At 36.0% G+C, this 72,089-nt stretch overlaps 4 protein-coding genes across 5 annotated transcripts in view; 1 reads left to right on the top strand and 3 right to left on the bottom strand.

Moving 5' to 3' along the window:
- LOC104594089 (U-box domain-containing protein 44-like) overlaps positions 1-2,635 on the bottom strand; it is a 10,033-nt gene extending 7,398 nt beyond the window's left edge. The window contains exons 1-3 of one of the 2 annotated variants that reach the window (XM_010254239.3): positions 2,437-2,635; positions 681-1,867; positions 98-401 (exon numbers count right to left, since the gene is read on the bottom strand). In XM_010254239.3, coding sequence (XP_010252541.1) covers positions 98-401; positions 681-1,867; positions 2,437-2,458 — 1,513 coding nt within the window. In that variant the 5' untranslated portion in view covers positions 2,459-2,635. Of the gene's footprint in view, positions 1-97; positions 402-680; positions 2,085-2,436 lie in introns of those variants that run through there. The other variant, XM_010254232.3, reaches the window with a different exon arrangement.
- Positions 2,636-24,721: 22,086 nt separating this feature from the next.
- Positions 24,722-40,210, top strand: MTA (mRNAadenosine methylase). Its single transcript, XM_010254220.3, has 7 exons — positions 24,722-26,047; positions 30,383-30,481; positions 31,062-31,145; positions 31,226-31,581; positions 37,808-38,024; positions 38,255-38,334; positions 39,367-40,210. The coding sequence occupies exons 1-7, from the start codon at positions 24,845-24,847 to the stop codon at positions 39,638-39,640; spliced, it is 2,313 nt and encodes a 770-aa protein (XP_010252522.1). The 5' UTR covers positions 24,722-24,844; the 3' UTR covers positions 39,641-40,210.
- Positions 40,211-42,841: 2,631 nt separating this feature from the next.
- ENODL8 (early nodulin-like protein 8) lies at positions 42,842-44,189 on the bottom strand. Its single transcript, XM_010254207.3, has 2 exons — positions 43,615-44,189; positions 42,842-43,504 (listed from the first exon to the last, which is right to left on the bottom strand). The coding sequence occupies exons 1-2, from the start codon at positions 43,805-43,807 to the stop codon at positions 43,116-43,118; spliced, it is 582 nt and encodes a 193-aa protein (XP_010252509.1). The 5' UTR covers positions 43,808-44,189; the 3' UTR covers positions 42,842-43,115.
- Positions 44,190-49,714: 5,525 nt separating this feature from the next.
- LOC104594068 (uncharacterized) lies at positions 49,715-53,787 on the bottom strand. Its single transcript, XM_010254194.3, has 8 exons — positions 53,609-53,787; positions 52,765-52,909; positions 52,507-52,675; positions 51,959-52,229; positions 51,394-51,659; positions 51,068-51,283; positions 50,866-50,974; positions 49,715-50,220 (listed from the first exon to the last, which is right to left on the bottom strand). Exons 1-8 carry the CDS (start codon positions 53,757-53,759, stop codon positions 50,153-50,155), a joined length of 1,395 nt encoding a protein of 464 aa, XP_010252496.1. The 5' UTR covers positions 53,760-53,787; the 3' UTR covers positions 49,715-50,152.
- Positions 53,788-72,089: the final 18,302 nt, after the last annotated feature.

The following is a 72,089-nucleotide window of genomic DNA, read 5'->3' as shown; positions in this document are numbered from 1 at the left end:
TCTCTCACACTTGTCAACCTAAGAAGTGGCCTCTTTAATAGAGTACTATAATCTTCTATTTAAATTCTGAAAGGAACAGCATGATAAATAAGAGTACCTGAAGAAAGGCGCTCCAACAAAGGCCTGAAATAATTTGCCTTGGCCATTTGTACAACATTTTCATCAAGGAATGAAAGATTCTCCAAGAGTTCCTTTGCATCTTTGGCAGCTTGAGTGTCATCACTCGTTGACATAGTCACCAGGAGGAGTATACATCCCTGTACTTTCCCAATGTAGTTACGTACCATATTACTTTTTGAAAGTTCCAACAGCAATGCCACAGCAAGCTTACTTTCACTAATACGACGAGCAAGGGATCGCACAATAGCTTCAATTGCATTTTCCACTTCAGCAATTCTTTCCTGCAAAACACATATTTAGTTGACAAAAACACGTAAAGATAAGGAAAATCAATTGTTCCTTCAATTCATGATAACTTAACGAGGTTGCAACTTCCAGTTAGAATGACCATAGTTAACAAATCTGTATATAATATGTGTACTGATTGGTTTTTTTCAGAGAAAATGTGTCCAAATTGTGTACTATACGAGGATGCAAAAAGAAGGGCCATTTCTTCTCTTCTTCCTTGATAATGAAAAAGGAGACATAATCCAGTCTAGTCAGGGATGAAGTGTAAGTACCTTAGTGTCATCACTATCCTTTGCCAGTATGCAAAGGATGTCTAAAACATGGTTCCTTATCTCACGATTTTTTGTGGATAACAATCCAATAAGAATTGGTATGTAGTTCTCCAGTGTCACCCATTCTCGGTGCAAGTCTCTCTCCATGCAAAGATCCTGCAGTTGTTCCAAGGAATGAAGAATTTCTTGTTCATCATCTGAATGGAGTTTGGGTTTCATGGAAGCAATTGTAATCATGATGTTTCTATCCCTCCATTCTTCAATTGATTGCCGTAGAGTTTTGTTGGGCCGTAAAATTGCTGTGTCTAAGGGGATCATGGTTAGGGGGCAAATGGTGTTCCCATCTGCAAACCACTTCTGAATTGCATCTCTCTCGAATGTCTGTCCAGAGGAGGTCTCAACAGGGTCCACCATAACATCTCGAGTGATTGGGCAATAAAATGACTGGAGAGGTTCCAATGGCTGATTACCTAAAGACTTCCTCTTGGTGAAGTATTTCATCTCTTTTTCCCTAGGGGATGAAGTGGCATCAGCTCTTTCAAGCAATGCAACGATCTGATCCATTTGTATAGCCTCGGCCTGGTCTTTCCTCACCTGCGTGTCTTCTATTTCTCTTTTGAAATCTTCAAATTCCTTCTTCAGTGCTGAGCGTTCAGTTGATATCCCAACAGCTTCAGCAATGAGAACCATCAAATTGTTTGCGTAAGTACGATCAACATTTCTCTCTAATATACCCAATTCAATTTTCTCCAATATCTCTTCCTCTGCTACAGCTGCCTTAAACTCTGCCCTCTGCATGTTGTCACATAGGTTGCTGATATCCTCATTTATACTAGATGAGAGATCTAGTGATGCCAAAGGGATAAAGCTCAGAGCCCGGCTGATCTCTCTCGTAGTTTGCTCTAAACGCTTCACTACTCTCCGGCAATTGAGAAAGAGATAGACTTTGTTTCTCTTTCTGCACTCCAGAACTAGCTGCTTCGCAGCTTTGACCTCCCGATCGAAATTTTCAATGGCATTATTTAGGCTCTCAGAGTTACTGATGTTCTTCTTGGTCAATTCTTTTAGGATAGGAACAACCTTTTCCAAGAAACTCGACAGCTTTGCAAAACCTTCCTTCTCAACAAGCACATCCTTAGCAGCCTCTGCAGTCTCGGCTATCGTCTCTATTATCCGATCAAGTAATTCTGAAGCCGGAACAAGTGAAACATTAATCATGGTATTTGTTGCCATCTCTTTTAGCAGGAAAAATAAGCTAGTAACCAGCATTCATTTCTTTTTAGTAATGGCATCCAAAATTGAGACTAAACAAAAGCCTTCAGACCCTAATATCATAATGTCCACGTGAAACTCGACAATCCATCACGGAGAAGATTCTACCAGAGAGATAGGCTCTCAACTATCTACCAGACTACCATCACAAGACTGATGTGAAGTTTACAATACCACAGAGACGGATGACACCTAGCGAGAATCCTATCTTACAGTTGACAATTCAAGGAGAATCACTACAATAGCTCGGCGGAAGAACCAACAAAAAATTAAAACCTAACAAGCAAAAGAGAAAGACTCTGAATTGACGGAAATTAAGCAATTGACCCTTTTGTGGCAAGAAAATTAAGCAATTCAGGTGAGAGAAGTAATCGAGATTAACTTCGAAACTCGACCAAGATTGCAATTAATCGGGATATAGGAGTGATTTTTGCTACTTCGAGCTCAGAAAAAATAAATAAATAAAGAAGCACAAGAAACTAACCTGCTAATGCAAAAATATCCATGAAAAATTGCAAAGTAAGAAAAAATCTCGATGAACCTTCAGTCAGAATTTTGTTAGAAAATAACAAAAACAACAGTAAATTTGGACCAGAAGAGCTGCTACTCGAAGCGATGACTTTGCTGGAACGAATAACACGCCATCCAGACCAATCCGGAGAGAGAGAGTGAGAACAAAAGGAAGCATTGAGTATTTTATTTTTGTAGGCTGTTTTTTTCCACCAGACTTTGGATGCGAAGGGTAAACAGGCAAAGAGAAGTTGCACACGTTATTCGCGCAAAGCCTTTTACCGTGAATTATGGGTGAAAAAGGAGATTCATAGTATAACCGCGCATCATCATCATCGAACTCTGACTGATGACACTCGAACCCGTCCCCATTTATTATTGTCAGCGACACCGGTCACCGGGTCCCAATTTCAGCAACACCAGACGGTTCAGACACAAATGATTTTGCTTGTGCTAATATGGTAACATTGCTCTCCCCATAGCGGACGTTCGTTAGCGTTGAAAGATTTTTGTTGGGCTTGTCCCTTTGACCTCTTTGTACAAGGTCAATGAAGAGTGCAAACACAAATACAAATATGTACACCGTACACTGCAAGTATAAATATATATATATATATATACATAAGTATAAATACATATAAAATAATTCAAAATACAAGATTTCATATTTATATTTGTATTTCTAAGTCTCAATTTGAGAAGAGTACAAATATAAAATATCTACAATGCAAAACTTTGTATACTATATTTTTGCATTGGATTTATATTTTGTCCCAAACTAAGTGTAAACATTTTCTTCTTTATTTTAACTTTTCAAAGGTGTATTTGTGCCCTACCGCCCTAAGGGCCCATTTGGGAGGGCTGAGCTAAAAATTCAGCTATGTTGGTTTAATTACTTTCAACTTTGAAGCAAGGTTTAAAGTATTGATATGTTACTTTCATACATGGCATATCATATTTGTATATGTGAAATACACTGTAATTATGTCGTGTGTATCGATACAATACGGCTTCATATCAGGTCATATCGCACTGTATCAATGGATATAATTCAATACACATTGATATGGAAGTGTATCAATGCCTAGTTTGACAAAATTGTGTATTGACCATTATTAGATTTTTTTGAACTTTAATAAAAAATAAAAATCATAATTATAAAAACTTAAATAGATAATTTAAGATTTCATTTTCCCAAAAAATAAGAACTTTAAGTTATAAAAATAACATATTAAAGTCGTGTATTGTTGATTGTATTTTTTCTCTTCATATAACCTATTAAAGTCTACATTCTCATGTATTTATACCTAAATTACAGATAATTCAACTTTAGATTTACTATTACTAATGTACTTATGTGGTGTGTATAAATTTCCTAAGGTATTCAAGCATTTTGACATCTTTCATCCATGCATTTCCATAATATATTCGTATCTAAATTGTCCGATATCAATACTTTGATCATTGATTTGAAGCACTCTAGATAAACCATTCAAAGAGACTAGAACAAACTTGTGAGCAGCCCTTTAAGTGCTGAGTTGGGGTCTCTGGATTTTTCATCAAACGTATCTTATAGGCTGTCCATAGAGGCCCAGCTCGGAAAAACACAAGCTACTGCACTTGAGCCCTCCAAACAAATACAAACTCACTAAAAGGTAAAAATTGCTTCCATCTACCATAATACATTATAATTTTTTTAAGCCTATTAATTATTCCTCATATTAATTAATGACATCAAATTCAAATGGCAAGAATGGCTGGGCTTGAGAGACCAAACTTTGCTCACAGCGTTTTGCAGCCATGCATCGAAAACATCTCTCCATAAATGAAAAATGAAAAAGGTACAAATAAAGAGATATTCCCATTGTAGGAGTGTAATGTGAAAACAAATTTTGCAAGGACTAAATCCGGTCTCTTTTTCGAGCCCCTGGACACCACATCAATCTGCTTATATTAATGCTCTCTAGCCCACACGGATGATACGGACAAACTAATTTGAGTCTGGTGGTATAGTATCCATGCTTTTCGACTCGCCTCCTGTACCTGATTTCAGTATATTCCTGTTATTCATCAACCATGATTTAATCTCGGGTATTATTTGTATAATAGATTTATTTTCTGCGATTATATAATATCAATACAATAAAACAACACTATAATTTAGGCCCTGTTCAATGGGATTGTGATTCCATTAATTAATTTACCCATTTTATTTCATAAACATGTAGAATCCATTGTAAAATTGATTTTTTACATATTTTCAGACTTGGGTAAGTTTTTTAGGTAGTGGGTATTTGAAAAAAATATATATATCGAAATGGTAAAAAAGTCCCAAAAGATACATTTATCCGAATAAATTAAACAAAAATAATATAGATAAGTAACTAACTCAGTTTTTAGAATAAATAATTTGACCACTCTCGGGCAGAACTGTCAAAGTAGACTCTTTTTATTTTATTTTATTTTTTGACTGCAAACTGTCAAAGTAAACTCTACGGCAAAAGATTGTTTAAAATATGCTTGGGTGCTTCCAAAAAGAATTAAGATGTCTGGTTCAGAGCATTCTCCTACCCAAATCCTATTGTAGGGAAAAATAGAACCTCTAAGGCTCTAAGTGAGTAAAAGGAATTACTCAAAAAAATAAGGTATATAAAACAACTTCGAAAAATTACATTGCATCACACCGTAAAATTTTGAATTCTATCATAATTTTATACAATTCAAAATGATAAATATATTCACCCTAAAATACTAATACCTGCCCGTGTATTAATATCAATTTTGAGCTGACACCTACCCCAACTATATGATAAAACTAAAGAATTCTTAAGATGTATTGAATAGTCATTCTCCCAAAAAACTTTTTATCTTAATAGAAACAAAAATATATTAAAATGACATGGGTTCCTTTCACACAGCTTGTAAAGTTTGTCATGCACATGAAGACAATTGAAAAAAGACAGCTTCTGTCTTTCCCTGCTGATTGAACAGCTGTTTAAAGTAATTATAGTTGAATTAGAAGTTTGAAGGATAAATTGACAAAAAAAAATGTCTAGTTTGAGGGTGTTATTGATACTTGATAGAATAATATTTGTGGGAAGTGATAAAAGGTGGCAAGTTGAATTATATATGAAAGAGAAATGACACTGTTGGTATAAAATAAAACGTTTTCACAACCTAAAAATGCAAAAGTTCAGACCAAATCAGCCCCCCACAATGGCCCACAGTACATTTTTGTCTTGTATTGAGAACATCTTCCGATGATAATCCTAGAAATGATGATGTTATCATTGGGAGATGTTCTCAATACAGGGCGAAGATGTGCTGTGGGACATTTTGGGGGGCTGATTTGAACTTGCAAAAGCTAAGCTACTTTTTTGATAATTAACAATTGGCAAAAGTTAGGTTACCTAGGTTTCCAAAAAAAAAGAACCCTTTCATGTTGATGTATTTTAGTAATAAAGAATACATAATTAGCTGGAACAGGAATAACATGAGTGCCCCATAGTTGGTAGAATGATTTTAGTAAAGGCAGTATATTCCACTTTTTTATTTCACTTCTTCTTCATAAAACTATACAATTGGAGGTAGTCTATCCACCACAGCCACCCACCCCCCAAACCTAGTAGCAACTAGCAACAGCATTTCAGATTTGATCTCAAATATTTTATGGTGTTACCTTATTCCTATATATTACTATAAGAATATCTACGATTTATTGCAGAACTAGCACAACAGAGTTATACATTATAATCAACACAAACCCAAATCCAATAACAAAAGCCTAAGACACTCTGAAGAAACAGAAAAAAAAAAAACTCCATTACATTATTTTCATTCAAGAAAAAAAAAAACAGTTTAGAAGAAGAAAGGAAAAGACTTAAATACTTGCTTATTTTTCCTTTAAAATAGTCTCTAAGTCATGGTTTTGAAAACTGGACCAGATTGGATGGTCAGATCAATTGATTTGACAATCAACCAAATAATTGGTTTTGTTTTACTTCAAAACCACTCCTAAGCCAACAATCATTAATTTGATCAATGATCTGCTAACCCAAACGATCTAACTGTCAATCCATCGATTCAGATAAGATTTTTTATCATTTTTATTTTAATTATTTTTATATGATAAATCAAAATAGATCATCCATTCAAATAGAACGATCAGACAATTCGACCCAAAAACTAGTCCCCAATACGATTCCGTATCTAATCCGATTTTTAAAACCTTGCTCGGTTGCTCCAAGTCCTCCATTTTGAAGGACCTTTATGAGCATTTGCGTCTTGAGATGTGGGTTCCACCACTATCACTATCATATCATGTGTCTCGCCACTTTCCTTCTCATGTAATGGGTCGGGTGGAACAAATTAATCAATTGTTGATATTAGCAGATCCGGACTCGGTCGAAACTCCTAGAGACTGATAGTCTGCACACACCGCGTTATCACGAAATTAATGGAGTAGAAGAAAATTCAAACTTATGCTTACCCTTAACACAGTCTTCTTTACACAGTTCAGTCAATACGCCAAATTTCTCAACCTGGACCACGACCGATTCATACTCTACCAAACGCGACTTATCACTGCCACGAGCCCACGACTCGGTCATTGACTTCTTTTGCAAAGACGTCGATGGAGTCAATGTGCACCAATATATCGATATCTTAGCCTTAGATCAGCCGAAAGCAACAAAAACGTGTAAATATCCTGAAAATAGGGTATTTAGTAGTATGGGTATATTTCGTACATGTTAAATTTCCTAGTAATTAAATACATGTGTTATATATGAGAAATGTTTTTTTATTTTAATTATTTAAATTTTAGATATATTATAATTAAGATAGAAGTTGAAAATAACAAAAGTAATAATATGATTAAAAATAAATTTAAATGCTTTAGCAAATAACAATTATTATTATTATTATTATTAATTTTGTATTGCATTTTTATCATAAATAGAAATAACTTTTATTTTAACAATTATTTTTATTTAATATGATGAATATATAACATCAGAAATGTTTTCAAATGTTTTTGATAAAATTCTATATATTTTTATTTTTAGTGTTCTATCTTTTTTTTAATATTTATTATTCAATTATGATATCATGGGTTTCTTTGAAAAGTTTGACCATTGACCCACCATCTAAATAAGAAAATAGCTTTGTTTTTAGATTAGTTTTAAATTAGGAAAAATTATAGTTGGAGTTGGCTATACATTTAAAATTTGTCTACAAGTTGGTCTATAAACCAACAAAACTTTGACAACAGGTTCTACATTTCAAATTATAAAAACCCATGCCATGTCATCAGAGGCTTATGTGGATGTTGCCAACATGGAACTCTTAATCCATGTTGAACACAGCAAAAGCTTATCCCTCACACTCTCTCACTCTCATAGTCATCTTTATCTACTCAACGATTGTGTAATTTGAAAATAAATAAAAATAGTTTTTGGTTTTGTATTTACGTTCTCTATATCAATTTCTCTCATTCTCTCTCTCTCTATCTATCGTTCTCCCTCAACCTCTCTCATTCTCATTCTCGATCAATCTCTCCTTCTCCCTTAATTTTATTGTTCTCCTTCAGTTCCTCTCATGCTCCCTCTTTCATTTTTTTTTTTATTTTCTTACACACTTATATGGTATTAATCAAATCGTATAAAAGAACATGAAACCAAATTGGTATTGTTAAAAAATCATTACACCAATTTGATAAAAAATCACAATAAACTCTTGGCTATGAAATTTACACCAACCAGGACAAAAGAGATTGGATGAGAGATATTGATCAAGAGGGAGAGTGAGGGAGAAGAATGAGAAAGATTGAGAAAGAACGATAGAAAGAGAAAGAGAGGGAGAGGTTTTGATTTGGCTACAGACTGAAGCTGAGAGAGCGGGAGGTCAAGAGGTGATTGTGAAAGTGAGAGAGAAGGAAGGGAGATCAAGAGATAGATGGAGTGTGAGAGAAAATGAAAACATATTTTCAGCATAGACTTTTTATTGTGTCCAACATGGACTAAGAGTCCCCATATTTGCAATAGCCCCATAAGCCTCTGATGACATGGTAGGGGTTTTTATAATTTGAAATGTAGAGTTGGTTGTTAGAGTTTTGTTAGTTTTTGAACCAACTTGCAACCTAATTTTAAATGTACAACTGACTTTGGCTATAATTTTTTTTCTTTAAATTATATATTTCATTTACATTATATAAAATATTTTTTACTTATCACACTTAATTTTTGTTGGTCTATGGTGTCATTTGACTCAAACCACTAACTCACCATCTAAAAAAATAGTTTGATTTCTAGGTTGACACTAAATTTTGTATTACATTTTTATCATTGATAAAATTATTACTTATGTATAAAACTTATTTTTGTTCAATATAATGAATGCATAATATTAGAGATGTACCCAATATTCGATTTTTTTATAAACATATAACATTAGATATGTGCCCAAAATTTTCTCTATTTTTTTATTTTTGTGATTCTTTGTATTTTCTATTATTAAAAAATTTATTATTTGATTATGACATTTTTTCATTTCTAAGTAGGTTTTAAATTTGGCATTCCATTTTTATCATTAATAAAAATATTTCTTACATTTCATAATTATTTATTTTAATATTTTATTATTTAATTATGACATTATTTACTAGCCCATTTGATCCTAAATGGTTGAATTGCTTGCCCACCATCGGGAGGGAAGAAAATGGTTTTGTTTTTAAATTAATTTTCAAAATATTTATTTTTATACTATTAAAATTAATATTGTGGATTTAATTATAAGAATTTAATGATGCGAAAAATATATCTTAAATATAGGATTAAATAAGAGAGAATAGGAAAATAATTTTGTTTCCAATTGGTTTTAAATTTTACATTAAATTCCATCATTAATAAAAACACTTCTTATTTATCATACTTATTATTGTTTAATATGTATGTTAAAAATGTTTCCAATTTTTTTAATTTCTATTATTTTCATTTTATTATTTAATTGTGACAACATGGATTAACCCATTTGACCTAAAATGATTTAATTTCTTACCGCCACCTAGGTGAAAACACTTTTGGTAGGTAAATTTTAAAAGTATAAGCTTTTATGTTATTAGAATTATTAATTTATTAAGTATAGATTTAATTAATAGAACTTAATGATGAAAATAAACAAAAATGACTTGGATTTTGCAATTTGCATCCAATTAATATATATAGATATATAATTTTTTGATACATTATTACTATCATTATCATCATCTACAATTGCCACATGCACGCTTACTAGTTTATAGAAAGATATTTAAGATATACAATATGAAATCAGGTATCTAAAAGAAGCACTAAAGATCTGAATTCATTGGTTTATTTTATTATTATTATTATTATTATTAGGGCAACATGTAGGGCTAATAATAATAATAGCCCTATGTAGTTTCATAGGGCTACATAATGAGAGTAGTGTGTCCCCAACCCCAAAACTCTTGTTATAATAGGATTTGATCCCAAATCTTTTCTAGGTTTCATTTTCACTTCTAACTTCCATTAACCAAACATATTCACCCCCTTAGCCCACCACTACCATTACTAGTTCACCACCATGGACCTGTTTGGGAGGGCTGAAATGTTCAACTAAGTTAGTATAGTTGCTTTGAAGCACTCAACATAAGCTATTTAAAGAAGTTGGTGCAGATCTATAATAAGTATATATTTAAAGCATTAGGAAGGTGTATGGCGGAATTTGGTGGTTGACACATGATATGTTGTTGGTTTGACAAGTATATTCTTAATTAACGGCGTGTGTTTCTCTATCCAGTTTCTCTTTTACTCTCTCTCTCTCTCCCACCTTTCTTTACTCTATGGTACTCAAAAATTACAAAAATAACACATATAGAACAAACATCCCTATATAATTGACTCTATAATAATTGAAAATTACAAAAGTGCTACATATAAAACAAATGCACCCTCTTTACCTCGCCAAGTAATTGATATTCAAAAATTACAGGAGTGTTACATATAAGACAAACATCTTTAAGTAATTGATTATATGTCATTCGAAAATTACGGGAGTTCCACTTATAATTATTTACAATTATGCCATCCTATAAATAAAATGCCACTCATCTTCTTGTTTGCTTGATTCTCTCTTTCTCCTCCTATTCTCTATCTCAACTTTTATTTATTCATTTTTTATTATTATCTAAACATTTATTTATCTAATAAAATAAATCAGTAAAATAAAGGAGATTAGACATTGAGAGGAAGATTTTAATAAATATTTATTTATTTTACTAAATTATTTGTTTATTTAGAAATAATTTACTAACAAATTATTCTCTCCCCTTGAGCCCAATATTTATGGCTATCAACAGGTTGGGTCTAGTTTGAGATAGCCTATACAAGTCTCATCCCAATAAATTTGTATTTATTTATTTTATTTAATAAATTATTATATTAATTTATTTAAGAAAAACTAGGGCTGGACAAATGGGTTGGGTCTATCCTAATGGAGCTAAATTGAATGAACATAATTATAACGGTTTTGGTTCCATGAATTTGTCTCGATTAATTATTGGATCAATTATAGTTCTTACCTGACCAGAACTAATTCAAGCCTGGAACCGAATATTTTATGAAATATGTAATTATTTATCTTTCTTGTAATTTTTATCATGTTTCATGTTTAAAATAGTAAATTTGATAAATAATAAATAAGACAATATTAGTTACAAATGTTTAACTTATTAAAATAAGAATAATTTAGTATTATTTTAACTATTGTTTTCAATATAATCAGGTATATGATTTTATCCCAATTAGATAATTGGTTCAAGTCTTCAAGATTGATTCTACCTAGTCCTAACTTGTTGATAACCCTAAACCAAATTGGGGCCACTATAGTTATTTATTATTCATAATAATATAGTTGTAGTTATTTTATTTAATAAAAATGTAACCTAATTTATTATTATATGTGTCCAAATGGAATTTTTCTATTTTACCCCTATGAAATAGGGAATTCCCCGCTAGTAACCCTTTAAAGGAGTAATGAACAACCGATTTGGTTTCTCCAGATTTTTCATTAAATATAACTTACAGGCTGTTCGTGTAATCGTGTGGACTCACCTCGGTAGGGGTGGAGCCAAGGGGTGGCAGAGTGGAGCCATGGCCACCCATGGCTCCGCCCTTCCACCTCAAAAAGCCATAAGCCTCTCCCAGAGGTGATCATGGGCTTGCCCTATGACTTATTGACTTTTATGTACAAAATATTTTATATATATATATATTATTGTATTTTATTATATGTATTGTATAATATAAAATAATATATAATACATATGCCTAAATAATAAATATATAAATATGTGCATTCATTCATAAAAAAATATGTACAAAACTGAACTGAACCTGAACACAAAACCAAGGCCCAAGTCCCAAATTTTTAGGTTGAACCGAAAATGATTACCCCTAACTATTTGAGCCCACCCAAGGGGGCACTATGCCCAAACGTCCTTTTAAAGTGTTCTCCGCTGCTATTACTTTTTGCAAATAATAATATATTTATATTAATAAAAAATTAATAATATATTTATTAATAATACCCAATTATTATTTTTTTATAATATTATTAGCGATGCAACTTGGGCTAACTTGGATTGGAAATTTGTCAAAATTTGAATGAATCCATTCCAAAGGCCCGAGCGTAAAGTGATAACTCGGGCCAACCGAAGTTCACCCCTAAATATTATGGTTTTGTACTTGCATTACTGATGGTTGAGCTGTAATTTGGGCGGGCCTGAAATCCAAACCTTTGTACTGGTTTGGGCTTTTGACTTTTGGGCTTTGGATTAGATTTAAAAACTTACGCTTGACCTCAATTTGCATTGGGCTTGGATTTTGGATTGAGGTAGGGTAGTCGGAACTTGAACAAAGTCCATCCTAAACCAATTATGACATCAGCCAATCAGCCCAATTTAAACAACTTAAACTTATCTGACTTTCCGTAATATGTTTTTTATAAAAATATTACATTTATATCATATAAATGTATCATATAATTACATTTATATATAATGACATTTGTGTATTCTTATTTTTCTTTTGTTTTTTGAATTTGACTATGAAACCAAAATGAGAAAGGTAAAATGTAAAACATGAGACCGAAACTGCGAAAGCATCAAGCCCTCCCAGAGTAGAGCTTGGGTCGAATTATGTTGGTTTTTAACTGGAGTCGGGCTAGGGCTGGCCAATTTATACATATACTAACAACATAATGGGGTACGGACAATTAACGCGGGATTTCTTGCCCATGATAGCTCAGCCCACATCTACTTATAACACACTATTTCTATGAATTGAAAACATTTTCCCTGCATGATATTATGTAAGAGGGTGAGATATTTTTCATGTGTGGCTGCAATGTTATGTGGGCAAATGTGGACAGAATTCTCATAAGCAGGAGATCCGGACTCCGGACAACCCCTTTACATTTAGCAAATGAAATCCTACAGAAACCCTATGTCTATGTTTGGTTTGAAGGAAAGTGTAGGGAAACCTTTACAAGAGATTGATAAAGGTTTCCCTACCTTTTCCTTCCTTTCCCTACTTTTTCCTTCAAACCAAACATAGCCTATGTGTCTTGTTAAATGAATGTATTTACTATCTATGCCATTGTGCCATGTAGATACTTATCCACCAAAACCTTTACTATTTACAATTCTACCATGTCATTTTACTCCTTTTCCAATTCTATCGTGCCTTTTTATTCTTTTATCCAATGTTTAATAGCCTTGTAGAACCCTTTTACTCTTTTATCTAATGTCTAATAGCCTTGTAGATATTTACCAACTAAATATATTAGATTATTTTGAGTTCTCAACATTCTATCTACTTTTAACTCCTTTATTATTTGTACTTTTATTTTATTAGAAACGTTTATTTTTTATGTTTTTATCTTATTTTTTAGTGTTTAAACTTCTTGGTTAGAAATATTATCTGTAATTTATTATTTTGAGTTCTCACAAATTTTCATTGTTTTCTAAATTTTTAATATTCTTTCAAATATTAGTTAATTGGTTAGAAATAATCTTTCTAATATTAGTAATAACCTAATTCTTATTCTTTTTAACTTTTTTATATTATAGTAAGGAACTTCCTAAAAATATTATTGATTTATTTTTTAAATATAATTTTTATATGATTTTTTTTTGAAAAGCTATTGAAGTTGTTAATGTTATTCTTCTATTTAAAAAAAAAAACTAAAGTTTTTCTATTAATATCTATTGTCTATTATTTAGACTTTAATGCCCTTTGCTTAGCGTAGACACAAATGCTCTGTTAATCCGCATCCAATCTGATTATGGAGAACTTACATCCGAATCCAACCCCAAACCTAATCAGATTTGAAGACTCAAATTTGAATTCGAATCCTAACAAACTTGGATCAGAGCTTTAAATTTTTTAAAATACCAAAAAAATTAAAAATGTATTTAGTTTTATATTTATTCTATATATAATATATAGAATACACTTGTATAATTTTAAGCATCATTATATAAAACTTATACATTAAAATTAATAAATATTATAATATAAGCGTATTCGGATTCTTAGCGGATCGGATGGGATTAAATCCAAATCCAATCTGATTATTAATACATGTAGATTGTAACTAGACCCATTCACAAGCTGGGTTGACTCGAGTTCGGGCTAGGCTTTGACTCTACATTAATAGAATATGCTCAAGCCTAAGCCCAAGCTTGATCCTCATATAAAGCCTAAAGCCTAGGCCCGAGCCTGAACCCGAGCCCGGCCATCAATTTCAAAGATTTTTTCTTACTTATTCAATTAAAAACTATTTCATTTATATTAAAAGACCTTAAAACCTAAAAAAATAATGAAAGATTTCACTGTTACTTGAAAAAAGAGTAAATAATAAATAAAAATATTATATATATTATATAAAAGTATATCTTTGTTATATAATATATTATCAAGTTGGGCTCAGGCTCGGGCCAAGCTTTTTTGAGAAAGTTCGAGTCCGATTTAGATCAAACAGGACTAGATCGGCCCGTCAAACTACCCAATCCATGAACAAGTTTAATTATAACATTTGAGTCCGATCTAATTACATAATTACATCATCTGAATCCGAGATAATCGGTAGGCCTAGTGTTAAGAGAGAAATAGGGAGTTATGTGGGACCCGATGACATAATTGGGGTGGGAGAGATAGTGTGGGAGAAATAGGAAATATACCTTGTTATATTTAATAAACTACTTAAATATAAGAGGTAAAGGACAAAAATAGCCTTAACTATTTATTAAATTTTCAAAATAGGTGAACTCGTCAATGATGTCCAAGAGAGAGAGGGAGGGAGGAGATTGAGGGAGAGGAACCGCCACTACTAGCTTGGCGGTGACAGAGGTGGATGCAACCAAAGGAGAAGGGAGGGAGGGAGGGAGGGAGGGAGAGAGAGAGAGAGTAAGCAGGGTGAATAAGATGGGAGCACGAACGAGGAAGAAGATCCAAAGGAAGTTTGAGATTAGAGGCTATACCCTGAAAACTAACGCCCTATAAGAGATTCTCTTTTTCTTGAGTCGTTTTGAAGATGTTGAAGACGAAGCCATCGACGGAATCGAGAAGGAATCTCGTAAGTCACACTTACCCTCTTCATCAAAATCTTCAATCTCTTCATTTCCTTTAAATGTTTTTTTTTTTTTTTTTTTTCATTTCTCGAGTCTTGACTTTCACTATTCTATTGTTGAGAAAAATTGACGGTTCAATTGTCCATTTTGGACAAGGAGCCCATGCAACGGGTTGTAAACCTTTTTATTGGAAGCCGAAGCCACAGTAGAGGCAAATCCCAGCTCTAGTAGTTGAGTAAATCCTTTAATTCAATGTTTTTTAGCAGTAGAGTTGGCCAAAAATATAAATATAGTGCTTAGGTAAATAGAAATAAGATAAAAATAAAACATGTTTGCGAATTGTAGCCAAAAGCCCATATGAGTAAGGGCAATATTGGCATTATAAAAGCATTTAGATCAGGTATTAATGGCTTTAAACGGTTCAGTAACAATGGTCCAATATATGTTATGTGGGGCTGATCAACAAGGTACATACAATTAGATTTTGGAAGTTTAGGGTACATTAAGGAGTTTGGCTTCAATCAGTGCAAGCCCACCTCACACCTTTCAAAACAATCTCTTCCAACCTTACATTGAAAATATATCTCCCCGTAAAATAAAACACACAAGTATGAAGGTATTGCCAATGCAAGGCTGTAAATGCTGTTTGAATGAGTTTTTCACTGACCAAACCAATGTTCAGGGTATATACAAATAATGAGCACATAAAAATATTTATTTAAAAACTACTTTATCTTCTCATAGCCCCTGCAACGTAGGGGTCCTCGGCTAGTTTGGGCTTAAACCTCGTATTGGACTGAGCATGTGCCCAAGATTTAGGTCTTAGGATTAAGCCTGGATTGGCCCTAAACCTGGTCCAACCCATCCAAGTTTCACTTGTTTCTTTTCTTTTCTTTTATTCCTCCTTATTTCCTTAAGCCTTCAAGTTGCACTCTAGTTAGCAAGGCTTGGAAGGGGTGTAGTGCCACATAAAATCCGGAGTTGCTCTCAATTTCATTATTTTCAAACCATCAACATCTTTTTCCATAACGGTAAAAGGTTAAGGTTGCATTTGGCATTCCTTATTTTAAATATTTATCTCCTTTTGCATTTAAAAACTCAATAATGTGATTTTAAATGCTCTTCAATAATTGCTTGGACTAATTTTAGCTACAACATAGTCACCATCAACTTAAACTTGAGCCCTGCCAAATGGGCCAATAGGTTGGATGCTAGATAAAGCCCCTTTAGATGTAGTTCACTTTTAAGTTGTGTTTGGTTTGAAATAAAAAGGTAAGAAAATCTATACAAACTAAACACAACCTTAATAGTCAACAAGAATTAGTCGTCCAGATTATTTTGAAACAAAAAATTCTGTAATTCTTCTTTTATGCCATAATCTTGTAATTTTGTCAACATTATGATAAATTATATAATCGCTATGTAATGTAATAAATTACCAAAATATTTTATTTGAGATTTTGATGACACACATTCACACCAGTGTGGTGTGTTTCAAACCATGGGGTTTCAGTAACACAATCATGGGGTTCAAAATAAATTTAGATATACACCTCTTGTAAACCACACTACCAAACACCCTGTCCAATCAAATGCATTTTTTTCTCATGTCAAAGTCAAGTCGCCTATGGAACAAACCAAAACAAGAATACAATACCATGATGCCTGACGAAAAAGGTTAAGCAAGGAACCAGGTTTGCTAACCAACTTGGAAGTTTTGTTTGGAAAATTTACTTAATCCTTCTCTATTTTTTTGAATAAATACTTGAACTTCACCTGTATTTTCATATATACAAAACCTCACTTTTAATCATGGTTTTCAAAATCGATTCAGCGACCGAACTGATCAGGGGTTTGGCTATTGGGTCAAATGGTTCGAATGGTTATCGGTTGGTTCAGCGATTTATTGACCAAAATCAATGGTTTTAGGAAAAACGGAACCAGTCAGGCTCGGTTTTTTTGGTCCGACCGTCCGGTCTAATTTTGAAAACCATGCTTTTAATTGTTCATACAGAAAACACTGATGTAATACTTTAAAGTTTTTTATATCTCATTTTGTTCCAAACGCTGCATTTTGAATGTGGTGTAAAAGTACACTGATTGATTTAAAGTTATGGACCGTTGTAAATCAGAAAGTGTGATTATCAATGTAAACTCAACATGGTGAAGTTTTACCTCAATTTTCAATGTTTAACTACACTCCATCCAAACATTGACAAATACGAAACACTGATCAGAATTTACACCGCAAACAAATGTGGCCTAAATTGTTGTATTAACTTCAAAACTTGAACCTAAGTTCGATATTACATTCTGCTCGATTTTAACATGAAAGTTTGTTAGGTTTAACTAAGTCGGGTTACATTAGATAGTGGTTTAGCCGTTTAGGTAAAAGCTACCGTCGTGTCACGATTAATTGTAAATCTCTCAGTCCCCTCTCTTGCCACTTGCCTATTTTATCAATGGAAAAGAAACTCAATTGGTTTTGTTCTACATGCTCAGTTTGAAAGGAGTATAAATACAAATAAGTGCAGTGTAAATACATACAAAATAATACAAAAGACAAGGTTTTACATTTTACAAATTTGTATTTGTACTCCTTCCAAATTGAGCCACAAAGACATTAAAGTGAGTGATGGTGAATTTGCTATTGAATTTGAACCAGATTTTGGCAGAGAAATAGTTGTCCCTCACTTCAAGACCAACAGTTGCATTCTTCAAATGAATAATCATTGTCTTTATTTGCATACCCACGATGGTTGAATGACTAGTTCATCATTTGTCATGGGTGCATCAAACCAGTTGAAATCTAGGAACTCCAGACAAGGAGAGGAACCACATCCCAATATAATCTCTATGTAGGACGGAGACATTGTTCTCTTGCCCGAATATACAATGAATACGGTGGCACCCAATCCAAGCTTGGTGATAAAATGTATGCTAGCTCTTCTTCCTGCTTGTCTCTACCTATTATTTCAGGGGTCTGGTTATTGGGTCAAAAGGTTCAACCGTTCAAACCGAATGGATGTTCTGTTTAGACAAAAATTAAAAAAAATAATAAAAAAACAGCCAAAAACGCTTGATGGTTTGAACAGTTCGATTACCTCGATCAATGGTTTGCTGATCAAGTCAACGGTTTTTTGTCAAAATGAAGGTTCTAGGTAAAACAAAACCAATTCCCAGTTTTTTTGGTCCGGTCTAATTTTGGAAACCATGCTAGCTCCATAATGATTTTTTTAATCTTTTTTCTCTATTCATTCAGGTACTATTTATATAGAGATGAAGATATCTTTGAACCTCCAATCTAACCCAGTAGTTTGAGAGAGTCATTAAACATCTAAACAATGAGATATAAGAGTGTAAGACTGTAAGAGGTGTTGAGAGTAGGAATGATGGTAAACAAATTTAGGACTTTAAAAGCTTTAGAGCCAATAAACAAAAAGTTCAGGGTTTCATAAACAAAAGGTTTCAGAACTATAAAAAAAAAAAAAAAAGAAAAAAGACTTTAAAAATGGGTTAGTTTTTATAAGGGGGATGTAGGAACTTTCAATTCAGCTACATGGTATGATGGATATCTATTTGATAAAGTAATATAATTTTTTGAGTTTTTCTGTTCTGCCCCAATATGAGCCATAATTCATTTTTTCTTGGCATAGTACAATACTTTTTTCAGCAACTATCAAACAACTCTTCTCCAAATGGTGGTGATAATGGGATTCAAAACCAGGGTTTAAAATGTCGATGTTGATGAAAATGTTGCTTAACAAAATATAGGACATATGTCGAGGAGAAATATTATAAAAATTAGAGACATTGTGGAAATATTATGAAATACGTGGAAATATGCAATGATATTTTGTAAAATGATAAAAGAAGTATTAATACATATTTCTAGACTATGTCTTATTCCCAACCATTATATAAAGCTAAGAAACTAAGATCAATAACAAATTAGTAAATGATGATTTAATGATTTATTATGCATTTTGATGTTTTTATAAGATTATCCAATATTTTCTTTTCTTATTTTTAATTCTGATTATTATAAATTATAATATATTTATTTCACAATAGTAAATAGAAATACATTTATTCTGATTTTTAAATATTAAAGTTATAATACATTATGTTTTATTATAAATTTAATAAACTAATTCTCCTTTTTGTAGTATTAAGATTATGATAAATTTTGATTTCTTGTAAAACTTAATTGAGTATAAAATTTAATAAATTTATTATGATTTTTTATATTAAATTTAGAATGTGATTTATTATAAAATTTAATAAACATTTTCTGATTTTAATAAATATTTTAAAAATACTAACTAGTTAATAGTTTATTACTTGAAAAATATTTTATTTTTATATTATAAAGTAATTAATTTATTCTTTTGTTTTTATTTTTTGTTAATTCTTTTTTATAAATATTTTATTTTAAATATTAACTATAAATTATTAATGAAACAATTTATATTAATATACTATATTATATTATTAATGTACATTAGTCGACATCCTGTCAACATAATAGGAAAATTTGTCTTTTTTTGTTATTTAGACCGATTTGGTCGACGTTTCCGAAATATAGGAAATGTCGATCGAAATAATGTAATTTTTATATTACCATCCATTTTCATGTCGGTGAGCTTTGACATCAACATATGTCGGGCGACATTAGCGAAATGTCGCGACATTTGAAACCATGCTCAAAACTACATCTATTCTAGGACTACCCAATTTAAGTACCAACTTAACCACTACTTAGTTGGTTTATGCCGGTTTGTTGGTAACTTGCCCTAACAACCTATCATTCCATGCTATTTTTTCTAACTTTCTAAAAGTTTTACTTTCTTTTTTTCTTTTTTTAGGAGTCATGATTGGTTAAGTCTTGTATAAGATTGTATTTTTTTGTATTTATTTCTTAAAATGTAGTATGATTTTCAATCCTATTGATAAAATATTAGTAAATGTGCATGTGTTTTGCATGTGGCAATTCTAAATGATGATAATGATAATAATAATATATCAAAATTTTTTTATAGATTTTATGTATTTTTTGTTCTTATTTTTATTTTTTATTTTTTATTATTAATCAGATGCAAATTGTAAACAAATCTGATTACATAAACACCTCATCCAAATATGTGATAATTGGATCGAGTTGTGAAGTTTCAAGTATCATTGACAAGACTACCTACTTGGTTAGACTTTTCTTTTTGTGATGTTTTATCTTTTTTTGTGTATCTTTTTTTGTTCATTTATCAAATAAAAAAATGTAAGATTTAAATAAAGGGAATTGAATGAGGTGACAAGTAATAATTCATTTATCATAAAATAATTTTGATATGTTATACTTACTTTTTGTTTAATATGATAAATATATGATATCATACATATGCTTGATTTTTTTTGCAAAATTCATGTATTTTTTCATTTTTGATTCTTATATTTTATTAATTATTTATGACATTAAAGTTTAACAAATTTAACCCAAAAGTTTAGCTACTTATTATTAATTTTTATATTTCACTATTGGCTAATTCTAAATTATATATTTCATTTTCATTATCAATAAAAATAATTATTGTTATTACACTTAATTTTTAATTTGATTAATACAAATATCATACATATGTCTATTTTTTTCTATATTTAAAAGTTTTCTATATTTATTTCTATTCTAAAAATTTTATTACCTAACTATGACTTCATAGGTTGATCCATTTCATTCAGATGGTTGAATTGCTTAGTCACCACTCACCACTTAATAAATAATGGTTTTGTTTTTGAGTCAATTTTCAAATATAAGGTTTATATTGTTGAAAATATTGACATAGATTAATCAATAGCATTTATCAGTGAAAAATAACTTAAATATAAGATTTAATAAGAGAAAATGGGATTCAATACCTTAAGTATAAGACTTAATGAGAGGAGATTAAATGAGGTGGAAAGTAATAATTGAAGTTACATTTTCAACCCTTACAATTAGGGATGGTCTAAATACATAAATATGGGAGTTTTACTTGGCATTAAAGCTATAATAAAATGACATTTATACCCTTTCTCAAACTAAGAAATAAATGACAATTTTAGTCCAAAAAAAGTTTCACAGTGCATTCACACTTTTATATATAGTATAGATAAAAGTAATAAGAACATTAGTTTTACAATTATTTTTATTGAATCAAAATCCATCTAAAAATCGTTAAAATTAATAAAATTAATAAAACTAAAATAAATATTAATATAATTAAAATTTATAATAAGTAATAAATTTTATTATTTTAAATTCGATTTAAAATAATAGAATTAACAAAAATTATCATTTTTATAATTAATTTGATTAATTTAAAATATATTCAGATTTATTTAGAATTAATAAGAAATTTGGCCAATCTCAATAAGGTGTAACTTGGATTGTAGTTAGACCAACTATACGTAACTAGTTCAACTCAATTTCACTTAACAAAGTCCATGCATTATTTTAAAATATTTATATTAATAAAGTTTTAAAACTAATTTTCATGTTTATTGATAAAATAAATAATTAATAAAAAATATTAATTTAAAATTAAGTTTACTAATGTAGAGTATGTTTGTGAATAATAAAAATCAATTGAATTTTTATTAATTTAAAATATATTTAAATTCAATTTAAAATTAATAAAAATAATACAGAAACTCACATTTCACTATGAATGAAACTAGATTTTGGTATGTCTAAATATATAAAATAAAAAATAATGCTTGACTTTGACTAATTTGGCTCAACTGAGAATGGTAGAATGTCATGGAATTCCTTCCTCCTCAATTTCACTTATCAAAGCCTTTGCACATGTTCCAACTAAAATTTGAACTTTGGCAAAAAGATATTTTGATATCAAAGCCTTCCTCCTCAAAAAGATATTTTTGTGAATCCACAATACAATATGATACACCCAATCACAATTTTGAACTTTGGCAAAATATTCTTATGAAGTAGTAAAGATAGTTTGGGGTATTGAAACCACCTTTTCTATAACACATTTTAGTTTTAGATTAAAATAATGGTCATTTACTAGAACACCCCCTTTAGTTTCACAGATTTACTTAAACTCACCTATAGTTTTCATTTTATTAAAAGACTCATATAATTTGAAACCTATTTACTTAATGGACCTTTCATTAAGAATTGTATGTTTTTTCCATTTGAAAATGGTAACATTATCACCTAAACTGAGTGGAAATGTTCAAAGGCATGGGCATATGATTGTTTATTCCAAAAGTATCCCTAGCATTTCTTCATACAAAACAAATTTGATGACCTAATAAAGCTGAATAGAGTGGTCACTCATGTTTTATTAGGGGCAAAAATGTTATTTTTGTTTTTATTTTCTTCTAATTAAGTTTATTTAAATGGACATTAGGGTCAAAACTGCCACTTTCAAGTGTCATCTAATGGAATGTTAATTAAATAAATCAATTGCAAACTACAGGGGGTATTTAGTAAAATGGAAACTATAGAATAGGTTTTAATAAATCCATGAAACTAGAAGAAGTGTTTTAGTAAATGACATTAAAATAATAAATCATGGCCTTCCATACATTGTTGGGGGTCCATTTTTTACTTGGATAGATGTAAGTGAATTGACGTCAAAGTGGGGCGACACCAACACACGGAAGGCCCCATTTTAGCCTAAAGCTAAAAACTCCATTGTAGCAAGGTGGACTCCTAAAAATGTATGGTAATGCTTTATTTGGCAATACTTTTCGATTTATACTTTGGTATGAAAGTCTAAGATGCATGTAATACTTATATTTTTATATTTTTATTTCAAAAATCAGTTTGAATGAATTTTTTTTCACAAATATATGTTTCAAAGAAAAAATAAGTAATGACATTTGAATATAACAAGATGTTGTACACATGTACATGTCATGTAATATTTACAAATGCTACCATATGGTATATGCGTGGATGTTATATAGCACAAACATCACTTATTACATTCAAATGCCACAACATTCATGTATGTGGCACATACTTATCATTAAATATGTTATATGTCGTGGCATTTAGAATGTCACCATATAACATGCACCTGTCGTTGAATATTTTAAATGTTATGAAACATCTATATATGTTGGCATGCATCATATACATGTCACTGAATATATTAATGTATTTATGCTTCTATGTGGTATCCATATATAGTGGTACACGATGTTGTATATAACTATCAATCAGTAGTTAATATAGACGTTTTAAACAGTATAAAGTACTAAAAAGGCTAAAAAACACCAAGAATAAAAAAATGGTTTCATGTTTTTTTATACATTTACTTGGCATTTTTTTTAAGTAAAAATACATCAAATGAACACAAAGTGATGTTTTTTTTTTATTTTTTGTATTTTAAAAAATACAAAAAGTCTTGTCAAATAGGACCATATACATACATCTATGTGTTATATACATGAGAATATTCTACATATTTAACTGATGGAAATGTGATAGTAGGAGACAAAGTGTTGTAAACTTTAAATCTATAATAAAAAGGGAAATGGATGTTTTTTTAGAAAAGGGTAAATTACAAAGACCCCTTACTAGGCAGTGACAATTGCCCCTTGAATTGTCCTTTGTGACAAAAGACCCCTTGAAGTTTCACTTTGTGACAAATATTCCTTGGTAGTTAAGAAATGACAGAGTGCATTAAATTGCCAAATTAACCACTTGAACTTTTTTTAATTTTTTTTCCTCTCACTTTTCTCTTAAGCCCTAATTGACCAAAAATACCTTCATTTTCCCCAAACAAAACTAGTTAAAATAACAAAAATCATTTCATAACTTAGAAAAATAGGTTTCTTTTAACTATTGTTTCATTTCACTAACATGAATGTCTTTCTTCATCTTAAAATATAAAAAAATATCCACTCATTTCTTCCATAAATAAAGAAAAACCAAACAGAACCTTAAATTTATATATATCAGAAAGAAACCATTACCATTTCATTTGAATATTGAATGAAACAAGAAATATACAATGATCTATTAAAGAAACTGAAATAATTTAAATATTATATTTGGAAAACTAATGGAATCATAAATTGTTCAAATAAATAAGAAAAAAGGTAGTTTGGAGATGAAAAAAAATTAAATAACTAAGAATCCTTTCTAAGTTAATTAATGAAACTTTATATAAGGGTGTTTGTCCCTAAGTAAAAGTTTAGGGGTCTTTGTAATAAAAGTTCAGTAGTATTTGTTATTAACTCCCAAAACTGTAAAGTGAGTTGTGCCAACTCGGAAGTGACAATGTTGAGTCGACTTGCTGGCACGACCCACATAGCTGCCTGTACAAACCACCCGCATATGCAGACATATATATGTATACACTATATACAAATATTCTAATTTTATTTAAAATTTATTATATCTTCATTTTAATATTTTATATATAAATAATTGTATACATCAAATTAATTTAATTTTTTTTCAATTTTTCAAAAAAATCGTACCGCTTCCCCCGGCCCGGCCCGGCCCGCGTGCCGTCACGGCACGGCCCTCTACAGTGCGGGCCGCCCTCAAAACATTACACACGGCCCTTAATACAGGGAACAGGGTTGGGTGTTTGTAATTTATCGTTCTTATAGAGACGCACACTCGACAACTTGGAACTCAACGAGGCAAGGGGAAGACAAGCAGAAGAAGTAGGTTGAAGATAATCAAAGTTAAGTGGTACGAGCAGAGATGGAGACTCAGTCGGACGGTAACGACGACATCGACACCATTAAAGAGATCCGCCAACAGCTGGAAGCTAGCATAGAGACCCGACACCTTGCCCAACAACATCTCATTGCCTCTCTCCAAACCCTTGTTCCCGACCTCGTAAGTTCCCTCGACCTCTCCCTCAAGGTTGTCTCCGCCTTCAATGGCCGCCAGTATACTCCATCCCCACTCCCTGATCTTTTTATCCCCCCGGCTAAGCCCCTCCCTAAAACCCCTCTGGGCGACCGCCAACCTCGTCGTCGATCCGTCGAGCCCAAACTCCCCACGGTCTCGAGGAATTATCAGAACCATAAGGCGTCGCCTGAAGCTCCCCCAATCCGTCGCTCCGATAGCGAGAAGTGGATGTCGATCGACGGCAGTGGGAGCCCGTTGTCCGTTGTTCGATCGATGGTCGCGGATTGCCTTTTGCAGCGAGTACCCTTTACGCCGATTGACTCGTCTGCAGTGCTTAGAAAGCTCGAGAACGACCAGTCGGCGACGGCGGCAGAGAAGTCGGCTTTGCTCGAACTGGGAGGGGAATCGGGTGCCATATTGGCGGTTGAAATGGCGTTGAGGTCGATGGCCGATGATAATGCTGGCGTTGTACTGGAGGAGTTTGTGGTAGGCGGGAAATCTAGGGTTAGGGTTTTGAAGATTGACCGCGATCTGCTAATGAAGGAATTGCCTGAAAGCGCTCACATGCAGCAGCAGCAGCAGGAGCCGAATTCAGAAGACGGGAATCAAGTTCAGTCGGCGATGACAACTGGAGCCGATGTTAATGGGGCGGTTTTTGGGATGGGTGGAGCTATTGCTAGGCCGCTGCCTGATATGTGGGTTGGGCCCGTTGACCCTCACATTTCAGGATTGCCCCCCATTTTTCCGGCTGGTGGAGGACCGCCACCGATGATGGGCCCGAGGGGTGGGCCTAGAGTAATGGGAATGATGGGGATTCACAGAGGAATGGGTGTTCCACCTCTCCATAGACCGCCGATGGGACCTGTTGCAACAATGGGTGGTCCAAATTCGACGCCTTTGAAGATGAGAACCGAAGAGGATGATTTGAAGGATCTTGAGGCTTTGTTGAATAAGAAGTCCTTCAGGGAGATGCAGAAGTCGAAGACTGGGGAGGAGCTCTTGGACCTGATCCACCGTCCCACCGCCAAGGAAACTGCCGTGGCTGCTAAGGTTTGGAATTATTATACTTTTTGGGTTTGATAGTCTTCATTAAATTCTAATTAAACTGATCTTATACTTTTGTGGACTATACAGGAATGAACATTTTTATTTCTCGTTGAAACCAGTGTTTTAAATGTGCAAGGCACAAGAAAAGCACAACGTTTAAAACATGAATTCTAATTGAAAAAACATTAATATATATGATGCAAATATGAATTCTAATTGAAAATAAATATTCTGAAAAGTCTATTGACTCAGCATAAAATACATAGACATGGTATATAAGACACTAGCAAAGAAAGACAACACTAGTAAAGAAAGGCATAACGTATAAAACATGGTCAAAGTGACATGTGAAAATGAAAGCAGACATATACGGATCATACCAAAGTGTTTGATGTTTCAAAAGCGCTCAGCGGTGTACCAGCCTGTATCCATATTTACAACCTTGAGTGCAAGGGTTTGGGATATTGCCCCTGGCCTAAATTGTTGGCCTGTATATTTAAAGGGGTTGGTTTTGTGAGTCTGGGATCATTCTATTTTAAAGTCAGGGATCATATATTAGTTGCATTGGTGTATCTTCTTTAGTGGAAATTTTCATATTTAAGATCATATTTGAAAGAACCAAGGTTTAAAAGTATTCTTTGTTTTTATTTATTTTAAGAGTCAATATTACCATTACTTGTGTATAGACATCAGTGAAAGGTAATTTAAAAGTTGATTAAACACTATATAGTGTGAAGCATATAAGAATCTAAAAAATTGACAAAAAATACACATTTTAATAAGGCACACACCTGGGCTGAAGTGCAAGGCGCATCAGAATGCATGTCTTTTGAAAGGGGTTGCTAGGGTGATCACACCAGGCCCTGAAATTTCCGGGCCAGGCCTAGCTCTGTACTTCAAGCCTAGCTCAGATAGAAGTTTAGTTTGATTTTATCACTACTTGGTGGGTCCCAATCTTGTTCCAAGGTTGTCATTGGTTTTCTTTTTGATAATAAATGAAAAAATTTATTCAAAGAGAAAAGGTGATAAGATATCGCCACTACCAAAGCAAAATAACCATACATAACCTTCCTCTCAACACAAACCCCACCACTCAACGTAGACTCCACCCACCAAACAGAAAGAATCCACTCCTTATACCCCAATTGCAACAAGCCCACCACCCTTCCAATGCCACTATGACCATGCCTCAATCCACTAACTGTCTCCATCCTTCCATCAATCAGACTCCCTAGCTCCTCCCCTTGCTATTAATCACTTCTTTGATGCCCAACACCCAAGGTTCAAAGTATCGATACACCTCTGTGTATCGGTACTAAAAACCACACGCTTTTATATTTTTTGTTTTTTTTTTCAAAAATTGGTTTATATATATATTATTAAAAAGAAAGGGTTCTCGAAAACAGATGTTTCGGAACCCAAAAGATATGATGCGATATGCCCGATACGGGAGCATAGTTTTCTAGGCGCCAAGGCAAGGCTAGGCGACTGGGGGGCGCCTAGTCGCCTAGTCGGCGATGGATTTTTTATGTTAAAAACATAGATCCTAGGGTAGTTCCCTAGGTACCATAACCATATTTCTTTAATAATTATTCATGATTTTCATAAGAAAAATATAAATTTCATATTAAAGTATAGAAAATCAACATATTCATGAGAAGAAAAGGAAGAAGGAAAAAAGAATTAAAAAAATATAGCGGCTGAACCCTTATTTTAGTTATAGGAAGAGAAGAAAATAAAAAGTATTGGTAGTAGTAGTAGTAGTAGTAGAAGTAGAAGAAGAATATATGGAAGAGGAAAATGTGCTGATTAGATAAAATTTTTAGTTCTTCCTTACTTATTGATTCAGGTTTTTAAGTCTTTGAGGGTTCAATACAGCATTTAGCAATGTTTGTGTTAATTAAATCCTAATAAATAAGAAAATAATAAAAAGAAATTAGTATATAAATACACAAAATGATTTTAGTTTAATAATGTTTATTTTATAATTATAATCTCAAAAAAGAGTGAATAAAAAAGTATTTTATAGTAGGAAGTAGAAAACTGTTAGGCGATTAGGTGAGCCGAGCCTCAAAGGGCGCCTTATTGCCTAGGCACCCGCCTAGGCGTCGCCTTGACAACTATGTACGGGAGTATCGTATCAAAATTTTGATCCTTGCCAAAACCTCAAATCTAGTCTTTTTGTTTCCCCCTTATTACGGTCCTCATATTGAAAACCTCTTATTGGCTTTAACTCCATCCCTTTTCTAGTTCCATAAATACTTTCTTGTAAAATGTTCACCACCTAATAAGGACAAGCCCAATTTCTTACCCACTTGGACATCTCTTTCCACCATTTTCTAAATTTCATCTTCTTATCTTTCTAACTTGGTCAAAAACAAAATTATCCTCATCCTTTTGGGTCTCTAAACCTTCTTGAGTATTTTCCACTAAATTCTCTCCTACTAATTTCTCCTCTTCTTCTGAGTTCTCTGTGTTTGTGTTTGACTTGGATCTTAATTCTTGAAAATGATTTCCCATTTCTCATCAAAGAAATTGTTCACACAAACCAATCAAGTATTGACCCAATCAAAGTTTCCTTCTGCACAGAATCACCCTTTTTCTAACAAACCCTTTGAACTGGTTCCTACCCCCAACAAGTTGCTCTTGCATAAACTATTTGTCACATTTAAACTATTTGTGGCCCTATCTTGATCTATATTTATCTTCTCTGAGATCAACTTGACTGATGAATGGCTAACCTTACTATTTCTCTCTTATGTGCCTTTTTAAACATTTTGCATCAACCTGGGCTGTATAACCCATTCTTCAGGCTTGATAAAAAAACCCACTCTTTAGGCGAGAAAAAAAATTATGTAACATAAACCAATCTATGGTTTTTGGCACTTCTAATATGTCTCTCATACCACTGCCCGTCTCCATTGACTTTGCAACTTTCCCAAAGTACAAATGGAAATTCTTTAATAATCTGCTCCCAATCTGCCAACTTTAATTTCAGCAAAATCTAATTCTTGAATTTCCTAAATAATCTGCTTGTGATGATTTCACTTAGATCTGGATTCTTCTCAACAAAACATTCCAACCTTTTGTTTTGTGCATGCACACAGTCAAACTGGAAAGAACCACCCTCTTGACTGTTTAACAGTTAAGTTATTTTCAACTGAATACATTTATCTCCTTGGAGTATCTATTGAAACCCCATCTATGCACATCACCCTCTTCTGAACATTCCTTACCTGCAATGACTGAAGCCTTTCTTGCAAGTTCGTCCAGAGTCCAGACCTCCAACTTCCTCTTCAGGTTATTCTTAATATCTGTTTAGTCCATGGGCCATGCTCAACCAAAACAGAAACCATAATCAGATGATCAACTGATGTCACCCTTGACAACTCATCATGCTTGCCATTAGTTGGCCTACCCCCCTTGAAACATTGGCCTCCAACAAGTCAATAGAGGTGTCACTTTTGTCTTTGTCTTCATCACAATTTAGGTATTTAGGAGGGGATCCTTGATCATTCCTGAAGGCATCAGCTTGAAAACCTGTTAATATATACTACCTAAATAAAACTTAGTAAATACTCTTATGGGAATTGTACTCCTCAAAAATACAACCTTCAATACCAGATTACTAGTAAAGCATCTTGTTACGCATTCTTTTATCCTAGTGTCAAAGTTATGTGTATGTGTATATGTCTTTGTTAAACAGCTCATCTTAATAGGAATTATAAAAAAACAGCTCATCTTAATAGGGAAATGGGAAAAATTGATTGGAGACTACCTTGTAGAAATTTGCATTTCTGTAAGATGATGATGGCTTGATCATGTTCACAAATTAATCTCCTTCATTGATCAAGAGTGCCCAAAAGTTTGATCCTTGATTTTTCTAATTCTTTTTCGTAGGAAAATTTCTTAGTATTTCTTTGTCAGATGGTTGTGGCTGTGTCGAGTGTCCAATGTTTCGGATGGGTCTCATGCGGATCGTAATGCTGATAAGGAATGCATTGATCTTTACCTTTCAAAAAAATGTATTTCTTGTCATAAATTTCCTTTTGTTTAATTTGTCTTCCCATACCATGCTGTGTTTTTTTTTTTTTAATTCTGCTGCACTGTCTGACCTAACTTATCAGTACCAGAATTAGCTATCTATTCTTGGATGATGTACCATACTTCATTCCACTTTGATTTTCTATTTATAATATGTAGTTTTGGCTCCAATTGTTGTCATTTTTGTGTTGAAGGATTGACCACATTTCACCACCCTGTATTTATTTTCGCATTGTTCTCTGTTCTTGTTTTTCCTTGTTCTAGCTAATATTATGATGTTGAATTTTGTTTTAGTTCAAAACTAAAGGTGGATCTCAACTAAAGGAATATTGTTCTGCTTTAACAAAGGAAGATTGCCGACGTCAATCTGGTTCTTATATTGCATGTGAGAAGGTTAGTGAGGACAAATGTCTGATGTGATTGTTTTTACCTATGATAGCTCTTGGTGTTCCATTCTATAATTTGCATTAGTTTACTTGTCACGTTAATGCCATTATTTTTCCTAATACTATACAAAGTTCTTGTTTTCCATATATGGGAAATTTGTGCATATCATGGTACAATACTTCTTTTTAAGATGTTATGGAGCTCAGATTGCTTGCACTTGGGGGTTCTAGTCGGGTACTTGATTTTAAAATTTTACACTGCCTTAGGAGTTGGACCCAGGTTTTCATGCCAGGCCCATTCAAATTTTGACAAAACCCCAACTCAAGCCCATCCAAGTTGCATTCCATAGCCTAATGCTATGGAATATAGGACACCATGCATTGGTTTGGACTGTCAAAGAGCAAAGCAATCATATTCCCACTTATTATTCTTGTTCTGTTTGATGAGTTTCATTATGCATATGCTGTGCTTTTTCTGTTGTAGCAATAATTTGGAAAATATCGTCCTGGGTATTGATTCACTGTTTTGGTGGTTATCTTTATGGGTCATGGACTCATGGTTCAAGATGGATTACTTCATGTTTCAGGTTCATTTTAGGCGTATAATTGCTCTACACACTGAGATCAGTTTGGGAGATTGCTCTTTTTTGGATACATGCCGTCACATGAAGGTAATTTCTTTTTTACTTTTTGCTCTTGCTTATGATTTTGTTAACTAGGATTATTAGTAATTCATGTTTCCATTGGACAGACATGCAAGTATGTTCATTATGAGCTTGACCCAACTCCAGATGTGCCAGCCATGATGATGGGAGCTGCAGCTCTTCCTCCCCCTAAACCAATAAAGCCTCAACGTGCTGAATATTGTTCGGAGGTTGAGCTTGGTGAACCACAATGGATTAATTGTGATATTCGCACATTTAGAATGGACATTTTAGGGCAGTTTGGAGTTATCATGGCAGATCCACCTTGGGACATTCATATGGAGTTGCCTTATGGAACAATGGCAGATGATGAGATGCGCAGTCTCAATGTTCCTGCACTGCAAACAGATGGTCTGATTTTTCTGTGGGTCACTGGGCGTGCAATGGAACTTGGACGTGAGTGGTACGTGCCTCTCTTTGACTGTTTGCAAATTAGCATATTTGTAATTTTTTTTTCTTATTGCTGAGTGGAATCAATATCTCTACCTAAATTGTTAAAAATTTATGCAACCAATGAATGAAATAGACCATTCTTTTGGTTTTTTCAAGAAAGAAAAATTAAAGAGCATTCTTTAATTAGTATCTCCTCAGGAGATTGATGATTAATAGGCCTGTGATGTTCAATACAAAATTAGATCCTTTAGTGGGGTGCATGTGTGGGGAAATATGGAACCATAAACAAACAGGAAGAGTCTGCACAAATAAATCCCTTCTTCAGTTATTGTCAGAACAGATGATTTAATGAAAGTGATTTAAAACAGACCTGGCAAAAAGCTAACCCAACCTGCGAACCCGACCCAACCCAAAAGTGTTAGGGTCTCATATTTTAGCAACATGAATCCGGGAATGACCCAACCTGGAAAACGGGTGGGATTGGCTTGGGTCATGGGTCAACCCAATGACCCAATTATCAAGTTTAATCGGGACTATTTATGTATTGTTAGAAGTTTCTACTCTTTAATCTTTACAATTTAGTCTTTACTCTTTATTGTTTACTCTTTGAATTGTTAATTGTTCAGTTTTTTATTTTATTTTTGGAATTTTAAGGGTAATTCCTTTAATTTTGGCATTTTTTTTCATGTATTTTTTTTTTATTTTTTTTAAATTTCAGCTATTTTTTGGGATGACCCGAATTGACCCATGGTCAACCCTAACCCAAACATTTAGGGTTAGGGTCCAGCATTTGGTGACCTAACCCGAAATGCAACCTGAAGTATCTTGACCCAACCCGAACCCAATCCACCCAACTCAATCAGGTCTAGTTTAAAATCCAGTCTGGAGGTTGAACTGCTTTTTCCCTCTGGGTCAAGAGTTCAGCAGTTCAAGTGTACAAGGTCAACTTCCATGTGATGGGAAATGGAACCATAAATAAACAGAAAGAGTCTGCACATATAAATCCCTCTTCAGCTATTGTTAGAATAGATGATTTAATGACTGTTTTAAAACCCAGTCTGGAGGTTCAGCCTATGGGTGTTCAGTTTGGAAGGCAATACAGAAACTCTTTTCTCAGTTTATGAAGGGTATAAAGTATGAATTGGCAATGGGGAGAGAGTATCTTTTTGGAAGGATTACTGGTGTGGGAATGGTCCACTAGGGGTTCTATTCCCAGACCTGTTCGAGATTGCTACTAATAAGGATGCATCAGTGGCGGATTACCTAGCTTTGCATTTGGAACCCCCAAATCCGTAATTCATGGCGGAACCTAAATGATTGGAAGGTGACTTCCTTGGTCAGTTTGCTCCAGGGTCTTTATGACTCAGGTATAGCTGGAGTAGGGGAAGACAAAAGAAAATGGTTATTTGAGAAATCAGGGACATTCTCCATAAATTCTGTTTACAACAACTTGTTAGGGGAGGACACTGATATGTCCCGGAGATTTCACACACAATTCTCAGACACACGGCAAAAATTACACAACTCAAATGAAAAGAAACTGGTATTCATTCAGAGGAACGCATTAACAGTTGGTCGGTTCTTCGAGAGACCGCCGGCTCTCCCAAACACTCAAAATGCTCTTCACTCCAAAAAAAACATGCCCTTTCCCCATCCCCCAAAGACCCTTCTTATACCCTTCTGACAGCACAATTGACTCCCTCTATAAATGCCCAAAACTCTTCTTATTCAAAACTGACATAGCTATAAATGCCCCAAGACTCTTCTTATTCCCTTCTGACTTCCTCTATAAATGCCCAGCTGGCAAGCCCCATGTGTTTAATCATTTCCCCCCTTAACCGATTGTTGACCTGGCTTACGCTGCCCTTTCCTTCTCTAAGCATACGTAAGGTTAATTGGGGGCCTATCAGACACTTCATCCTTCCCAAGCAACAGGATTTGGGTAAGATATGTTCCTTCCAAACTGGCTTTTTTTGTTTGGTCTGCTGCTGGATAAGATCCTAACTAAGGACAATTTAGTTAGGAGAGGTATGGAGGCGACAGATAAGGCTTGCGCTCTTTGCAACGGTTGTGTAGAATCTTCCAGTTATTTGTTACTTCATTGCAAATTCACTTATTGGATTTGGATAAGATTACAAGAATGATGAATTTGTTTGGGATTCATATGTGCTTCCCGGTTGATGTGAAGGGATTCATTGGATCTTGGTACGTAGGCAGGTTAAGGAGGGCTGGAAAATTAGCTTGGAACATCCTCCCTTCAGCAGTTTTTTGGGCAGTGTGGACTGAAAGAAACAGCAGAATTTTTGAAGACAGACAAAGTTCAAAAGAAGAGGTGTTTAAAAGGATTTCAGGAATGATACAGTCATGGTTGGCAAACCACCCATTGTTCAAAAATAGACAAACATGTTCTTTTTTTTTATCAGGATTGCCCTTTTGTTAGGAGTTCATAATTTTGGTGGGGCTGATTGTTGGGTATACTGCTTTATTTCCTTTTGTACAGTTTCTCCTTGTACAGGGGTCGGCATAGTTGTATGATTTTAAAGAATATTAATGAAATATTTTACCTTGCGGTTTCAAAAAAAAAAAAAAAGAACCCAGTCTGGAGCTTGAACTGCTTTTGCCCTCTGGGTAAACAATTCAGCAGTTCAATTGTACAGGCCAATGGGTCAACCCATGATGTTATCCACATGTGTGTGAGTAAAGGCAACCCTTCAACAGGTAAGATGTCAATGGTTCAGCCGTTTGGGTCAATGGGTCATTGACCAAGTGAATGGTTTTTTGTAACATGTGGGTTAGAGGTTGAACCAAACTGGGATTGTAACTGGATCACTGGTCCAACAGGTTGGGTCAATGACAGGTGGAAAACACTACTGGTCCAACAAGTTGTTCAGCCTATGGGTGTTCAGTCTGCACATATAAATCCTTGTATTTTTATACCCTATATCTCTGCCCTCTTTTTCTTTGTGGTTTTCTCTACAAAATGACAACTTTTCCCTCTTCTTTTTCTCTATTTCAGATCTAAATTGTTCACACATATGATCTTAGATATTCAGTGGCCACCATATTTGGTTTGGAGGGCACTTCATCACTGTCCTATATCACTTATTTGTTCACTGATTGGTTGTGAGAAGCATCATTAAAAGAGCAAAGCAACAGTACATTGTCCAGCTTTCTTAGAGAGAGTGATAGTTGACCAAAACCTCAAATGTGGGCCTGTTTGGGAGGGCTTCAGCTTTGATTGAGCTGTTTTCACTGGACTGGTTTAAGAAGCTACTAAAACCAGCTTCACTGGAAAGTCAATTTCTTGGCTGAAAAAAAACTATTGAAGTGTCACCAAACATAGCTTCTAGGATTTCCATGTGGGACCCACCTTTCAGAGGCAGAAGCCACTGTGTGAAAGCCCTCCCAGATGAGCACCATAATGGGACAAGGCAAAAAATAGGAAGGTAAGCATGCCTCAAAAGAATTACCCTGGAAGAGAGGACCCACAATTCAATTCTAATATCTGACACCGTCTTGCTAAAATACTTCCTTGCTATTTTTCTTATGTTATTTTTCTCCCAAATGATAAAGAAGGTAATTGAACAAGGGGTTGTTCACATGGAGGAATTTGTGACCTAAAAAAATCCCTGAGGTGTGTTTGGGTTAGTGGGGGCACAATGTGAAAAAAAGAAAAAGAAAGCTGGGCATATAGGGGCTTGAACTTGTAGGTTTGCATACAAGTAGCTATGTTAGGGTTTTCCTACATTTAGTGTGCCAACTTGCCAATTTATATTGTTTTATACATGTATTTATTGGATGGAACTTGATTGGGAAACATGAACTTTCTCCAAAATATTATATCCACCATCCTTATTTGGAGTATAAATAGGATATGTGCAATGTTTTAAAATGCGGAGGTGTGACGTGAGGTGTTCCATTACTTGGAGGGATGAGGTGTAGATCAGAACGTAAGAGGCATACGCCTTCTGAACATAAGGAGGCGTAAACCTCCTTAAGAGGAGGGATGAGGAGGAAGAAGTGGAAGGAGGATTTCATTTTTCCTTCTCTTCCCTTCCCTTCCCTTCCCTTCCCTTGCCTTTTTCTTTTTTTTTTTCCTTTTTTTTTTCTTTCTTTTTCTTGCCCTTCCCTTCCCTTCCCTTTTTCTTTTTCTTTTTGTCTTTTTATATGCGGTGTGTGTGAGGCGTACGCCTCTTGCACCTGAGACGTATTCCTTAGAGGTGTCAACACCTCTGGCATACACCTCAGGCTGTTCTGGGGGCGCCTCACCTGGAGGTGCGCTTCCAGGCATATGCGTCCCATGCCTTTTAAAATACTGGATATATGTAATGGATCAACACCTAATGTGTATGCCTTAGAGGTGTCAATGCCTCTGGCATATGCCTCCGCATTTTTCGGGCACTGTGCTTCCAGGCATATGCCTCCCACACCTTCTAACACATTGATTGACATTCTCCCTCCTTTCGATTCATACCAAAACCAAGGAGTTCTGTTTAATTGATGTAAAATTCTACTGATGTCCGTTGGTGTTTAAATGGGTGCATCCTCTACCAAGTCAAAAAAAGCATAGGTTTGATGGTGTAAGCCATCCCCTTTTGTTTGTATGCGTTTTAACCAATATGCATCCTTAAACTCAGGTTGGTTCAGGTGTCCGTCAGGCCCCGGCCTGAGGTCAGGTTGTCCTTGGATTGATTTAGGATTTTACAACCTAAGCTTAGCATAAGATATTAAACTGCCAGCCTGAACAGTTCTTAAGGACAGACCGACAGAGCCAGTTAAAAACTGTTATGGAGGATAGATACTGGGCAGTCAAATTCAGGTAATCAGATTGAGCCTGGTCCAAGCTACAACATATCTTGATCCAATATTTCATATTTCCCTACCTAAGGATAGACCAAAGTTTAAAATACCAGTGTCAATGGATTTTGGTCATCCAAATATAGGAAACATATTCGAAATGTTGTATGGAAATATTGCCAAAATTATAAACATGATAGGAATATTGTGAAATATGTGACAATATAGAAATAATATTTTATGAAATGATAGAAGTAGCATTTGTACCCTTTCAAATTATTGTTGTATGAAATGTTGTACCCTTTTGAATTATTATCTTGTTTGAAATTATCAAAGCTAAGAAACTAAGGTTAATGGACAAAATAATATGCTATAAAGTTGTCTTGTAAATTATCTATCAAAAAAAAGTTGTTTTGTAAACATTAAGAGTCAAAACTACATGATAGAGTGGGTTCAAACAAAATTTAACTCATAGAAAGTGCAAATGATTCTAATAATCAACCAAATAATCTATTAAACAAATAAAAACTAAGATTTAACTTTATATTTGAAAAGAATTTTGAGCTGGCTCAAAGTGGTAATCATGCCCATTTGGCAGACAATAGTACTGCTACTCCACATATCTAGTTATCTGCAATATTGTTGCCAACTTATTTTATGATACCGTCTCGTACTCCACATAGCACCAGCAGTTTTTATCATGGTTTTAAAATACAACCCAGAAACAGAACAGTTCTGGCACTGGTTTCCGGGTTGACGGTTCGACTGCCTGGGTCAATGGGTCGTTGACTGATTCAACGGTTTTTAGCCAGGGACCAGGTCAACGGTCTGTCTGGGTCAATGGCGGTTCTGAAACCATGGTTTTCATTAGGCAGTATGTGAATTCCAGTAATATTTTGTGTCAGTACACATGGAAATGGAAATATTAGGAAATATAAGGACATTTTAAACCAAGGACAAATTGGGTTCTAATTAAGGTTCAAAATATCGATATGCCTGATACACCGGTAGAAGCGTATCAGTAGTTTTTTTTAGTTTTTTTTTATCAAATCCGGTTCAGAGGGGGCAGTTTAAGGTCCATCCACCCCCTGAACTGGTCAAAACCCCAATACACCCTCTGTACGGGCGTATCGGGAAGCTCCTGAATGCTGTATTTGGTCAGTTGGTTCTTATTGAGGTTGCCATGGGAAGATATTTGGCCCCAGATTCATAACTGTTCTGTTTAATATAGTCCAATGGTTGCTTTAAATTGATCTCTGAATTGTCTTCAATGTTGAAGCTTAGTATTTGTTCATTGCTTGTAGAAATTGTTTAATATTTGTTCAAAAATTAAGAAAAATGTCTGTTTTATTTTAAATGATAATTCTTAATTGTTAATTCCATTCAGTTCTGGTTGTACACTCGATTTAAACTCATGCATTTTGATATGCTTTTATCAGCTTAGAACTTTGGGGATACAAGCGTGTTGAGGAGCTCATTTGGGTGAAGACCAATCAGCTTCAGAGAATTATCAGAACAGGGCGCACAGGCCATTGGCTCAATCACAGTAAGGAACATTGTCTTGTTGGGTTAAAGGGAAATCCAGAAGTGAACAGGAATATTGATACAGATGTTATTGTTGCTGAGGTTCGAGAGACCAGCCGCAAACCAGATGAGGTAATATGAATAGGTTCTTTGTTCTCTTCTCATTCCATACCTTCTTATTATTTAGTAGTCTTCTCACTTCTATCTCTGCGTTCTATCACATGGTAACACACTGATTATTATATTACTGACTATCAACTTTTGCAATTGTTTTTTAATCAAAGTACTATTGATATTGTAAAGAGTCTTGGACCCTAGACTTATTACATGTAAACTTAAGTGTTGCACATGCCATTTTGCAGATGTACCCTATGCTGGAGAGGATAAGCCCAAGGACAAGAAAGTTGGAATTGTTTGCGCGGATGCACAACACCCATGCCGGGTATGCTAACATATTTTGCTTTTTAATTTGAGATTTCCGAATTTTGACATTATAATCTATTGATTAAGGTAATTTGGAGACTTGGAGTAAGAAAAAAATTTATGTTTTCATCAGGATAGATGCCCTGATTTTGAGTGACACTTCTGTCTATGGTGGAACCAGATTTGGAGATCTAAGATGCCCAAAATCCATCTGACAGAATAATCTTGAGGCTGTGTTTGCTTTTTAAAACAAAATGGCTGCATTAGTTGAAGATTACGTTGAAGGCTAGTTTAGTGGTTGCAATGTTTGAAAACAGAATACATATCAAATAGAAGTGTATAAAAAAGCAAACTAGGCATCTTCAGTATTGATTATTGATAAAAAAATCTCCAGTATTGATTGTTTTGGATGATCAGAAGGCATGGGCTATGAACTAAAGAAGATTCATAATTTGGATAAATAGATCATTAAATAGCTTTTGTGGTCAAGGAGACCACTCATATGGTACTGATTAGTTAAAATGGTGAAGCTATAGTTGAGGATTAATTGAAATCTATTCTCATTCATCTTGGCGTGAATATATTTAACACTAAAACAGAGTTGGCCTGCTAGCAGAACAGGTTTTAACCAAGACAGATTAGTGGAGACACCTTAGATCAAAATTATGATAGTTACAACAAGAGAAATAAAATAGATCATAACTTTTAGCCTCATTCTCAATCCAGTTCACTGGTGTTACTGTTCCAGTTCATATGTTCAATTCATTCAGATAGGTATGCCGTTCAATGTTCATTAGAGTTTGACAAAAAGTATTAGTGCCAGCTGCCTACCTGGTGCACCCCCTTCTGGTTCCTTTATCCGGGCTTGGGTCTGGCAGCATAAAGATGGTTTTAATCTTTTTTTTGGTATCTTTTGTCACCATTTCTGTAGGGTGCATTGTTGTATTTGAGTACTTGTAACTATTACTCCAATGGTTTTCGTTAGTGTTGTTATTATGTAATTCTATCCTATTTAATTCAATCAGGCATTGAGGCGTATTCTTATTGTCAGGTGGATCTCTCTTGGTAATCAATTGCATGGAGTACGATTAGTTGATGAAGGGCTGCGAGCAAGGTTTAAAGCTGCTTACCCAGATGTGGAAGTGCAACCCCCTTCTCCTCCCAGGATGTCTGCCTTGGAAACAGATTCTAATGCTGCTCAAATGAGGAGTCCATTCGGAGGAATGGACTCAAAACTGATGACGGCTCAATTTGCAGAAACCACCGGCCCAGGGCCCTATGTTTCTGAAGAGAAAATGCCCACAGACGTTGAGATGGGAAGTTAATGTATCATCAATGTCTGTCATTAATGACAATACTCGTGTTTCATAAAGGGATGATGATACGATCACTTTGGATGCAGAGAATGTTGCACCACCTCCACCTGGATCCAGTGTCACGACTCATTGCCACCATTTCCGTATAACCAAAAACTTTTTACCAACACATGCATGGATGTTTCTCACCAACGGGTGATATATGCTCCCTCGAGACGTAGAGAATACTGCATCACCTGGTTCCTTGCATCAGAAGTCATGCTATTGTGGTCGAGCTCACTGTATCATGACCCATTTTTTGTATTTATAATATCAATAGTTTTGTCACCTGATTCCAGTTGTTAATTTTGTTGTTTTCCTAGCTTATTCAAATATCCAATAGAGCAGTGTGTTATATGCCTGTTTGTCAGGCCATTTCTGTAGCAGAAATGAGATGATTTTGAGGACATAATACCTTAACAGCTGTCCATCCAGTGAATTGCACCAACTGAGCAGACATGGTTCCAGGAGGTCCTGGATCTTGTTTTTTTGCAGTTTTCATATAATTTAATCAATGATCTAATGCCGATACTTGCTGTATCTTAATGTCTTGCACTTACTACTCAATTAGTATATGGGTATGGATTCCAGAGAGTAGACAATTTTCTATATTAACAGCATACAATACGTTTGTGATTCATGCCCATATGGATGTCGTGAAGAAAGTCGAGAGCACTTTTTTGGTACTGTATTGTGTAAAGAATAATGCGGCATGAGCTACATAGAAACGAAACGATTATGTTGGTTCTGGTTATGTGGTTTTTGGGTGAGGACTGGTTGTTGCTGTTTCAAACTGATAGACCCGAGCTGATTATATATAGTTAATAATGTATGAAAGCCTCTTGGTTTTCTTCTAAATTTTGTTATATTTCATATAAAAAATCATAGGTATTATATAAGATAATTCGCTATTTTACGAATTCAAGTATAAAGTTGCTATTGATCTAAAGCATAATTGGGTCTAATTGGACCGGACCTGATTGTCCCGATTGATAATTGGGACAGTTGTGGTTCTATCATGGGTACTGATTAATAATCAGCTTTGGACAGGTAGACATCACCCATTGACAGATCTAACAAAAGATATATAGGCAAGTTTTATACACAATATGGTGAAAATTGTTTACCAGAATTTTTATAGTTCTCTCCCAAACCCAATGTAAGATAAGACGTTAGTCGGATGATGTATATAGATTTGTATTATTCACCCCTATTCTTTTTTGTTCTTCACACTTTTCGATAGTTCTCTAATCTCTAATTCTCTTTCCTGTAGGGGAAGAATGGTTCAAAAGCATAACCTAATCATACTTGGGGTGGCAATTTTTCCAATCCCTGCATTGGTGAAGATGATTATCCCCCTGCAAGACGATAGGGAAATTTTCACTCCAAGGGATCCCCATTTAGTAGAATTACTAAAATACCTTTGATATATTATTTTCAAATCCTTAATACTTATGAGTAGATATGTTTATTTCTTATTTCCTCGTGGTCCAATTGGTGATTATATTTGTTACTGGGGATTTATGTTGAGTATTTGCATTTTTATTATGAATTTGTGTCAATATTTTTAGAAATATGACTGAATAAGCTTAAATATATTTAGATCTATTTTGATAAAAACTGTAAGTCGTAACCATTTTATTTTTAACTTTTGGGAATGAAGTAAAAATATGAATTTGACATCATAAAAAATGATGGCGAGTGGGGATCCCCGTTGGTGGAAACAGGGATAGGGACAGAATGGGGTCACAAGGATGGGGATGCCCTGCCCCGTTGCCATTCCTAACCTCACCGGAGTTACACCAGAGTTATGGATGGTTCAAGGAAAAAATGCTGATTTTCATTTCAAGAACAAAGCCCACCATTCTAGATTTTTTTTTTCAACACCGTATTAAATGCCACCTTAATCTAATAACCTCAGCCACCCCAATGATGTATTAAAATTTTATCTACCACCACAATCCTTGTGGTGGGAACAAATATTGAGAACTATAGAAAAAAAATAAAAAATCAGTTCATACGAAAGGTTGGGACTGGAGAACAAACCTGGGTTTTCAACTTTCAAGTGCGTGGATACCAAGTGGAATCCCTCATGGCAGAAGTGAATAAGTGATATAGATGGGAGCCATGGAAGAATGAAAGTAAGCCAGCTTTTGCAAGGCTAGAGATAATGGGATGTGAATAGAGATAAAACCCTATTTGAAGGAGCTGAAAAAGATTGCATCTTGGCCATCCTTCCTAGTCGAATGGACGGCAAAGAAAGTTTCTATGGAAAAATACTATCGATGGATCTAACATTGTGAAATCAGTTTACGGAACTCTGATGCAAAATGAATAAGTGGATGGGAGAAACCCCCTCTGGCTTTCAATTTGAAAATCAAAATTATGCTTCAGCCTACAAGTATTCATGTAAAAGCTATGTGACAAAGGTTTACCCACCAAGGAAGAGCTCTTTAGAAGACATACGAGGAGTGTGTAATACAGGTGACCATGTGTCCATTTGTTAGAACTATTTAGGTGCAAGTAGATATTGGTTTTAACCTTTATATATATATATATATATATTAATTCAAAAGGAAAGAGATCTTTCAATCCAATTCATCATTAATTACCACAGAGATCTTTTAATCTAAGGCATTAAACATCACTGAACCCTCATCAGCTCCATGATTGCCACCAACATATGACACCACGACCTAGCTCATCACTCACTTCACCCTGACCTTCTCTGCCATCATTTCTATTTGCACCTTTTCTAGTTTCTACCACAACCAATCTTATTTACCACCATTTTCATCACCCCACTATTAGCATTTTATTTTTATTTTCATTCATCACTTATACCTATCAAATCCTAATACTTCTCTCCAATATTACCATACTTTCATTTCGCAAGTCTTCACTCCAAAAATCATAAAAATGGTCTATGAGCAATTTGATAATTTCTCATCCATGTTGACAATCCACATTCTTGTCACATTTGATGTTATATGCAAGTATAGATATAGAGTTAGTAGTAGTTTTTATTTTTATTTATTTTTGGGTAAAGTAATTAGAATAGTAGTTAAATGTAAAATGTGGTGTAACTGTGTAAGAGAGTCATTCCTTGTAGTTGCAACCGGTGTTAGAGAAAAATGGAAGTGAGAAAGAAAAACAAGGTACCATCTCATAGACTCCCAGAAAGAACATCTTATTATTCCCTTAGAACTAGAGCTTTTGAAAGAATAATGAGAATTGAAATCCCTTACAAACAGACAACCTAAGGAAGTTTTCAGCACTTCCGTTGATAATATACAGTACTAGAAAAAGAATACGGTCGGAAAGAGAAACAAAAAGGAGATATACCATTCTCATTTTTTTCTCATCTTCAGAGTAATAAGAACTCAGATTGCACAATCAGATCTGGGTATCCTTGATTGACTTGACTCTCAAGTATTTCCCCTCTCTACATGCCGCCACAGATTAATGCAATCGCCAATCCGACGCCAGCTGCAATGGAGGCAGAAAAGCTTTGCAATGGCAATGCCGCAGAAGAAGCTGCTGGGATAGATCCAAAGACTGTAGGATAAGCAGGAGAGGTTGCAGGCAATGCACTTGTGTCGTAACTGGGAGGCAATGCAGATCCATTTGCGAAAAGCACGGAAATTTCGAGCTTCTGCAATTTCTCGCAGTGCCCGGGTACTCCACTGGTGAAGTACAGTTTACCCGGAGAAGTTATATTAAATAGCGAGTTTCCATCGTTCATGTACAAGATGGGATCTTTGAGATTGCAGGTATTGAAGGCTTCCTCTGTTACTTGAATCACAGAATCTTGACTAGGTGGGTAGAGGAACCCTGCAGGGAGAAATGAGATAGAAGTCATGGATGATGAGATGGGACGAGAAAGTGAAAATAGAGATTGGGAAAGGAAATAGAAAAAAGAAGTTGCAGAGAGAAAAACTTACAGAGAGAGTCTCCAGCTCTAAACTGATGTTTGTTGGACCAGTTGGTGTAGACATGACGATTTGCTGAAGTGGGTACTCCCCAAGCATCCAAGTCTCCCACCTTGTATCGGTAGCAAGTGACTTGGGTTTGCAGCAACAAAAGCAACTGAAATGCACAGAAAAGTTGGCATCTTGTACTCCTAAAATTAGCCATCTCTCTCGCTAGTCTTGTCTTCAGATTTATGAGAAAGGAAGGAAATTTTATTGCTTTCGATCCCCAAGAGAGATGAAATTTTATTGGAGCCAGAAGCACAGAAAGACGTCTCAGATTTGGATCGATTGCTAGTTCTGTTGCAGCTAATAAGGGCTTCGTCACCCGTGCTAACCTTAAGCCTTGAAGGGGCGCTTTTCTGCAATCAGATTCGAATTTGCTTTACAGTAAAAAACACATAATCTAATGGTTCAAAGGGCGCCCCCTTACGGGCGAGGGATCTCTTCTCAGCTCATCAGCGACCTTTTTCTTATTGTACGCGCGGCAAATGCAAAAAGTGATCTGATCTCTGTGTATTAGCCACGTCATCCATACGCGGTTCCAGATGGCTAAAAGGACCGATGTATATACAGATGATCCACAGAAGACAGCTTGCGAAATTTGTTGTTTGTAGAGGGTTGCAGGGAGGACTGGATTGTTTCTCTCTCCAACTGCACATGGGAGAGTTGGACAGGGCCCATGGGGATGCACATGCCACATGGGTGTCAAAGATGGGAGATCGGATCTGCTCCTCACAGAGGGCGCCTCACACGCATGTATCGAAAACATCTTTCGTAATTATAAATTATTATTTACGAGAGATGTTCCAAATGCACGATAAATGTGTATGTGCGACGCGCAAGTGTGAGGAGCAAATCCCGTCATCAAAGGTGGATACATAATTGGTGCTGCTGAACAACTCATTTGACGGAGGAAAAAAATTCATTTTAATGCATGTGACTCTGTCTCCTTTCCTGCTATGGGCCTATGGGCTGTTTCTCTTTCTCACACTCCGTGCCTGTTTGAGATTGAGAGGCCTTTCACGTTTCTGCTTTTGACTTTTGACTTTGCTGGGTGGGATGTGGGACCATCTTAGTAGATTAGACTAAGCAATTCAAGCAAAATTTTAGCACTCTCAGACCCCATTTGGGAGGGCTTAGCTGTTTTTAGTACTTTTTACCGAGCCTTGAAGAAGTAATTAAAAATAGTTTTTTCAGAAAGTCATTTTTCCGATAAAGATGAACGGATAAGTCAGTGGATGATATGGAATCGCAAAAATCCCTTAATGTGGCCACCACAATAATGGGGTATACGGAAAATAATTGATCCTCTTATCACAGATTACATGGCTGTATTTAGAAGGATGTAAATTAAGAATCGATGTAAAATTTATATCGATTCGGTTTTGTAGGCATTTAGAAGGAGCATATAATTATGATCAACATAAAACTTTATTCCGGTTCAGTTTTACATACGTTTGGATTGAGTGAAGTTTTATATTATGAATGGATGTAAAACCTCATCAAGTATAAAGTCTTACATCAATTTTTTAAAAAAATTTACTCTCTTCCACCCATCATATTTTTAAAAAAAATGACGATCATTTTTATAGTTCAGTGTAAATCTTTATTGATGTATTTACACTGATTCCAAACGCAGCCTAAATAACTAATTGCCCAAATTGACACTGTAGTATTTGTAAAAATCCGAACAATGTTTCCCCCCCCAAAAAAAAAATCACTTGCGTGAAAAGTCCTCCCAAATGGGCACTCAAAACGGGGCCTTAGTCGTGATGGCTACAATTTGGGGCTTAGTCGTGATGGCAATGTTTCCGACATCAGCCACATCTTCCAATCGAAAATCATTGTATTAAACATCTTTTCATTTCAATTTGGGGCTTCCGAAAAATAGGCAATTATCCAATGGTTGCACTAATTAGTAATTTTCCCTCCGTGTCGAAGGGTCTATGGTTCAACCATATGCGTCAATGGATCAATCTGTGATTTCATCACTATAAAAAGTTTGAAGAAACTAAGGCTGCATTTGACAATCCTCATTTTAAGGATTAATCTTCTTTTTGCTGTTTTTAGTTTCTACATAATTGTAGCTTTGTAAGTTTTCATATTTTGCTGTGTACAATTTGGTCTGCCATCATTTTCTCATCTTTTCCAACTTTCTCTTATTTTCCAATATTTGAAATGATATCTGTAAGTAGTTTTTTTTTGGTATTCGGTGCTATGCATCATTAATTACTTTCTCCTTATCTCTTTTTCTTCAAAGTGCTAGTTATGAGATTTGATTCCGTATAAACACTGGAACAAATCAGATAACACACGAACGAATTAACCCTCTCTTAGTTGATATCTTTAAGTAATTGTGTTGATCACTTGACATCTTTCCCAAAAATGAAGGCACGAGATCAAATCCACATACTACAGGCTCTTAGTGATAAGGTAAGCGGACCTCACGTGCACCCTGTTCTGCTCCCACCCCTGATCGAGAATGCCAAAAATAAATAAAGTAATAAAGAAATGATATTTGTAACACAAGAAATATCTAATATCACATGATTAGTTATAGCACTTGTACTGATGCATGAAACAAGAATTTGGATGGAGGATTATGAGGGAGAATAGTCAAATACACATTTAATGTTTAATTGATGGATACCAGGTTAAACATTCTTGGGAGTTAATTTCATTTCAACAATCAATAGCCCAATAGCACTTCTCCAGACTCCCTTAGATGAATTCAAGTAGTTGGATCCTTTTTGCAGTAGTTGTCATGTTGTCTCTTGAGTTTGGCAAGTAGGCTAGCAGGTGAAGATGGGATTTTCTTCCAAGTCTGACATTGATGGATGCTTGGTTTTTTATTACTTGGTTTATATGTTTCTCAGTTCCTTCATTATTTAAGAATATAGTAGATAATTGATTGACTAAAACTATCTAACATAGTTATCAAAGGAGAAAAGATAATATTTGGGCCGAGGTCAGCCAGAACTAGTCTTTAAGATCAAGATTCAGGTGTATTTCATTTTAGCTTTTATATATCCAGGCCCAGCCTGTCCAAATCTAGGGCCACCACTGTTTTCTTCTGCTGCTGCCCGCTGCATTGAAGTGAGTGGCACTCCTGATCACCAGTTACTCCTCCCAACAGACCAACATATCCAGGAGATTGCATCTCAAGAGAATCCTCTTAGACAAAACCCTCAAGTTCAATCCAGAAGGTATGTTCAAATGTCCCAATGGTGTTTGCGAACTTGGTAATAGAGGAGGGCAGTCTTGGCAAATCAGGGTTGGGACACTGTTAATACCCATGACAAGCATGGCCTTAAAAGGTGCATCCCTATTTGAGGTTTTCAGTTTGTTCAGAGACATGATAGTTTCTGGCTGTAGGTTTTGGTGCCATTGCTGCTGTGTTCTCTGAAGCAGTTGCACAACATCCGACCAGCCCAACATTAGGCTCAGATAGAGGTATAAAGTGGGCCATGCCGGGCCACTGGCCTGGGCCATGGGCCAGGTTAGGTTGTGCATTGGGCCAAATTTATTTATTTAAAAAAATTCATACAAAACTTAAAATTTTAATTTTATATGAATTTTGTGTATAATATACAATAATTAAATAAATTAGTATAATAAAATTAAAAAAATATTTATTTTATTAATATATTATATATTATATAATTATAATATATATAATATTATATAACTATATATAAAATATATATATACCCAGCACAGCCCGCATGGCAGAACGACCCGATTTACACCTCTAAGCTCAAATAAAGAGTGTAATCTTGATGGTTTTCAGAATCTTCCTCTTCTTCATGTAAACACGATTAATAGAGTATTTGCTCTATGTGAATTATTATGTTTACAATATCAACACCCTTTTTCAATTCTTATATATTATATATTATTAGCTTCTCCTAAAATAAAATCTGTTTTGATTTTTTTTATTCTTTGAACTTGGTCTATATAGTTGTTATTGGTTGAGACTCATTCGAATGGAGGCTAATCCCAGAGAGATTTGTGGGGAATTCCTGTTCATTATAGTAAACCCAACAGTTTATATATAAAACCCAAAGTAATGAAAAGAGGAGTTCAAATCTGCCCCTTACAAAGTGCACCCCAAAAACGTCTCACAGCACATTCCATTTGTATAGGGAATCTCTTCCAACAATAAGTATGAGAGATGTTCCCAATGCACACTGAGATGTGCATGTGGGGCGTTTTTGGGGCGCATTTTGTGGGTAGCAGATGTAAACTCTAAAGAGAGCACTTGAGCCATTAAGATGGTACAACTCTCTTAGCATATGACCCTCTTTTGTTCTCTCTACCTTATAATTATTATTAGCAATTTTTAGTTGTGGTAAAATATTGCTCCCATTTGGGCTGTTGAAGAAGTTCAAGCCCTAGGTCCAAACAAAGAACATGTTCCTGAGAACAAAGGGTTAGGGATGCAAATGGATCGGATCGGATCGGATCCGAATATGGATATATTCAAATCCAATCCAACATTGTTCATGTCAGATCCGATCCAAAGATCTGATAGGACTCGATCTAAATTCGAATCCTATCAGATATGATTTGATTTGACTTATTTTCTTTAAAAAATAATAAATTATTAAAAGAAAAAAATAAATATAGCAATTTAAATAAAGAAAAAACAAAAATTACAAGTATTTTTAATTATTTTTATCATATATATACATGTTTTTATAAAAAATAAATAAATAACACATACACACACATAACACATCAGATCAAATCTTCTCAGATTGGCTAGGGGGTGATCTGAAATGGATCTGATCCATTTGCATCCCTACAAAGAGTAGATGTTTGTTGGAGTTTCAAAGCCTCTTAAATTTGTTGAATAAACTCATCCTTTCCAAAATCCATGTGTGATTATTACATTCTTTATTATTTTACAGTAATTTTAAGATCTATAACTATTAATCTATTGTCGTTTTGAATCAATTTTTGTTTCTAGTAAATCAATTTTATGTTTTAGATCTGAAACTTAATAGCACTAAATGCTACATATAGAATGAGCATTTTAAAATTACTTCTCTCTGATCCAATATGATTTTCAATTTTCTGATTTATATTTTTGTTATTTTAATTAAGAAATAGAAAAATTTTTCAATTAGTACCCTATACTTTGGGCCTAGTGTCATTTTTTGTCCCCAAATTTTAAAATGCGACTATTTAGTAGTTGAATTTTTAAAACGTGTCAATCCAGTATCTGTCGTTAACCAGTCGTTAAGTGGCATTTGAAAAGAGACAAATGTCCTTTGAGTGTCATTTAATTATCTTTATTAATCATCTAAAGTCAAAACATTGACAAAAAATGAACAGTCCCAAATTCTTGCTTCTTCTATTTAAGAAAGTTGGGGTTACGTCTCGATGGGCATTTTGGTGACCCTAACTTTCTTGAATAGAAGCGACAGATTTGGGACTGTTCATATTTTGTCAATGTTTAAATGGTTGATAAAGAGAATTAAATGACACTCGAAGGGTATTTGCCTCCTTTTCAAATGCCACTTAACAGCTGATTAATGATAGGTATTGAATTAACACGTTTTGAAAGTTCGGGTACTAAATTTTTGCATTTTAAAATTTAGGGACTAAAGTGACACTAGACTCAAAGTACAGGGTACTAATCGGGAATTTTCCCTAAAAAATGTAAATATTTTCATTAAACTGTACACTAGTCTGAGTCGAATAATTCAGTTTCATGGCCATCCAGGTCAATAGTTTGCTAACCAATTAGAATGGGTAAAGAGGAAAACAAAATCAGATAGATGACCATTTCTAGGTCGAAAAGTTTGATCGCACATGTCGACAACGGCTTTTAAATCCATGCATATGTGTCAGAAGGTTCTCCAAATATTTAGGCTGTGTTTAGAAACGATGCAAATGGAGTATAAATCCTGGTTCATGGCAAATTTGCACTCTGGTTCATTTTTGCCTATGTTTGGCAACATTACATTATTGCCTGTACAAGTGTACAACACCGAGTTATAGAAAGTGCAAATTGTCTTGACGACGATAAGCAAATGAATCTAATAATGTAACAGGGAGGATGTCGTCAACCGAGGAAGAGAAAACACGTAAAATTTTGTAATAATAATAAATGTCGAAAACAGAATGAAAGGGGGAGAGATTAATTCTAGAACTTTAAGGAAACAATCAAATTACATGACTGAAAAGCAAACTCCTTAACAATTACACCAAATATTGTAGCGAAGACATTCTAAAGAGCTAAAGAAATCCCAGCCCCCACTCCTTCATGCACATTTTTCTCTTTTGTTTTGAACCTAGACCTCCAGCAGCTGGTTATTCGCTGAAGGTCTTATCCTCTCTTCAACAAATCAAGAAATTTCTTACAGATTCCTCTTATCTATAGAATTTTTCTGCAGCAGCAAACCACAATAGAACTGGAAATTTTCATGGACAGAAAAGGGTTTTCCTTTTCTTCATAAACTTTTCCAAACTAGTGGTTCCATCAAATATTAACTCGAAATCATATGTTTAATGGTTCTGCCTCTGAGTTCCTCTCTCTCATTGTCATTGGCGTCCAATCTTGTGGCTCTGCAAAAACAAGGAGATACGAAAAAGAAACAGATTAAGAACATAGCACATGAATCATCCATCTTTAATTAGATAAAAACCTAAAAAACTATGAGACTGAAAAAACATCTCCCAGACAAAACCCATTAAATTAAATAGAAGTCTATCCGCAGCTATGCCCCCATGTTTTCTTATTTGCATTTTTACGTATTGTTTGCATCCCTTCCCCTTTTAAGCAACTTAAAACCATTAGTTTAAATCATAAAGTGACAAAATTGCCCTTAATTCACCTGCATTTGGAATATATATTTCCTTCAGTTTTTACTTTAACTAAGAAATCTTTACATGCACATGTTTTTCCTATTTAAAACTCAATGCAAATAAATGGAAAAGTTGAGAAAATGAAAACGTATGAATGCAGTGTTTGTTGGATATAGGGGGATATGCAAAATTGGAAACAGGAGGAGTAAATGCATGATAAACGTGGGGGGCACAGTTGCAAAAACCTTGCCTAATAACAAGTCTTATGTTAAAGTGGTAAAGCAACTTCTATAGGTTTAACTTTCTCCTAGGTGACCAATTGTAGCCAGAGCCAAGCTGAGTTAAGTCATTAGAACTTTACATGAATATTCTGACACCAAGTACTAATTCTTTAGTTTAACTTACTTGACTTGTAGCTTTCTGCAACTACCATGAGCCGCCTCTGCAAGATTGCTGCCATGAAAAGGAAGATTGAACACATGCCAAACATAACGGTGATGGGGAAAGCATTAACCTTCATAACAAGCAAAGAAAGTGTTATTCAAAATGGAAATAGTAGTGATGATGTCAATTTTGACTAGCTTCCAACATTTAATGACCTACTTACATTGTAGAGCACAATACAGACAAAGATGTTGAGAGGAATGCGGAAGAAGTTCATGATAGTGCTTCTAGCTTCCTCAGGAATGTACTGGGACCTCATCTTCATGATTGATGGCCAGAATATCCCCACACAGGCCTCAAAAGTACAGAACCCAAAGAGCTGGATACTCCCTGCAAATGAGATGCTTCCACCTTTCTCCTTAGAAGGTTGTGCCAAGAACTGTTCAGGTTAGCAGTCAAAGTTAGAGAAAACCATCTTTACTTTGATAAAAATTGAATAACCAGATAAAGGCTTTTGGAAAAGGGAATCAACAAATAAGAACTACATACAATTGTGACAACTGGAAGCATTAAAGAGAAGGATGAAAGCACAAAAACAATCTGCATGTAGCTCTCGACTTTGAGGGATGCACGGGCCATGAGACGAGATGCAACGGAGCTACCCAACATTGAAGCCAACATGAATGTCGCAAATATGAAACCATGGGGTATTTCCTCATCATTTGGGCTCAATGCAGGTGTCCAGAGGAACACAAAAGTGTACATCGAACCTTCAAACAGGGACTGTATCGCACCCAGCAAAGCAATCTTCTCATCTGAACCCACATGAAAATATTATAGCAATCCCGACTAAAAAAACAAGAAAAAAAAGAAAAAATCCTAGGGACCTGACATATAGAGAAAAAAGAGCAGACACAAACTGAATATCATGTCCACCTGAAAGATCTCGCAAGAGAACTCATCAGACGGAGTCCAATCCCCTAGTGCCATGCATTAGAAATGTGGAGTGCATAGATGTCTTTATGACATGCCCAAATAGGTAGTTTTAGATAATATTTCATGTAAGAACAATAATGCTCAAGACACACAAACTAAACTTAAGTTAGAGATTCACCGGAAGCAATGGCTACAGCAGCACCCTTGAACTGGGTAAGTAGGTCCTTGCTCTCTGAAGGATCTCCATAGTTTTCACTCCACGATGATAGGATAATGACCACCCCAATTGCAAGAAAACATGCAGCAGCATCAAAAGGGGCAACTGGGCCAAAGCCAAGAGTGTCAGCCAGCACATTTGCAAACAACCCAGAAACAATGGCAATTAAGCCATTGCCAAGAAAGATAGCCTTGGAAAATGTCAAGGACAGCCATTGCTGATCAAAGCCCCTCTGTACATCACAAGGAAGAAAACAAAATGATAAGAAACCACAATGAGGGAGACAATTCACGAAGGGGAATCCCATGTACATGTCAGGTAGGCATTGAGGGAATTTTACATCAGGAATTCCCCTTACCTCCTCCAAAGTCTAAAGTCTATACAGAGATAATGCAGTACAAACAATAGCATCTAGCCAGAGGGAACCTTCCTTGCTTTGACAATTAAAGAACCTGATGAATGAATCATTGCTCTAATTTCACAAGTGGAAGGAAGAATTGCAAACTTACCTTGTTGTGTTCTGCAACAAGCCATGATTCAAAGGCTGAAAACAGGAGAGAAGTGGCAATTCCTCCCAATATGCGTCCCAACATTAGGACCTTGTACAGAGGAGAATGCTTGGTGAAGCAGCTCAGGATGTAGGTTATGCAGTAAGTAACACAAGCCCTCTTCCGACCCCTGAATTTTGTACACAAAATTATCAGAAACAAGGAAGATAATGCAATCACCAGAATGATCGTTGAATCAAATTTAGAAAGAAAACTTACTGTTTATCTGCCAAAGATCCGACAATTGTCCCAAATAACATTGAGGATCCAAAACCAGCTATAAAGAGCCTTCCAATATCCCCCTTATCAAAACCATACTGGCTATAGAGGAAGTATACATAGGGACCCTGCAGCCAATCCCCAGCTATTGGCGGATGAACAATAACAAGTTAGAATCTAAGAAAACAATCCAACCCAGATGGTTCGTCCTTCAAGATTTAGAGAATGCTTTAATAATGTTCTGGGCATATTAGATCTCCTAGTTGTTTTGATTTTACAAAGTAAGTTTGTTGAGGTTATTCATTGAAAAGGCAAAATAAGCTGATCTACAAAATCAGTTATGGTCAAGAGGAAGAAGAAGAAAGAATTAAACTTGTAAGATCTGGAAAATCAAGACGACTAGGTCCACATTATGATCAGACAATGTTATCATTAGATTAAAACCAGAGAGAAAAGCAATGAAAACATAAAACAAATGGCGAGTTAAACGAAAAGGCTCTCTGCAAAGCCAAAGAAGTCATTTCCGCACCCGGAACAGGGGAAAGCACAGCAAACAAGATCCCGCATCTGGAACACTGAAAAAGCGATCCTAAAACCCCAACTCCCAGTGAATCCGGCATGGAAACCAAAGAGAAATCGAAACCAGGTAATTGGGAGGAGATTCAAACCACAGATCCCAACAGGAGCCAGGCATTAGCCTCAACTATTAATTTGCGCAAAACAGGAATAGCGGGATCCAACCACGTCAGAAAACATAACAGAAATGGGAAATTTCGCTAATTTTACCAGGTATTTTCAAGATCCCAAATGGAAATAGGAAGTGGAAACGCCAGATCTAGCTTACCCATCATGAGAGAGTAGACGACAAGGTAGTTGTTCTTGAAGGAATTAAAAGCAGAAGATGTGTTGATGCGATCTTTGGTGGTCTTGCTGAACTCTAGGGCGGCGACCACCAGCGATAGACACCCAAAGATAAGGTAATAGAAGATTTCCATTTCTGCAGATCGATCTGCTTACACAGACACTCTTCAGTCGTCACACACTAGCAGAGTAGAGAGAGAGGGAGAGGAGAGAAAGATAGCTGAAAATTGAAAAGAAGGGCTGATGAATGGCCCCGCGGCAGCGAAAATGAGACTACAAGTCTATAACCAACGCGAACAAAAGCTGTTCCCCATTTGGTTTTCGCGTTTTGTATTCATACGCGGCAAGATCCGAGTTGTCCAATTTCGCACTCGGAGTTAATGATAACTGTTATGATATTGCCTTAATCATCAATCGTCATGTTAGATGATCAAAATCTAGCCGCTGAGGGCCGATATGGCGATCCCAAATGATTCCATCCACCACGCCTATATCCGTATGGTAGATCGAGGTCGGTGGCCAATAGCCATATCCCACGCGCCCATAGAGATCAAATCTCACGCTTTGGGTCAACAACTCACATGATATGATGGTAATTTGTTCGAAGTTCGTCTGAAGAATTTAAAACAAAAACCGTCGGTGGCCTTGTGATGACGCATTTTTTACTGGATCGAGTTCTAATTCAACGGCCCAAACTAAAGCCTTCACTTCTGTTCCCGAACCGAGGAGCCGATATAAAAAAGCCCACCGTTTAACGGTTTAAGTAATTTTTTTTTTTTTAATATACAAGGAATTTCTCTCAACTGATTTCATTTTCTATCAAAACAATCACGGTCTTATGACTTGGATCAGATTTCCGGTCCTTGATTCCCAGAATTAACATCATTTTTGGATTCCGCTAATATATGTAAAAGCTAAAACCTATGTTTTACCATGAAGAAAAAATCTATGTTTTACCGAATTACTTTCAATTAAGGGCATTTACCATTTGGTTTGGTTTGATTTGGACAAGATTTTTTTACCAAATCAGTAAATATTTTCAGATCAAATCAAAACTATTTTAACACATAAATCAAATTAGACCAAACCGATATATTATGATTTGGTCCGATTTCCAATAGGATTTCGGTCATTCTATTAGGTAATATTAACCCAATTAAAAAATCCCGAATAATATGTATACATTCATGAAAAGTGACGAAGGGTGATTTGGTCCAACCTAGTAAAGAGGGGACATGTGGACATGACCTGACCAAGAGATGATAACTCAGCTTAACGTAACCAGTCTGCAGCAGATCGAGCTCGGGTACCCAACCACCCCGAGCTAAAATGACCTCGGGACAAGCTCACCTCGAGACGAGATCGACTCGGTACCAGATCACAACAAGAACATCTCGATGCCAAGGCACTTCGGCATTCAACCCAGTTTGAGACTTAAAGACATCAGTTTGGGGATACCGACACGTTACTACGTGGTGATCCCGAAAACCCCTCTAACGGATCCCGGGCCTCACGAGATCACACCGTGTAACAACTAGCATTATCTCCCCGCCCGATTAGGGCGGAATTGATGAACCTTATCGGTTGGCAGCATTATCTTCCAATTTACATGGAAACGGATCCAATTGTGACGATGATCTCGGAACTGATCCATAAAACCCGCAAGGACTCCATTATATAAAGGCTCCACCCCCGGTGGTTCAAAGTACGCGTGATTTATATGCTCTCTAGCTCTCTGCATTCTTAAGCTATTTTTTAGCTCGCAACCAGTATACTGACTTAAGCATCAAAGCGACCTCACCGGGCTAGCAACCCCAAATTCTTTGATCCTCTTGTAGATCAACTGTTCGCCGTCCACCTGGAAGCCAGATCACCTCCAGTAGGGAGCAACTAGATCGCGCAGCATAATTTGAAGCCGTCTGTGGGAAACACAACAAAAATCCTTTCTCCACCATCAATAATAGAATCAAATCTATGGCTTCCTCTAGTAACGCCGGACAAAACAACGAGATGAACGTCTCCGGGGGGCAGCCTCAGTTCCCTTCTGTCTGCATCGGTTAGTTCACCATCCCGCTTACCGCGGCTGGGGGACCAACGCTGACCGTGACCCAAGCAACCACGTAAGTGAACGTGCCACTCCCTCCTGTAGTCGGTGCGACTTTCGCTGAACCATCTGTAGTTCCCCCTGGAGCCGGACAGTCCCAACTTGACGACCTGGTACACTGTATTCAGGCCATTCAGGTCCAAATGCAGTAGGTCCAACAGTATTAGTTATACCAACAGCAAGTACTTCATCAGTTCTATTAGCAACAGTACCAGCAACAGTTCCCTCCGTTGCAGCAGAATCAGCAGTCGGTTCCACCTCGGCACCCGACAATGCAACAGAATCAGTCCCGCCGTCAGAACACTCGCCCTCCTAGACGGGGAGAGACTTCCCAGGTTCCACATTCTCTTGGGAGCCAGATCTCGTCCCGCAGCAGGAGGGACAGACAAGTCACTCCTCCCGCTTCGCAGAACGTGAACAAATCGGGAGATACTCAGCTCACCATAGCCATTTCACCCTGACCCTCGCATCATGAAGGTTCGCTTGCAGGGAACCGGTTCGGGCTTCTGGCCGCGGACTCTAGGCGAGGCCCTTCCATTCACGGCAGCCAGCATCAGCAGTCCGAGACACTCCGTGCCAGGACGATACCCGACCACACAGAGGTCAGCAGCACCAATGCGGAGCCGGTCAAGAAGCAACAAAGAAGGCGTCGTAAGGCACGCCGAACAACAGTTCCAAGCCAGCTCGCCGGTCCTCGCCAACCTGAGTAGCTAAAAGGTAAAGAGGAGGCGAGTTTAGAAGCCACAAAGACCACTCCCCTCCTCTTTGGGTCATCCCCTTTGTCCTCCGAGCTCCTGGCAAACCCAATGCCGAAGGGGTAGCTCCTGGACAAGTATGATGAATTGTTCGATCCAAATGATCACGTGGACTCATTCCAGTCCCAGATGCATCTAGTTGGGGCTGATGAGTCCTGCATGTGTGTAGCCTTCTCCACGACATTCAAAGGGGTAGCTCGCACATGGTACAGAAATCTCGCTCCAACGGCGATCAAAAGTTGGGCGCAGTTCGTGCAGATGTTCATCTCGCATTTCATCACCAGCAAGAAGTGTCTGAGGTCTCAAGAAAAACTCCTCAGCATAGTCCAAAGAGAAGGGGAGTCAATCCGAAACTACATAAAACACTTCAACGACACCATCGAAAGCGTTGCGACAGGGGGTCTCAAGAAAGCCTCCCCAGCAAGAAGTGTCACTTGGGGGGTAGAGCTCTCGCCTAGAAAGCATTGTGACAGGGGTATTATTGGCCCATAAGGAAGACAGACACACTCGAGCTCGTCAAGAACTGCGATCAGTGTCAAAGGCATGCCAACATCCACCACCAACCTACTGCCGACCTCAAATATCTCACCATCCTGTGGCCCTCCGCATAGTGGGGAATCGACATTCTTGGCCCTTTCCCGCCAGCGACAGGACAGAGGAGATTCCTGGTGGTAGCAGTGGACTACTTCACGAAGTGGGTGGAGGCGGAACCCCTAACAACAATCACAACCCGCAACATACAAAATTTCTTTTGGAGGAATATAGTGTGTCACTTCCGGCTACCTCGGGTACTTATCTCCGACAACGGAAAGCAGTTCGAGGACATCAAGTTCCAGAATTGGTGTTCCGAGATGGGGATACAACAGAACTTCACCTCGGTGGCACATCCTCAGGCAAACGGGCAAGCAGAGGTCACAAACAGAGCCATACTACGTGGATTGAAAGCTCGCTTAGCCCGAGCTAAAGTACTATGGGTAGACGAGCTGCCTAGTGTGTTATGGGCCTACCGAACTACCGTTAAGACCGCCACGGGTGAGACCCCTTTCAACCTCACCTACGACACAGAAGCGGTGATCCCAGTAGAGATCGAGGTGCCTATGCTATGCTTGGAAGCCTACAATGAGGAAGGAAACGACGACGAGCTCCGTACCAACCTCAACCTGGTGGAAGAAGTACGGGACCTAGCATACATTCGGACTACAGCCTACCAGCAAAGGGTGGCTCGGTACTATAACGCTCGGGTCAAGAAACGACACTTCCGTGTCGGCCACCTGGTTCTTAGGAAAGTTATGGTACCTGAGCCCGGTATCGGTAAGCTCAGACCGAACTGGGAAGGTCCATACCGAGTAAGACGGGCACTCGGGGAAGGTACGTACGAGCTCGAGACTTTGGAAGGAAAACAAGTACCTCGAGCATGGAACATCGGCAACCTGAGACGATACTATCTATGATCGCCGAACTGGAGAGAGGACAGCGAGTCACTCCCAGAAGTCCAAGGACTAAAGTGCCGAGCTGAAAAAAGACCTCGGCACCACATAAGACCCAGTCGCCTCTTCGGCATGGGCAAAACCAAGGGTAAGGAGAGTGGACTGTGAGTCGCTCCCAAAGCCTAAGGGCTAAGGTACCGAGCTGACAAAATACCTCCACACCACATAAGTCCTAGTCGCCTCCTCGGCATGGGCATACAAGTCCCAGTCGCCTCTTCGACATGGGCAGACAAGACCTAATCGCGTCTTTGGCATAGGCAACTCATCTCATGTCTAAGGTATAGACAGCTCGAGTATAAACCTTACGATGTCTAGCCCACCTCGGCATATAATGAAAATGTTGAACCCCAACAAATGGACAACTAACATTACCAAGTATCCCGCGCGTAGACAGGTCGGGTATGTGCCCTACAATGTCCACGCACCTCGGCGTACATCATGCGAAGTTACCCCTACTGGTAGTCCAGCTCGGTAGCCCGATGGTTCAGGGTAACCTACTATACCTATTTGGTTAGTCCACCACTTAGGGAATTATTTGCACATTTATTTGACAAAAAGTGTATTTCATTAATATGAGGAGTTTGTTACAAAAAAAAAAAAGTAAAGATTACTATAGATCGAGCTCACAGGCCTGGGGTATACAATATGGAGTCTATTCATTTGGGCACTCTTCTCCCTTGCTCGAGGCTTCGGCAGGAAGGTTCACCCTCTCATTGGCACCGGTCTCTTCGATGTCGATGAGCATCTCGCTGTCACTTTCCACCTCAGAGTCTAGATCTTCAGTAGCTTCGACATCCATCTCATTTGTAACCTTGAGGTGGTGATGGCGTTTAGATCGAGCTGCGGAAATTCACGTCGGGTCAGCCACCTGCTAAGCTTAAAGCCCTTACGGTAGCCTTCCGTCCCCGCCTAAATCAGCTCTCCATGGAACTCCTCCGAGGTCTTGTATTCCTCGACGTCTTTTGCCTTGGCCTCCTCCACTGTTTGGAGGAGTATTTCAATTCGCTCCTTGACGTGGGCCTCGAGGTTCTCCACCTCCCGCTTTCTCCCTCGCGAGCTCCTCCTTCTCGGACATCAGCAATGATATTAGCTCCTTCTGAGCCCTTGCATCATTCTTCAACTGGCATATTTCATTACGGGCCAGATTCAACTCAGCGTGAGCTTCGCGAAATGAGGACTCTGCTGCAATAGCTCGCTTCAGGTGCAGTTCAGACTGGTATGTCAAAGCATGCACAACAGAGTTCACCTGCCAAGAGAAGAATAGCAATTAGTACAAGAAAAGTTCTCAAAGTACAAAATTGAAGAAGTAAAGGCAACTTACCACCATACAGTGAGTAGCCGCTCGAGCTCTGAGTTGAGCGACCGACAGCTCGGCCCAGTTGGCAACCTCCTCGGCGTATACCGTGCTCTTGCTCTTGAGGAGGCTGCACTTCGAAGTTTGGATGCTCTGAACTGCCCCCTCGTTGCCTGAAGAAGTGACAACAGTAGGGGCGAGCTCCGAAGATGTTGCCTCCTCAGGTGCGTGGGGCGGGGAGATCCTTCTTGGTTCCTCCTCAATCAGATCGATCCCTGGAGGTTGCGCAGTAGAGGGCTGCTCGGGCTCAGGGACGTTAGCCTGCGAAGACTCAACGCGAGGCCTTTTGGCAACTCGCTTTTTCTTCCCCTTCATCCGTCCGAGGAGCTCGTTCGCAGGAAGCTTCATGGTTGCTGTAACAAAAGCAAAAAGTCAGAAATAACAACAAAATAAAACGAAAGCAACACAAAAGTAACAACCTACTAGGACTCAGACCGGCCTACACGAGCTTGTCTTTGGTCACATAGTTCGCGAACTTGAGACCGTGCTCCGCCTAGGACTGGAGCGCTTCCCTTGTCTTCAAGTCCATCCTGACACCGGGATCTTGGATGGCCGCCCTCCAGTGGGTCGGGAAAGGCCACCCCTCAGTGTTACGAACTAAAAAGTAGCCCCTTTTCCAGGCCGGGACCCTGTTTGGGAGTTCGTGTAAAAGCTTGTAGCCCGGACGTGGGGACAAGTAGTAAGTCCGCCTGTGCTCGAGTAGAACACAGGAAGAATTCTTTTTTATTGAAAGGATGGAAGAGAAAATGTCGAGGTCAAGGGGCGGGTTATAATCATGGAAGAGCGAGATGGTTTCTACTACGTTACGAATGGAGTTTGGGTGTAACTGATCTATGGTGATATTGAAGAGCTTTATGATCTCTACGATCAAGGGGTGAAGTGGGAGACGAATGCCAGCTGCGAGATGTTCCTCGAAGATCACGATCTCATCGTGACCATGCTCCTAGGGAAAATTACCCGAAGGAAGGCTATATACAAGATCGCTCGAAAGCCTATACTAAGCTACTAAGGTCTGTAGCCTGTCCGCTGTCATCATCGATGGACCAAAGATGTTTGGCTGCCAACCTTGATGCAAGGTGGATGCCAGACCACCTATTGCCTCTCGCGCCTCCCGGGGTGATTCCACCTCGGGAGGACCGTGGACCGCTCCTTGACCTGAAGTAACTTCTTCGGTGAAGCGATCTACGACTTGAGCCAAGGTACCCACCTTGGCTCCTGTGGAATCACTGCGTTCATCTAAAATACTATCAAAACTAAAACTAGACATTACGAAGAAAAGACAAATAAAAAAATGAGAGCTAGGGAAGACTCACCAAAGAAAGACCAAACTGAAAGAAGACACCGGACTAGAGAGACCGAACTAAGAAGCTTGTACGCGACCTCAGAACGAAGATTTGTGAATTTGTGGAGAAGCAAATGAGTTTCGGGCCCCCTATTTATAGCCGGTATGTTCAAAAATCAACGGTTAAGATTAAAGCAATCCAACGGCTCCTAGGAAAACCGGTTGCGCGACACCGAGTTTGAAATTGATTTAGCGCATTTTTTGACATCCGCGGAGTTTATAGATCGCGTGACGTCTGCGCGTAAACCAGACGCGACCTGGGTTACTCCTGGTTGAGCTGGATAGCCGAACAGGTCCGACCAACGATTCGCCCAATAAGTCGCCCGGACCTCGGGCCAAATCCACTAGTCTTGTCATGAACTCCCCACACTAGGTCGGAACCCTGGCTCGGGGAGTGGGGGGCAATTGATGAAGGGTGATTTGGCCCGACTTAGTAAAGAGGGGACACGTGGACATGACCTAACCAAGAGATGACAACTCAGCTTAATGTAACTAGTCCGCAGCAGATCGAGCTCAGGTACCCAACCACCCCGAGCTAAAATGACCTCGGGACAAGCTCACCTCGAGACGAGATCGACTCGGTACCAGATCACAACAAGAACATCTCTATGCCAAGGCACTTCGACATTCAACCCAGTTCGGGACTTAAAGACATCAGTTCGGGGATACTGACACATCACTACGTGGTGATCCCGAAAACCCCTCCAACGGATCCCGGGCCTCACGAGATCACGTCGTGTAACAGCTAGCATTATCTCCCCGCCCGATTAGGGCAAAATTGATGAACCTTATCGGTTGGCAGCATTATCTTCCAATTTACATGGAAACGGATCCAATCGTGACGATGATCTCGGAACTGATCCATAAAACCCGCAAGGACTCCATTATATAAAGGCTCCACCCCCAGTGGTTCAAGGTACGCATGATTTATATGCTCTCTAGCTCTCTGCATTCTTAAGCTATTTTTTAGCTCGCAACCAGTATACTGACTTAAGCATCGGAGCGACCTCGCCGGGCTACCAACCCCGGGTTCTTTGATCCTCTTGTAGATCAACTGTTCGCCGTCCACCTAGAAGTTAGATCACCTCCAGCAGGGAACAACTAGACGCGCAACATCAAAAAGTAAATACGATTTAATATCAAATTAAAATGTTAATAAATGCCTATTATTATTATTATTATTGTTATTGTTATTATTATTTAAATTACATTTGCACCCCCATCTCTTAAAGCATGGGCTTTCTTGTTAATACATTATACATCTATTAAAGTGATAGGGTAAAATATAAAAACCTCCCTGGGTTTTTTTGACAATCATATTAAGCCTTTCATATGTTTTGATTCAAACAAAAACCTCATTGTAGTTTTGAAAAAATATTTAGATATCTCCCTTCTCTTATCTCTTGAAAGAGAAATTACTAATAAAATTCATTTATATTTTTCAATATACCAATTACGGAAGAGAGATGCAAGGTTAGAAATATACTAACGTGCGATTCATACATTCAAATCTATAATTCAAAGTTCCAACAGTCAGATTTTTTTGTGGTGATGGTTCATCCTCACCATCACAATCCTTCATTCTATTATTTATTTGTAGAAGAGAGTGGTAGAAGTACTAAGGTTGAGGTTAGAGGTGTAATCAAGCCAAGTTGAGTCAAGTTTTGGGAGGCTCGAGCTCGACTGTTCGAAACTCGATTTTTTTTATACATGATCTTGATTACGTTTTGAGTTTCATATTTGAACTCGAGTCAAGTCGATACTCTTGAGTTACTCGAGTTTGACTTGGCTCGAATCTATTATAAATAAAGTGTTATTAAAATTATAAATAAATCAATATTATAAATAAAAACTTATTATGAAGCGTGATTATAAATTTATTTATTTATATTATAAATTAATTAATATAAAATAATATTTTCTTATATTATAAATAAAAAATATTAAAAATAATATCTATTAAAAGCTCGATTAGGCTCGCCAACTACTCAAGACGGGTATCATGAAACTCACACTCGACTCCACTAAACTAATTATTCAACTCAAGTCAAGCTTGACTCGATTCAATAATCTTTGTGTTAAGTTGGAGTATTTAGCAAGCCAAGCCAAAGTAGATCACTAGTTGGCTTGGCACGTTGACACCATAGTTGAGGTTTGTGGTCCTATATGTTCAAGAGCCTCCAAATGGTTTTGTAGCTAAGAGAGATCCGAGAACATAATATATTCAGGTCCCGTTTGGTTTGCAGGAATAGGGGTTTAGAATCGGAATTAGAACGGGCTATTTCGATTTTAATTGTTTGGCTGGACGGAATCAGAATACCATCTTTTGCCCCTTCTTTCAGGATGAAATCTCATTCCTATTGATTCCAATTTCCATTCTCATTCTTGTCCCAATCAAATAGACTATGGGAATAGACCATTTCGGTTCCAATTTCAAAGGATTTTAATTCCGAATTTGGTTGTGAATCAAATGAACCCTTATCTTTAAAGATGGCTTCACTTAGGGTATGTTTGGTTCACACTCAGAATCAAAATCAAAATCTTTTGGAACCAGAATCATAATGATATTTTTCCATGGTTTGTTTGGTTTAGACAGGAATAGGAATGAAAATTGAAATCAGCATAAATGAGATTTCATTCCAAAGGGAGGGGAAGGGAATGGCCATTCCCTCAAATGGGGGAATGCAATTCCACTATGAATGGGAATGAGATTCCAATTTCGTCCAACCAACCAGTTGAAATTGGAATAGTCCATTCCAATTCCAATTTCATAATTGAGCTAGTGAATTGGGCTCGAGCTCAGTTGAAGCTGAGCCAAACCGAGCTTTTCACTAGCCGGGCTCAAACAGCTCGTGAAAAGCTCGACTCGTTGCCACCCCTACGTGTCGATGGTGTTGTTTGGAACTGAGAGTGTCAAGTACCCATTCAACTAGAAAGCTTAAAGTTGTTAGGTGTGACCCCTGAATTGATCTTGATCCTCAAAAATGCAGCCTCACATGAAAGCCTCTGAGACTTGAAATGTGGATAAGTACAAGCCCATCCATGCATTGTTCTGAAATTTAATTAATTATTCTCTAACATGCGATCAAACAAGACACTTTATTAAGCTTTGATACTATGTCAACTAACTGTTCAACCTAAAAGCTTAAGCTATTAGGTGAGGTCTCTGAATATGTTTTTATTTTTTAACATGTCCCTTCACATGAAAGCTTATTAGGTTTGATTGTTGACAAGCACAGGCCCGTTCATACTTTATATTGAAATTTTATTAATTGTAATGGGGCAACAAGGATCAAACACCAACCACTTCATCTAAGAGGCTTTGATACCATATCAAAGAATCATTCAACCTAAAAGCTTAAGTTGTTAAATAAGGTCCCCCAATAGGTTTTTATTCTCTAACATGCCCCCTCATGTGAGAGCCTATTGTGCTTTAAGCGTGAACAAGCACAACTCCACCCATGCATTGTGCTAAAATTTATAAGTATAATTAGGTTAAGGAGGATTAAATACTAGCTACACTTGGTCAAATAAGCTTTGATACCAATTTAAGGAAATGTTGAACCTAAAAGCTTAAGTTATTAGGCGAGGTTGATGAATAGGTTTATCTCTAATAGAAAATGTTTTCAAAATTTTCATTAACATTTTAAAACATGCCTACATTTTACCTAATACAAAAACATCCACATCCACTTCATATTTAGTCTCAAGATAAAACAAATAAATAGGGATGACAACAAGGTGGGTTCTATAAATTCCAAACCCTACCATCCTCCCTAGACCTCCTAACGCATAATGGGTTGGATTTTTAGTATTCAAACCTTTCCCATACATGAATATGCAAAACTCTCCCTGCATTTGAGTAGGGGCGAGCATTGTTTGGTTAAAACGAAAAAACCGAACAAAAAAATTTGGTTAACCAAGAAACTGAATTATATATGTAGTGATGAAATTTCGTTTTAACTAAAAACTGAGCCAAAAATTTTGGTTTCAGTTTAATTTTGCATTTAAAATTTTGATTTATTCAATTTAGTATTTAACCAAATGAACCATTTGCTCACCCCCTACATTTGAGGGTGGGGCATGTCAGGTTGCCAAGTTTGGTATTGAACCTATACCTGATTTTCTATTATTTATTTTTTTTGTATAAGCAATAAACAAGTAAAATAACATGAACAAGTATCAAAATTTCCAATTAATTGATTAAAACATGTAGAAAACATATAAACAAGTAAAGGAGGATTCAAATGCTTCCCCTTGTATATAAGTATCTTCACCAATAGCCTACCCAAGGTTTCAAATTTCTATACGATATGCTCGATACAAGGTGTATCATATTGTATCTTTAAAAGTCCAATACGAGCTTTGGTGAAAAATTGACAGTATTGTCTTTTTTCCACCATATCAGAGCATATTAGGGGCGTATTGACCGATGAGCTACGAAAAAGATGCAATAAAAAACTGGGGAAATAAGCATTCTTTCACCCCCCAAATGACTTTAAAAATCCATACTTCATTCCTAGAGTGCTAGATATACAAAAATTTGTAAGAAACAAGCATGAATTATTATTTTTTAAAGATATTTCAAACTTTAAAAAAATATGGCAAAAATATATGTCTATTTTCCATTTTTTATAAGATGTTGTGATTTCTTTTTTTTTTCTCGAATGTTTAAATCTATGTTCATGATCTACATTTTTTACATTCAAAATCACAATTTTTTTGTGTTATGAGTAAATCTATGGAAATTTCATGAAGATATTTGGGGAAAATATAAATTAACAAAAAAATTGAAAATGTAATTTTTTTCTCTACGTATAAAGACTTAATATGTTTTAGATCTATGAATTTATCTATCATATCCATAGAGCAATTGAAACTTCTTCTTTAATAGCTATTTTTTAATATATTTGTATAATGTTTATTTATATTTTTTATTTTTTATAATTTTTGAAAATAAAAAATAAATAATAATTATTTAAATAATAAATAATTATTAATTATATTTTCACTTAGAAGTTGTCCAATGCATGTTTTATGGTTGGATAGGGGAGTTGGGTTTTTCCCATCCCATAAAATTCAAGAATTTTAATTTATAAATTATAGTTAAGCATATGCTTTTTAATGAAATTAGAATTAACTACAATTTATTTCTTCATAAAACCATTAAAACATATTAATTTAATGTATATATATCTCATTGAGGTCTTATATTTAGTGTTATTGAAGTATTTATAGTGTTTTCATGCGTATATATGATAACTTAATTTTTTTTCTGATATGCATGCGTATCCAAAGTGTATCCCGATACGTCTCTTAAAATTGCCTTTCCGATACATTTGGTATTTATGTCACTTTGAACCTTGAACCTACGACACCATTTTTTGCTTAAAAGGGACATCACATTTCACTTATGCGATGGTGGATTTAACCATTTGGAAAATTAGGTGGAAAAACTAAACCGGTTAGGGATCAAGGGCAATTTTTGTGGATACCCAATCCATTACAATTTGAGGGTGAGTAAGGGTGGGTACCCATTAAGTAGGGTAGAAATTGCCTGTCTACAAATAAAGCTGAGTCTATAAAGTGAAACTACCACAATACCAAACATAGCATAGAGGATCAAAATAAAAGGAAAAAAAGACCTCTTTATCAGTAATTATCTTTTGTTTCTTCTTTAATAGCTGTCCGTCTATCTTTTCTCTTATATATTTGGTGCAAAATCATTTTGAAAAATGTTGTGTATCAACTGCAGAAACAATCTCAAACCAAATCTACTTGTTTGGTTAATTTGTTGTTTGAAGTGGTAGTTCTATCAAGTTCTAAAACTGGTTTAATGAGTATTGAGTGCCCCTCTGATGTGAGTCTGGATTATTAGCTGCATTTGATGGCTGTATTTATAGCATGTGATGGCCGATGTGGAGCGCCCCTAACACGGCCATTAAGTGCAATTAATCCATATTCCTCTCGGGCCAATTTTCTGACCTATGGTAGGTGAGGGGTCCTTTCATCTAGATGCTCACGTGAGTCTCCATTTTCATGCACTAGAGAATATTGGCCATCATATTAAGTATAGGCCAGTATTTTAATAGTTTTTATTCATGTATTATTTTGATAAATTTTGTTTAGCATCCATTTTTATGTTATAATTTTAGGTTATAATTTTATTTGATATTTTTTATATATAATTTGTTATTTAATTTAAGAGATTAAATCAAGTTTTATTTATATATATATATATATAATTAAAAATAAAAATAACAAAAAACAACTAAAAGTCTTAATTTTATATATTAAAATCCATTGTAGCTCTCTCTAATAGAATCCTTTTAACTCCTCATCCCTTCCCTTATTAACTCTAATAAAATCCTTCTCAAACCCATCATTCTCTCTTAAGTATCTTTGAATTCCTATTGACCATGTAACAAAGGTATAAATTTGATGAATTAAGTCAGGTTAAGGCCTAACCCACCCTAAGAAATAGACCTCAAGCCTGTATACCAAGGTTAAGGCCCAAATTGTTTGATTCAAACCCACCTAAGCTAAACCTTACACAACTTGTGATGTGGTTCAAATAGATTTGGTTAAGCTTGGGTGGGTTTGTTCAAGTTTAGAAGTTTTTCCACCCATGTTTTTTTTTTTATTTTGGCTTTATAATAAATTCAATACCACTATGTTACAATTAAGTTAGTTAGTTTATCTAAGAAACTAATATTTTTATTTTTTGGAATTACCGTATTAACCCATTTAGAAATATCACAAGTTGCCAGAATTACTTTTTAATAAAGTATTCGTACCGGAACAATCAATTTGGTGCATTTGCATGCCCTTTCATGTAGTGTCGTCCCCACTCTCTCACACCAAAGATAAAAAGAAATTTCTTATACATCAATCCATGAAAAATTGTAAGTCAAAATGCTATAAAATTGAGATGTCAATTCTTTTCTTTTTTTTTTTCGCTGTCATTGCTAATTTTATTTTGGCTTAGTTCTGAAAAAATATAAATATATATATATATATATATATATAATACAAATACATACAAAATACAAAAATTTGCACTCTACATATCTTATATTTGTATTCCTGAGCCTTTATTGTAGACAAGAAAAAATGAATATTTATGAAAAAAGGTACATAAAAATTAATTAATCCATCTCCTTGAATTGATAGAATATATCATTTGTAAAAGGTAAAAGTGCTTACTGTAGCTTTTGTCCAAAATTTTCAATTCTTTTACCTTTAATATGATGATATGATATTCCTTATCCATCTTGCAAATAGCAAGATTTATGCAGAAGTATGAACAGGCCCATTGTAGATTTTTGAATTCCATTATAATCTATAAATATTCAAAATGTCAAATACCTGTACTCTATATATACTAATGCCTTGAATTAACATCAATTCTGTGACATTCACCCCAACAGTACTTTAGGCCTGAAAATTTTAATCGTAAAATGAACAGTCATTCTCCCACACACGGTAGATGAGACACAAAGTGCAGAAAAACTAGAGATTTGGATTCTCGGTAAGGATGAAACCGGATACTAGGATTTATTAAAAAAAGTCGGTTGTGTTGAATGTTGCTGTAATGCTGTTGAAGAAGTTGTTTTTAATTTTGTACACCGACACACCACACACGGATGAAGTTTAGGTTTTTAATGAGTATGGCCAAAATGAGTAGGATGAATGCTACAGACCCACCGTCTTTTTCAAATTTTCAAGGAAAATAGTAGGTATGGCAAGACGGTGGGTTTGGGGCATGTACCATTCCTCCATTCCCAAATTTTAACTAAGCTGTCACAAGTCTTTTTGGGAAAGACTTTTATTTGAATATCTAATAGTAAAAAAATGTAGTGGATATTTATAAAAAGATCTTAGCAGCTTTTACGAGATTAAATTAGCCCCCACAACGTTCCACAATACATCTCCGTCATGTATTGGGTTACTAAAAATGATAATATCATTATTGGGAGATGTTCCCAATACATGGCAGGGATGTGCAGTGGGATGTTGTGGGGGGCAATCTTGTGGAAGGCTGATTTGATCTCAGTTTATACACTGTTTGGTTGAAGGTATATTTTTTTGTGCGAAGATGAGATGAAAAAAGTGAAAAGTTTCATTTCTAGCTTCTCGTAATAAGTTTGAATCAAGCTTTTTCGTGTCTTTTTGAGACATAATCTTTTGGCGGCTAGAAAAGATGTGCCAAATGAGACTTTAATTCTCTATCCTCATTCCTTATTTTAGTGAAGAACAAATTGAACCTTCATATCCCTAATCCATGATGGAGATGGATTCTTCCTTCGGGTTAGGTTGGGGCATGAACTTTATTCTCCATCCTCATCCCAAACTTAATATCCCAATTATTCCTCATTCTGCCATAGCAGTTTCCATCCCTAACCCAATCAGGTTGGGGAGCCCTGGTATCCATTGGGGATAGGAAAATTTGCCATTTCCAAAAAAATGCTGATATGTAGAACTTTATGGCATGTTAATGAATTGTGACTAAGGCTGCATTTGGAATCAGTATAAAACGTCATCAGTGTAAAAATACACTGGTAACGTTTTACACTGAACCAAAAAATGACTTGCTTTTGTTTGAAAATAGTGATGGGTGGAAGAGTGTAAAGTTTTATATCGACAAAATTGATGTAGTTTTTACATCGATTATTGATGTAAAACTTTAGAGTTGATGAGGTTTTACATCGATTATCGACGTAAAACTACACTTCATCCAAACGTATGCAAAACTGAGCCGAAGTGTAATTTTATGTCGATAATAATTACACCCTCTTTCCAAACGCATACAAAATCGAACCGATGTAAAATTTACATCGGTTCTTGATTTACATCACATCCAAATGCAGCCTAAATAACCCGTTGTATTGGTATGTGTTCCCCCATTATGACTCAAGTCCCATGAAGTTAGAGGCAAAGAGGTTGAAGTTTCTCACTTGTCCCATGAAAGACAGTAATTTCCACATATTAGTATGATCCTTTTTCCTTCTTGATGGACATCTCCCATACTTATAGGTTGTTATTCATAGGAAGATGTTCTTAGATCGGTCCAAGGAGTGCTCTATGAGTAGCAAATCCCAATTCATTAATGAAAGTTTTGCTTTATGGCACAAAAAAAAGGAGAGCTAAAATCGGTTAAAAGTGCCTTGTGGGATTGGAAAAGAATACTGCATTAAACTATGAAAAAAGGGTTATATTAGTAGTGCAATGGAGAAAAAATTATTAAGTGATAAGTGGTAAAAATCTAGCCCAATAGAAAACAAATGATAGCATATAATAAGAATCTAGATATTAAAAAGGTATTATTGACCATTCATTAGATTCACTATGTTTGGTTTGAAGGAAAGGTAGGGAAACCCATACAAAGGTTTGTAAAGTTTTCCCTACATTTCCCTTCCTTTCCCTATTTTTTCCTTCAAACCAAAAACAGACTAATGAAATAGACTTTAAGAGAAATCATAGAAGAAATAAGGGCAACCCCAATGCTAAGGCCTGATATTGAGGACAAAACAGTATGGGATCTAGATGTAAAAAGAAAGTTCTTAGTAAAAACTGCTTATGAAGCATTGAATAAACATCCAATAGAAGAGGATGGATAAAAAAATCATGAAAGTGAATCGGGAGAAGTTGCATTTCCCCTAAGATAATTTTTTATATGGTTTATGACAAGAAATGGCCTTCAAAGGAAGAAGTTTTTAGTAGGGGTGAGCAAAAAAACTGAAAAATCGAATTGACCAAAACTAAACTAAAAATTGGTTAACCGAACTAGTTGGTTTGGTGTTTTTAAAAAATTGAAGGTATCGGTTCAGTTTCAGTTAACCAATGTAGAAAACCGATGGTTGACTGAACCGACCGGTATACATATATTTTTATATTATATATATTATATTATAAATTAATAAATATGCATTATATATAAATATATATTTATAATATATGATATATTATTTATTATTTAAAATATAATATTATATATATTTATAATTCTTTATTATATATTTAGATATATTTTTATAACATATATTATAAAAATTTAAAAGCCAACAAATCAAACCAATGGTTAACCGAATCAGTCAATAGATTAACCAATTGGCTTCGGTTTGTTTTTGGTTACTGGTTTTCCAAAAACTGATAGTATTGGTTCGGTTACAAAAAAAAAGACCCACGGTTTGGTTAACCGAACTGTGAACACCCCTATCATTGGGTAATTCGTCTATCTAACAAATGCTTGCTGACAGATTTCAGACAAGTCTGAATTTGCTCTTCACACAACATATCTCACATCGACCTCACAACATGTTCTGATCACACATCAGCAACATCTTCCATACTTATATCTAATATATATATATATAGTAAATGAATGACTTCATGTCAAAGCCTCCCCCAGTCAGACACGTGACATTATAATCTTGCAGGAAGAAGAATTTCAATTGCATGTAAAGTTCAAGTTTAGTTATGTCCAATTTGTTATATATGGGTAAACCAGGTTCCTTAATTTTAGGAAAGAAAAAGCTCAATAGTATTTATCGTTCCAATTTCAAAACATTTCTTCCAACCAAATGGACACCTGTCAACCCAATTTCAAGAACATGATAGTGGGTATGCACATTATAAATAAGCGACCCACTTTAATCAGAAGTTGTTTTAACAACTCTAACTGAAGTGGTTTATCGACATACTCTCTACATAGAACCCAAACTGAGGTTTCTCCATCATTGTCTTCAAGAAATGTAATGAAAAATGAGAACCCAAACTGAAGTTTTTCCAACACTGTAACTTGGTTTCCAACATCAGATTGAGTTTCTCTATACATATTTATAGCATTGAATGGAAATAATCTTGGAATCATGCGATGAAGAGCAAGCTTGTGGATCAGATGATGATGACTTATTGATGAAATGAGCAAAAAACAAATGTTGATCAACGTATTCCTGGTAGCATTGCTTGGGGCATTAGTAATCAAGTCCGTGAACCAACAGAAGGACATTCAATCCCTTGAAGCCGAGGACTCCCTCCTCAGGACCAACAAAACCATGACACTCTCTCCAAACTCAAAGCCATCTACAGCGAATCGCCAATACAGCCAGGTGTAGTAGGAGACACTGTAAAAGAAGACCCAAAATCCATGCCAAAATTTGTAATTTGCGAGTTTGATCAAGTTCTATGTTCTCATTTGTAATCTTTTTAATATAGCGCCAGCACAGCCGAGACGCTCTCTAAAACTAAAATCTTTGAGAACCATTTGGAGGAATTGTCGCTTCTCATTTTAATATAGCATGCTATCAAGAAAGACATTCCAATAAAAAAGCCTTTAGTAATTGCAGGTTAGGATTCAAGTTTGTCATAGACTCATTAGCACTATACATTTGATTAACTGTTTGGAAGTTTTGGGTTACAT

The sequence above is a fragment of the Nelumbo nucifera genome, chromosome 3, assembly GCF_055504915.1.
Source record: "Nelumbo nucifera cultivar China Antique chromosome 3, China Antique-T2T, whole genome shotgun sequence".
NCBI classification, from domain to species: Eukaryota; Viridiplantae; Streptophyta; class Magnoliopsida; order Proteales; family Nelumbonaceae; genus Nelumbo; species Nelumbo nucifera.
Note: the sequence above shows the minus strand (reverse complement) of the source record. Positions and strands in the feature narration are given on the sequence as shown.

Bases quoted from the DNA above. Each gene is read 5' to 3' on its own strand.
- MTA (XM_010254220.3), top strand. From the start codon at position 24,845: ATGGAGACTCAGTCGGACGGTAACGACGACATCGACACCATTAAAGAG. The intron at 31,582-37,807 runs GTACGTGCCTCT...TGCTTTTATCAG, and splicing joins ATGGAACTTGGACGTGAGTG to CTTAGAACTTTGGGGATACA. The intron at 38,335-39,366 runs GTATGCTAACAT...TCTTATTGTCAG, and splicing joins ATGCACAACACCCATGCCGG to GTGGATCTCTCTTGGTAATC.
- ENODL8 (XM_010254207.3), bottom strand. From the start codon at position 43,807: ATGGCTAATTTTAGGAGTACAAGATGCCAACTTTTCTGTGCATTTCAG. The intron at 43,505-43,614 runs GTAAGTTTTTCT...TTCTCCCTGCAG, and splicing joins TAGAGCTGGAGACTCTCTCT to GGTTCCTCTACCCACCTAGT.
- LOC104594068 (XM_010254194.3), bottom strand. From the start codon at position 53,759: ATGGAAATCTTCTATTACCTTATCTTTGGGTGTCTATCGCTGGTGGTC. The intron at 52,910-53,608 runs GTAAGCTAGATC...ATCCGCCAATAG, and splicing joins CGTCTACTCTCTCATGATGG to CTGGGGATTGGCTGCAGGGT. The intron at 51,660-51,958 runs GTGAATCTCTAA...ATGTGGGTTCAG, and splicing joins TGCTGTAGCCATTGCTTCCG to ATGAGAAGATTGCTTTGCTG.